The sequence below is a fragment of the Bubalus kerabau genome, chromosome 5, assembly GCF_029407905.1.
Source record: "Bubalus kerabau isolate K-KA32 ecotype Philippines breed swamp buffalo chromosome 5, PCC_UOA_SB_1v2, whole genome shotgun sequence".
Taxonomy (NCBI): Eukaryota; Metazoa; Chordata; class Mammalia; order Artiodactyla; family Bovidae; genus Bubalus; species Bubalus kerabau.
The window spans coordinates 92,746,314-92,818,402 of record NC_073628.1 but is presented as its reverse complement, the minus strand read 5'-3'; the positions used below and the strand labels follow the sequence as shown (position 1 = coordinate 92,818,402).

The following is a 72,089-nucleotide window of genomic DNA, read 5'->3' as shown; positions in this document are numbered from 1 at the left end:
TATACTGCCTTATACAGAATTTAACCATAGCATCACTGCAGACAATCATGTAGACTCTGCTCAGACACCCTGATGACTCAAAATTCACTTTTCCATCTAGGTAATTCGTTCCACTTTTTAATAGTTCTGTTTTCCTGTGCTTATTACTTTGAATCTGATGATCATCACTGTGAAGCCGAGAGGGACATTCAAACAATTACATGAAAATAAATGTAACACAGGGTAAAAAAGAAAAGAAGCCATTTTTCATTTGTTGGAACATTTTCATGACCAGCATTTTAGAACTGTGCTTGCTGCACATGGTTATTAAGAATTTAAGATGTGGCTAACTAACATGGCTAGTCCAAACTGAGATGCACTGAGAGCATAATATATGCTGGATTTCACATAGATTTCTCATGAATTGCTTACACATCAAAATGATAATATTTTGGACATTAATTAAATAGATGCATTATTTAAATTATTTTTACCCATTTCCCTTTACTTTTGCAAATGTGGCTACTGGAAAATTTTAAATTACATATGCATAGACTTACATCTATAGCTTGTATTACATTTCTGTTAGACAGCAATTGTTCTGTACCCTCAAGTGGGAAGGTATCATATGTTTAGAGTATATCGCAACAAGTATATACCACAGTTGTTGCCCCAGACAGTCAGAGAACAGAGGGAGGTGGGAGCAGGGTGCAGGATGGAAGGCAGACCATGTCTGCCTATGGCCAATTTATATTGATGTATGGCAAAAACCATCACAATATTGTAAAGTAATTATCCTCCAATTAAAATAAATAAAAAACAAAAGCAAATTCTTATTTATCTTCCACTCAATGCTATTTTAATGCCCTAAGTACAGGGTACTTTGTAAGCACAGTGTGTGCGTGTGTGCGAAGTCACTTCAGTCGTGTCCAGCTGTTTGTGACCCTGTGGATTGTAATCTGCCAGGCTTCTCTGTCCATAGGATTTCCCAGGCAAGAATACTGGAGTGGGTTGCCATGCTCTCCTCCAGGGGATCTTCCCAACCCAGGGATTAAACCTGCACCTCTTATGTCTCCTGCGTTGGTAGGCAGGTTCTTTACCACTAGCACCACCTGGGAAGCCCCCTTGTAGGTATAGAGAGATCATTTTTCTTTTGGCATGTAATTAGTACTAAAGTGAATATCCCTCAATCAGCCTTAAGTTTGACGAAAGTTATTTCTTTATTTACACCAGAAATATTGGTCTTTGTGGTACAGAGAAATGTAAGGCCTCAGTTCTTAAAATCCATGGAGTTAGCATTGGAAAAAATGGGTCATTGGTCCACAGTTCTGCTGGGTGTGGGTAAGTAGGTATGGAAGGAAGGTGTGGAGCAGAGAACAGATGGAGAGCTTTCCTAAACAGATGCTGTGAAGAACATAATGGTCTTTTCAGATTCTGAATTCTCCACTTGAACACAACAGAATATTATCCAGGGTAACCAACCATGCTGAAGACCTGTGTTAGCTCTGATAACTCTTCCCTGGGAAATCAAATGGTATTATTTTCAACCACCCCACCTAGAAATGGTTTGTTCAGGTCACAGAGAGGAGGCTTCAGCTGACTTCCAGCCTGGAGAAAGGACTTCTTCCTGTCAGCCTGCCTGCCTCCCTCCCACCTGCCCTCCTGCCTGCCTGCCTGGGATTGCAGCTGAGCCATATTTAGCCTCTAACGCTAGATGTTTTAGTGCCTGGCTCTTTTTAACTGGCATATGTTAAGAGCTTTGAATTAACAGGTGCATAAAAACTGTCAAAAAACACTTAAATCTCAAGACAGACTGTCAGTCGTATTAAAAAATACGGTGTTACATAACCATGCACTCTCAACACGTCCAGCATATAACAGCTTGGAAAGTCCTTTCTCCCTCCAAGAAATCCAGCAATGTTAATCCATCCCATGAACAAAAGGCCATGGTCCTTTAACCTCCTGATGGAGGACGGTGTGTGTGTGTTTGTGCACACGAGCACATATGTATTGGAGACATCAGAGTCATGCACAAAGTTTTCCCTTCTGCAACTGAATCTTCTTCCAGTTTCCAAGATCCCCATATATAAACTAATCCAATGAAAGGAAAAAGAACTCCCAGAGCTCTGGCACACTTGAAGTTGTTCCTTTTAAGGAAAATAAACAATTTATCATGTGATATGGTGAAATTTAAATTAAAATTATCACAGGATGGCCAAGAGAGAAACTGCATCACTTTAAGCCATGTAAATTACATGTAAAATACACTACTGGTTAAAACAGGTAGAATCAAGTAAGATCCAGTTAAAGCAGAGAGTAATGTTTGTTTCCATGATATTAAGTTGCTTTATTATATTTGTAAAGGCAATAGTTATGTATCACTAACTCTAAAATTGGCATGAAAGAACCTGGCATTTCTGAGTTAAGTACTTTCTTGCGCATAATAGGTACTATAAAAACATTTTAATTTAGTCAGATTAAAAGTTTAATATTACCTTGGCTTCATGTTTTGTGGTGACATCTTACATACAGCATTAGGCCCTCATCTGCCAAAGAGCTGGGTGACCATAACCAAGTCAGTTACTTTTTCAAAGCCTCATTTATCAATACTTTTTAAAATCATAAAATCAAGGTGGTTGGAAGTAGGATAGCAGAGGACATCTCTTTGACATTCGTTTGGTTTCTGAAAAGAGTAAAATCCTATGATTTATAAGATTTTTCTTGGAACAAGAGTGTTATTTCCAGATATCCATGTGTAGAATCCTAGGGCCACTCCACTGAAACAATGAGGCAGGGTATGATTTGTTTCTCTTTCTGTTTTTTTCTATGTTCTGGCATTTAAATAGTATATATTTTGTTTTTTCATTTTTAACATGCATTCCAGAAGCCTGTCACAGATCAGCCTTCCCAGAAATTAGAATCTGGGATGGAGATGTGTGTGCCAGAGTTTATTGGCGAGTGTGTGTGATGAGGTCTGTAAGTGGTCAAGGGAGCAGGACTGGGCAGGGAGAAAGGCTGGGTGTGACACAGACACAACAAAGACTTGAGCTGATCCTGTGGGGAGTTCGGGCCCCAGTTCTTCCCAACTAAGGCATGGGAACCAGTTGTACCCCCATAACTCCCGGTCTTTGGTTGCAGGCTGTCTCCCAGAAAGGGGGCACAAATATAGGCAAGGCCACTCTCTTTCAGCTCTGGCAACTCCTGGAGAGAGATTCTCCAGTGAGGTGAGCCATTAGCAACTAATGCTCCCACAGCTCAGGGGAGGGGTGCCTCAGTCCTGAAGGGGTCATCTGGGCAGTGCACCAACATGACCATTACAAAGACAAATAGAGGATCTGTTCTCTTGGTTCTTACTGTAGTTTCTCTCCAACTAGATATATGACCTTAGACAAGATGCTTAATTTTTGTGCCTCTTAACCCATACTTTGCATGCATGCTCAGTCAACTCAGTCGTGTCTGACTCTGCAACCCCATGGACTGTAGCCTGCCAGTCTTCTCTGTCCATGAGATTATCCAGGCAAGAATACTGGAGTGGGTTGCCAATTCCTCCTCCAGGGGATCTTTCCCATCCAGAGATCAAACCCACATCTCCTGGGGCTCCTGCATTGGCAGATGGATTCTTTACCATTGAGCCAGCCAGGAAGCCCAACCTATACTTCGCTTACTCCCAAATTGTGGATAATAACATAAATGGATAAAGTTATTATGAAGACTAAAAGAAATAAATATTTCAAGCATCTAGCCGAGTGAAAGTGAATTTCACCTTCCTCTTATCAAATGATAATCCTTCTTCATTTCTAAGGATAATTTCACAAAATAAGGAAGGTCTAACAAATAGCAGCTTGTTCTTGAGGTTAATCAAGAGATGCAAATGTCATCCTCTCATAACCTGCCTTGTTTCACGAGGAGTGCTGACATTTTGGTTGTGCTTTCTGCCCCTGGAGGATGTCAATCTTATGAGAAAAAGGCAATCAAATGATGCAATCCCCTTATCCCACCACCACCTCCTCCCATCTCAACACCATCACAACCTGGGATTAGCATTACTCAGCATCGATTGTTAATACATTTGTTGTTTTTGTTGTGTAGTCACTAAGTCGTGTCTGACTCTCTTGTGACCCTGTGCCAGTCTCCTTTGTCCATGGGATTCTCCAGGCAAGCATACTGGAGTGGGTTGCCATTTCCTTCTCCAGGGGATCTTCCCAACCCAGGAATTTAACCTGTGTCTCCTGTGTTGCAGGCGGATTCCTTACCGCTGAGCCACCAGTTAATACATTAGGGATTGAGATAGGAAGTGTCCTCCAGAACGGCTATTTATGCCCTACTTATACATTCATTTGAGGGGCTTTCACGAAGGACCCTGCCAAATTCCTCCGACATCAGTTTATCAAGCTGCATAGGGTTTGGGTAGGATAGAAGGGAGGTAGACAGAAGCAGTTAGTTATTTTGCCAAATCCCCTTTAAAATATGAAACCAAGCCAAGAGCAGATAGCATGCACAGTTCCTAACACTGTTTTCCTATTGGGAAATTTTAACATTTTTGTTATTGTTTTATCCTTATTGATTGGCAAGGACAAGTTCCTTTCTGTAATGAGAGTAGAGGAGAAAGCATTTTTGCCAAAAAAAGCTACATTCTAAGAAAGATCAAAGTGTGGGTGTTTGATCTGATAGATGTTTCCTCTCTGTTTGGATGCTCGGCCTTGTGGCCTGTGTTGAAATTCCTGCATGCGTGTCAAATAGACAGAACTTGTTTCTCTTTCTTGTTCGCTCTCTCCTTCCCTTCTTCTCTGACCACAGAGGTTTCCTCCCGGCTTTTCCACTGCTCCTCACCACCCCTTCTGATGTAGCTACCCCAGCAGGCCAAAGAAGGAGATGCAATGCCATAAAATCAAGCCCCCGTTGGTAAACATTTTCATTTTGGAAAAGCCAAAACACAATTATTAATTTGGAAGTTGAAGTGCCAAGTCCAGGAAGGAAATTCCTGAAAAGGGACCTGGCCCTGGCATTGACAATCTCTTTAGCTGGGAGATATTTTTATCTTTGAATATGGAACAGGAAGATCATTTTCTCTAAACATTAGAATGAAACCAAATCGTGACCAGCTTGCCAGCAACTTGTAATAGAAAAGAAGAAAATTACTTGAGTACTAACCATGGGGAAGTTAAAACCATAACAATGAAACAAACTAAACAGATCCAAACAAACAAAAACCACTTTTCATTCCACTGTGTGAGCTAAACAATCCCATCCCTCAGGGTGTATTGGTTTTTATTTTAGTTTATTTACATTTGGGCATCCATTCTGCTGCTCTTCAAAGGAAGCTGAGGTGTCTTAGGAATGGAAATTAGGTTTCCTAGGTTATTTATATTAGCAGTTTTCATGTGGATGATTATGTAAGACATGACATACTTCTTTTCTTCGTCTTTAAAGAAAGTATGTAACAAGTCCCAGAAAAATAGTATTTAATTAAAACTCTATTCATATTAGCCCTTAGAAGTGACCAGAAAACACCATGACATCAAGCTTTCTTGTCTCAGTCTTTAAAATTATATACTCAAAGCTAAATGCTCCTCAGAATATATCTCTGGGCAAAAAGAGATAGAGAACTTGGCCCTTGAAAAGATACTAGGTTCTAAGTATAGAGTTCCTTATTATTAGTCCTTTACTTATAATGAAAGTAAATAAACATATAATTCATGAATACCTACCATATAACAAGGGTTATGATACTGAAGATATATCAGTGAAAATCAACAAAATTTGATCTCCAGATTGAATAAAAGAAAGTGTACTGATAGGTGGTGAAGGGATGGGTGAAAGAAGGGATGATACTCTCAAATTATGCTTGGGAAATTATTAGTAATTATTAAGCTTAAGAAAAAAAGTGACTACAGGAAAGAAAAAAATCAATAAGTAAGACATAGTTCAGAACCAATGACTATTTACCTTAAAACTTTAATTATCTATGTCACAATTTCTAAGTCCGGGAACAACTGAAGGGCTGCCCAGTTGATTAGCATAAATGTCACCAAAAAGGGCAATATAACTATAATTGTCATTATAAACATATTCCCCATAACGTAGTTAAAAGAGCTCAAAAATCCATACCAGCTATACTCATCCAATTTCTGTTTTGGGATCTTATGATTTTTTTCGCCTTTAATTCTTTCTTTGAGTAGATAGAGTAAGGATGATTATTTTAAGATAAAAATAATGAATAATAACAAAACAATTTCAGAATATCCACATTACACAAGGTTTGAGGTTCAACATGTATGTTGTCAGTAGAGCAATTACTATTTCTTTATTCTAGTTGATAATCAACTGTGAAAGATATTTGTATATATATTATTATGGATATGAAAAAGTAAAAATTGGATATTGTGCATTGCTGTTTATTTATTGTCGCTTCTTTCACCCATCCCTTCACCACCTATCAGTACACTTTCTTTTATTCAATCTGGAGATCAAATTTTGTTGATTTTCACTGATATATCTCCAGTATCATAGCCCTTGTTATATGGTAGGTATTCATGAATTATATGTTCAAAGAATGAAATCTCTCAAAGGAGATCACTCTAGTGGTTTAAATCTCTTAATTTAAATCCTGATTAAACCTCTTGAAATCATCTCCTCTTCTGAGACATCTAAACAAGCTTTAGTCTTCCACCACATCCTAAACTATATGAAGCACATAATTTTGAGACCTAGCATTTATTCATCTTTGTTCATTTACCCTGAAGAGTACATCTCTTAATCAGGCAAAAATAGAAACCATATATAATCATAAGGTGGGCGCAATTATATAACTTTCCATAGGAAAAAAAATACGCACAGCTTCTGTGAGCGTGCAGCTGGGCATTATTCCTCCTCATCATCAATGTGATTATCCCCATCTTCATCATCCACTGTGGGCTCACAAACACTGCAGAGAGAAGTAGGGACAGAGGCAGGAGACAGTAGCATGTCCTTAAAAAAGCACCAGAGTAGGAATTAGGAGACTGGGGTCTTTGATAAATTCCATAACCTCTTAATCCTTCATTTCCTCAGCTATAAAACAGAAATCACATTTGATTTGTCAATCTTAACTGGTTGTTAGGATTATCCAAGGAAATCAGTATCTGAGACCTTTGAAGTTCTATAGGGCTATAAAGAGCTATAATTTTTCATGTAACAATCTATTTAAGAGATAGCAGGGCATTAGAATCAGACAGACATGAGTTTAAATCCTGAGTCCTTTATACCAGAACGATATGATTTTGGATGGGTTATTTCATTTTTCTGAACTTCTTTTCATTTTTTTCTATGTGGATAATATTAGAATGAACATAACAATAAATTAACTGCCATGTGCTAGACATAGCACTTGGGTACCTTGTTCATGTAAGCTTGATTTTTAAATGTGATCATTTTAAATGGACATATATATGTGGAGGATTTCAAGAGTTTGACAAATTAGATCTTGTCATTTATTTAGTAAATAAATGGAAACTTTGGTGCACTATATAAAATATATCATGCAAAATGCTGAGCTGGATGAGGCACAAGTTGGAATCAAGATTGCCAGGAGAAATATCAATAACCTCAGATATGCAGATGACACCACCCTTATGGCAGAAAGTGAAGAGGAACTGAAGAGCCTCTTGATGAAAGTAAAAGAGGAAAGTAAAAAAGTTAGCTTATAGCTCAACATTCAAAAAACTAAGATCATGGCATCCAGTCCCATCACTTCATGGCAAATAGATGGGGAAACAGTGGAAACAGTGTCAGACTTTATCTTTTTGGGCTCCAAAATCACTGCAGATGGTGACTGCAGCCATGAAATTAAAAGACACTTACTCCTTGGAAGGAAAGTTATGACCAACCTAGATAGCATATTAAAAAGCAGAGACATTACTTTGCCAACAAAGGTCCATCTAGTCAAAGCTATGGTTTTTCCAGTGGTCATGTATGGATGTGAGAGTTGGACCTTAAAGAAAGCTGAGTGCTGAAGAATTGATGCTTTTCAACTCTGGTGTTGACAAAGACTCTTGAGAGTCCCTTGGACTGCAAGGAGATGAAACCAGTCAATAGTAAAGGAAATCAGTCCTGAATATTGACTGGAAGCTGAAACTCCAATACTTTGGCCACCTGATGTGAAGAACTGATTTACTAGAAAAGACCCTGTTGCTGGGAAGGATTGAAGGTGGGAGGAGAAGGGGACAACAGAGGATGAGATGGTTGGATGGCATCACTGACTCGATGGACATGAGTTTGAATAAGCTCCGGGAGTTGGTGATGGACAGGAAAGCCTGGCGTGCTGCAGTCCAAGTGGTTGCGAAGAGTTGGAGATGACTGAGCGACTGAACTGAACTGAATTGAACTGATGCTGAAGCTCCAATACTTTGGCCACCTGATGCAAAGAACTGACTCATTGGAAAACACCCTGATGCTGGGAAAGATTGAAGGCAAGAGGAGAAGGGGACGACAGAGGATGAGATGGTTGAATGGAATCACCGACTCAATAGACATGAGTTTGAGCAAGCTCCAGGAGTTGGTGATGGACAGGGAAGCCTGGTGTACTGCAGTCCATGGGGTCGCCAAGAGTTGGACATGACTGAGTGACTGAACTGACTGATGTAAAATATATAGTGCAGACTAAAGTAATTTCCTGAAGATGAGGCCATAATCTGTTTCCCTACTGGTGATGTGACTCAGGAGAACTCAAGAAATTTCAACCAATTAACTACCTTGATCATATGATGCTCACAAACAAAAGAATTGTTTTCCATCAGATCTGGAACTCAGTAACTAACTTGAGCAGGAGTTGCTATGGAATACTAAAATAGCATCAGTCAACTGAAAAAATGAATTACCTGTGATGAGTTACAAACAATAAAAGTAAGAAGATTTTACCTATAAAAATGTTTATGAATGGCATATAACATATGGGGAGATAATTTAAGTAAATTTTAAAAATAGATGAAAGACTGGAAATAGACACACATACTCCCAAGACCACTGGATTTGGTGAACAAAAACTTTCAAAACTATTCGACCAGTTTACCATGTAGGAAAGAGGACAAAATAACCCTGTTGTCTTTTTTTCAGTGTTATTGTTCTGTTCCTGATGCAACTTGAAGAAGAAAGTCATTCGTTAATGGAAATAAAGCATGCATTCAATGGTGAGACCATTGTTAATCAGTTAGCAATAAAAGAAAAATCATGGGAAAATATACTAAGGTCAAAACTCATGATTTAATAGGAAAACAAATATAAGGATCCATGGATAAACAAGAGTCACCTGAAAGGATGGGCAGCTAGAATCTCCTGGACCACAAGACTAGCAGTGAGAAGAGAAGGAGAAAGATGAGGCTTGTGTGTCCCATCTTGGAGGCCCCCCAGAACAGCAGTGTGGGGCGCCAGCTGCCAGGTGACAGCTGATGTCAGCTCTTGGACACGATGCTGAAATCTAGGACTTCCATGCCCCGCTGTCTGAAGAAAAACTTTCCTGTATCCTTTTCTGCCTGGTCCTGGCCCACCTTGTTAAGACACATGCAGTCACCTGTGACCTGTACTCTGGACTTGAGTCATTCTAGACTCTTCTATTCTCTTTTGAGGCTGAGTACAGCCTGTTTTTTTTCTTTCCACTTTCCTGATTGGAAAAAAAAATAATGTGAATAGAAGAGAAATAAGAATGGGTGGATAATGTGGAAGGGCATTAGACCTACTTGTAATCACAGGTGCCTTGTTAGGACTGATTTATGTTTGGCCAACTTAGAAAATGTTTTTACCAACACAATCCAGTCCTAATTCATAGGGCTATGTAGTCCTTCACCCTCAATTGGACTTAAACTACTAACATGATTTAGACTCTGAAATGCACACATTGCCCAAGGCAAGGATTTAAAGTGAGAGTCAAGTTTGCAGTCTTCTACAAAGTATACTTTCTCACCCCCTGTCACTTCTCTAGTTACCAGATCTTTTCCAACCTGTCTGGACCTTCTGGGGCTCAGGCATAAATCAGGAGAAATGTAGTTGCAAATGGCTTCCTTTTCTTCAAAGCAACGTGTACCCACCTCAATGGTGCATTAGAAATCCATAATAGTGCATGTGGTTTCCATTATGCCAAGGGAAAGCCTGTCTTAACTGTTCTAAACTGTCTCTCCAGTGTATGACTTCAGAGCCCAGGCTGATTTTAAAAACTGTGGGGAAGTCCTTGGGTTAAAATCAGGAAAGGATCTTCTAGGATCATAGATCTAGGTTCTTATTCTGAGAGACACAGGGAGTGTCTCTGATGTATGTATGGTGGCTTGGCACGCTCTCTGAAGAAGAGAGTGTACTATGAGATTTTGGACTCTAAATACCACTAGCCTTTTGGGACTTTAAAACTCTTCTGAGGCTGTTCCCAGCCTGAGCCAGAATGATCACGAGAAGCCTGGGAACAAACATAAGACACACAGCCTTGATGGCATTTCCCCCAACACACACCCTTTTTTTCTCTCCTTCTTTATTTTCCTTCCTCTCTACCTTCCTCTTTCCTTCTCTCCTTCCCTTCCTTCTTTCCTCCTACAATACTTTCGTTATTGTTTGTTTGACTTTCATGGTATATTTCTTGGCATGCTGGGCAGGTGGAAAAGGTTAATACATGTACATATTTGTCAAATGTCTTCTGGCTCTCATGATTTTTTCCAAGATGGTTATTATTTTTAATCTGTTACTGCTTCCATCAGTGGGGAGTAACACTGAAGTCCATATACAAATGGGTTAACCACCATTACAAATGGATCATTATGGGCCATTGAGAGTCATCTAATAAATAGAGAGACCAAGGACTGAGAAGCAAACACTCGGTAGAGCTCCTTCAGTGAGTATACCAAGAGATACATTCACAAGCCTTGTCCTCCAGGCTAGTGGAATAGAGAACCAATTCCACTTTTTCCAATTCTCAAAAATAGTTGAGAACCAATGCTTATTGCACACTGATTATTCATCACATTATTTGAGCACTGTGTCTGTGCTTGGATGTCTTCTGGGTACCAAAGACAAAGCAAGGAACAAAAGAGACAAAGTTCTGACTGATTTTGTAGTATAAGGGACCAGTTGGGCTTCCCTCGTGGCTCAGACGGTAAAGAATATATCTGTTCAATACAAGAAACCCAGGTTTGATCCCTGGGGAGGGGAAGGGATCGGCTGGAGAAGGGAATGGCTACCCACTCAGTATTCTTGCCTGGAGAATTCCATGGACAGAGGAGTCTGGCAGGCTACAGTCCATGGCATTGCAAAAAGTCAGACATGTCTGAGTGACTTTCACTTTCACTCCGTATATGTGACTCTATCAGGTGTTCCTAAGAACTCTGTAGGAGAGATTATTTCCAGATTACACATGAGTACACAAAACTTCAGAGAGGTTAGATTACCAGTTTATTAGGGAAAGATCTCAAATCTCCAACTAAGTCTATTTGATTCCAAGGCCCGTACACTTTGTTTATTCCCTCTTGGCCTTCAGAGGCTAATGAAATCATATGAGATATAACAGGGTTAGTACCAACTAGGCTAAGCACCAACTGAGAATAATCTAGATGAGAGAGACCTGGGAAAGCCTGGAGCAGCCCATAAGTGTTTCATAGAAGCATCCAGTCTGAAGGATGGGAAGACAGAGCTTAGATGAGAGAAAAAAGGGGAAACAGAGGACATGAAGTTACAGAGGCACATGTGTGCATGACCTGGTTTCAGAAGAGTCGAAACGGCCTAAATGAAATGAAAGAGTCTCATAGGAAAAAGTTTGGAAACAAAGCTAAAGAGACAGAGCCACAGTATATGTCCTCTAGCTCCATTATTGCTAAAAGACTTTTTTACCTTTTCAAAGTTATCATTTCCTTGTCAGTGAGACAGGGGGAAATCATAGACAGTTTTTTAGGTGACTTCAACAATGACCAACTAATAGGAACATTGGTTAATTGCTGGACAAAGGGTAAGCCCATGATTAGACTCCTATCCAGGACATATTTTTTAATACCCACTCAGATTCTTCCTTGAGAGGGCTTGGTGTTCATATAACTGGATACACGAGTATTTAGCCAATAAAACTGGTTGAAGAATGTGAGAAATTTATCTACTACATGAAGTCATTGTTTCATATTTGTCTGAAGCTCCCAGCGGACTCTGAACACCAGATTTTCGTTCCCCTCTGCTTTCCACATTGCTCTTTCCCATGAGGAGATTCTTTTGATATCAGCATGGGGTATATGGAATTCTTTGGGGGTGAAAGGTGTTCTTTCTATTATAGTAACTTTTTATTTAACCAGTTCAGTTCCATGTAAAAGCTGCTATGGATACAATAAAATTAGAAGGGGCATATCAGATTTGCTTTTTAATTTTCCTCTGGTGGGGCAAAGTTGCTGAGCAAATTTGTTGAGCAGCTGGAATGGCTAAGGTCACACTAACTTTGAAAAAAGAAGGTCCTGACATCAACATACCCAAAGATCTGAATAATCCTGGGCTGCCTCCAATTCTGAAATCCTTTTCTTCAGGCTGTTCGTTTCTCCCTTTCTTTCTCCCACACTGGTTTCTGGCTTTCCCCCTTTTCCTAATGAATCCAATACTATGTGGATGTTTTAATTTTACCTGCTCTAATGCAAACAGTTCCTATGGTATAAACTTTAGGTCAATTTTATCAAGTTATTATGTGCCTGGTCAGCTCAGGGGAAAAAAAAAATCACTTTCTTCTGCCCAGATTTCATGTAATTGCATGAATTTTCTGATTTAGTTATTTAGTTGGCTCTGCAAATCTATCCCAAGGTGCATCGACTGCAGAGATGGAAGGGAATTCATTATATACTCCCTGCTGAAATGGTGACCTGCAAATAATGATGCGGAAATCAACCTTGATCGCCGTGCTTTCCCTTTCGTCTAATTTCTTCTGAACTTTAGACTGTAACTTGTTTTTGGCTGGATAGCCCCAGGACATACTGGAGTCTGACCAAGGGGGTGCCGAGACCTGGATTTTCACACCATGAAGCTGGTAACAGTTTTGACTTCAATGCCTTGAAAAGTAGGTGATTTCAATTGCCCTGTTTCCTTTCAGGGGAAAACGCTTTCTTTGCACCTAAACAATCTTCCGGTGCTTTTGACTGACAGGCATATTGTTATGATTATGACTGGACTTCTTGACTCCTGCAGGGATAGCATTTAAAACTGCCTGAGACTGGCACAAATCAAAATATTCATCAACTTAAACTATGTCAGCTAAAATGGAAAAGCCAAAATTGTAGTGTTTTATATCATGTCAGAAGTCCATGAACACGGTGCAAAACTGCTTAACTCTTTCCCTGCCCGAAGAAAATTGTAGCATATAATAGAAGGTATCTGGATTTTTTTTTTTTTCCAAAATTATGCCTGTCATGTAAATGCCTTACATTTCTCTTGTAATATCTATTGATTTGGGAAGGAGGGGGCTTATTGATTCAATCAACTCTTTCCTTTGTTCCCATTCATTGATTCATTTGATTCTTCAGTGGATGCTTTGGAATCCTATATTCTGTAGGACACGATGTTTGCCTTTGTTGGGAAGAGGAACCAAATTCTTGCCCACAGTTGCTGGTCCCAATAGAAGAGAGAGAGACTCTGTATGTGTGTGTGTGTGTGTGTGTGTATGTGTGTGTGTGTGTGCGCGTGCGCTCAGTTGTGTCCCACTCTTCGGGAGCTCATGGACTGTAACCCGCCAGGCTCCTCTATCTGTGGGATTTTCCAGACGAGAATACTAGAGTGAGTTGCTATTTCCCACCCCAGTGGATCTTCCCAACCCAGACATCGAACCCGAATCTCTAGCATCTCCTGCATTGGCAGGTGGATTCTTTACCGCTGCATCACCTGGGAAGCCCCCAAATAGAAGCTAGGCATATCCCTAAATGGCTATGAAATAAGCAGTCTGGTAGGTACTACATGATAGATACAGATAAGCTGCCAAGATAAGCGTGAAGTCACTTCCACCCAGGGAGCAGTAAACTAGACATCTGAAGAGTTATCTGTCCAACCTCCTCTTTTTCAAGAATTTTCCTTTCTTCCACTGGAAGTGGGCACTTTGGCTGTCTTTTTGTAAAATGAGATTTTATTCTTCCCTACAAGCACTCTTCCAGCTATTGTTGCTTGATCATTGACCACACTGATCAGTCAGTTCCCTTAGAATTCATATATTAGAACAAGAAGATTTCAGTCTCAGCACAGTAGCAGGGAAGAATTCAGATTCGGAGCCAGAGAAAGCCATGGAGTAAACAGAGGCAACGTGAAAACAGAGAAAGATGGCTTATAATAGAAATCTAGGTCCTTGGTGCATTTGTGGAGTGTGATTACATTTCTGTCTCAGACTTCACCCCTTCTCCATTCCTCCCAGCACCTGCATTTCATTTTCAGGGAGCCAGTGGGCAGGAATGGGTTGATCTGTATTACTTACATCCAAAAGAACCCTCTATAATGCAGAAGACTAAGAAAGGAGAAAGACGAAAGATGGGTTCATCATTTAACAAAGAATGAGAGAGAGAATAGGAATCTTAGTGTAGCGGGATAATATTTTTATGTATTAACAAATGTGTTTTTCCCCGTGATTTCCTGTTACCCTTGACCCTCCCCCACTGGGGCAGCTAGACTCTGAGTCATTCCATGCCTCAAGGGAGGGTTGTCACAGCAGAACCAGAGAACAAAAGAGCCAAATGCTTGGCTTTTGAGTTTAAAAAGCTGAGCTTCAGGCTTCAGACAAAAAAGATTTGGAAGAATATTTGATCAACTTGAGCCAATTTTTTTCTGCCCACGTAAAATAAAAATTCCCCTGGCTGGGAGACAAGCTTTTCTAAAGGGTGAGATGCTGGTGAGTCCCGGAAAGGGAATCTTGCACTCTATTCTTACATCCTCCACAGTCAGGCTGAACCCTGACTTGAGCATGAGGTTCTGAGAACAAAGAGGCTTATGCCTTATTTCCATGTTGCAAGCCAACTGATGGCAAACTTCCAAGATCCCCTCTACACAGCATTGTACCAGATACACTACCTGGAACATCTAGAGCAAAAGAGTATGGGTTGCCTCAGAGAATTTTCCATGGCCCTAGAGTGGCAAAGACACTGTGAGCCTAATATTTTCTTAGATCCTGAGAAAGGTATAGAAGTAGTCAAGATGGAGCCAGACAGGGAAGAATTCCACAGTCTGGGCCAAGGGATATTGAAGATGTAATCTACATGGATTGAGTTTGAAGGACAAGTGGCACCATATACAATTTAGAGGATGCCAACCTGGACATGTAACAACCAGACCCTGAAACATGTAAAGTCAACTCTGGAAAAGTAGCTCAGCTTCCCTTCAGATAACAATCTGAACTTGACCCACAATTCTTTCTTTGCACTCTGCACTGCATGCTTTCCCAAATGAAGGAAATGATCAAGTGGTTTAGGCATCATTTAGATATGGCATACTAACCACCCTAAGGGATGCTGACCTTCCTCATGGCCAACTTCTATTTTGCTGCCTCATATAAAAGCAAGGCTTCCCTGGTGGCTCAGTGATAAAGAAGCTGCTTGCAATGCAGGAGATCTGGGTTGGTAAAGGTAATATCTGGGTTGGGAAGATCCCCTGGAGAAGGAAATGGCAACTCACTCCAGTATTCTTGCCTGGGAAATTGCAGGGACATAAGATCCTGGTGGACTACAGTCCATGGGTTCACAAGAGCCAGACACAACTTAGCGACCAAGTCACCATATAAAAGCAAGAGTTTCTGATTCAATCTACTATTGCACCATATCAATTACTTATTTATTTATAAAAATATTTATTTATTTGGCTGTGCTGGGTCTTCATTGTGGCACGTGGGATCTTTGATCTTCGTTCTGGCATGTGGGATCTTTTTTTAGTTGCTGCATGAAAACTTAGTTGCAGCATGTAGGATCTAGTTCCCTAACCAGGGATCAAACCCAGGCCCCCTGCATTGGGAGCTCAGAATCTTAGCCTCTGGACCACTGGAGAAGTTCCTAAATTGTTTATTGTTGCATAAAGAACCATCCCTAAAAGTTAATCCATTTAAAACAATAATAATTTTATTTTCTTCTGATTCTGTGTATAGAACATAAGGACTAGCCCTCTGATCCTCATCCAAATTGACGAACCACAGAAAGGGGTCAAAACAAATAACACAATTGTTTTAAGTCACTATTTTTCCTCAAAGTCTTGCTTACTGAGTCATGTTTATATAGAGTGAAATTCATCCTTTTTAAATGCTTAGTTTTAAAAGCCATACCTGATTTAGATGATATTTAGATAACACTGGATTTAGACTTCAGATGCTGGAATGAGTTAAAGAGTTTTGAAGCTATTGGAATGGAATTTGTTATAACAGCATCCCACTTCTTGCTGTCAAAATGTGTATTAGTCAGCTTGGGTTGCCATAACAAAATACCACAGGCTAGATGGTTCAAACATTAAAAATGTATTTCTCATAGCCCTGGAGGCTGGAATACCAAGACCAAGGTACCAGCTGATATGATTTCTAGTGAGCATTCTCTTCCTGGCTTGTAGATGGCCATCTTCCTGCTGTGTCCTCATATGGAGGAGAGGACATAAGGGAGAGAGAAAGAGAGAATATGCAGGCTTTCTGTTGTCTCTGCTCAGATCAGGGTCCCATGCTTCTGATCTCATTTAACCTTAGCTACCACCTAATAATCCAGTAGTCATGTATGGATGCGAGAGTTGGACTGTGAAAAGGCTGAGCGCCGAAGAAGAATTGATGCTTTTGAACTGTGGTGTTGGAGAAGACTCTTGAGAGTCCCTTGGATTGCAAGGAGATCCAACCAGTCCATTCTAGAGGAGATCCAGCCCTGGGTGTTCTTTGGAAGGAATGATGCTGAAGCTGAAACTCCAGTACTTTGGCCACCTCATGTGAAGAGTTGACTCATTGGAAAAGACTCTGATGCTGGGAGGGATTAGGGGCAGGAGGAAAAGGGGACGACAGAGGATGAGATGGCTGGATGGCATCACCGACTCGATGGACGTGAGTCTGAGTGAACTCCGGGAGTTGGTGATGGACAGGGAGGCCTAGTGTGCTGCGATTCATGGGGTCGCAAAGAGTCGGACACGACTGAGCAACTGAACTGAACTGAACTGAACCACCTAATAAGCCCTGTCTCCAAATACAGTTACATTGAAGGTTAGAGTTTCAACATAACTTATTTCAGAAGGACACAGTTCAGTTCTCAGTGGAGGCATTGGGTCATATGAGGCATTGGGAGGCTTATGTTGGCTCCCTAACATATATAAGAGGTTTTATAAACCTCAAAAGAGGTTTTCATAAAAAAATAATTGTAAATGTGACTGTGGAGTTATAAGTGATCACCACTAAGATTCAAAGAAACCTACAAAGGTTTAAGAGAATTGAATTGACAAAATCACCACCAGTTGGAACAAAAAGAGACTAAGACTTTCTAAAATGAAAAGAGACCTCTGGACCCTTAAGTTTCTATGAACAGGAAGCAGGCTGAGAAAGCTACTCATTTGCAAATATGGGTCATTTCTTATGGAAAAGGTAAAGAGATCTTAGAGTGTGGAGCTGAGAATGTGAACTAGGGAGCCACTCCCAGACAGTAGAACTAGGCTCTCATTACATTCCCTGGTCCCAGAAGAGGAAGACCTGACAACATATCCTAGGCTTCTGCTTGCCTTCTGTTTCAGAATGCCTTCTATTTGCCTCATGTTCTTCTTTTTCTTATTTATTTAAATTGGAGGATAATTACTTTACAATACTGTAGTGGTTTTGCCATACATTGACATGAATCAGCCATGGGTGTACATGTGTTCCCCATCCTGAACCCCTCTCCCACCTCCCTTCCCATCACATCCCTCTGGGTCATCCCAGTGCACCAGCCCTGAGCACCCTGTCTCATGCATCAAACCTGGACCTGAGATCTGTTTCACATATGATAATATACATGTTTCAATGCTATTCTCTCAAATCATGCATCTAACCTGGACCTGAGATCTGTTTCGCATATGATAATATACATGTTTCAATGCTATTCTCTCAAATCATCCCACCATTGCCTTCTCCTGAAGCTATCCTTCCTGTTTCCCCATTGTATGTTGATATGTAGTCAGGACAGGTAACTTTTCATTTTAGTTTATAGGTCTTTAGATTGTGAGGCGCCACACTGTGGGGATACACCTGAGGAGCCTCACCTGCGTGGCTGAACCACACTGACTCCATTTTGTCAGCTCCATCTTAGACCTGCAGTCCTGCCCTCTCCTCTTTCTGCATGACTGAGCTTTAGCCAACTCAAAAGGAATGCACCCAAGTTAGATAAGTTCTCTATCAACTTTTACTCTTGCCTTCATCTAATACAAAAACTGGAAGAATGCATTTTGCTAACACAGATGGTTAGTGGTCATGAGACCCCCAGGGGTTAGGGAGGAGGAAAACCTCCTGGTTCCTGCCAACACAGACATACTTTTCCCTAGTAGTCAGATTCTATTTTTGGCTTTGACCCCTTTAAAGTCCCCTGTATCCTTTTTGCTGGTGTGGAGGACAGCTGTGAATGCCTCTGGATTGCCATCCTCCTGATACTGACTGTGTGGAAGATACTCACAATAAACTTGATACTTGCACTTAGTGGAGTCACCTGCTTCATTTCTTGATCTCAAAATTTCTTACTTTGGAGGATATTATTCAATGTATCAGCCTTCCCATATTCATTCATATCTGCATTTGATCAAATGATAAGATCCTGAACTCCATGCCTGAAACCAGAATGGGAAAGGATGTGTGAGGGAGCAGGTGAGTACATTTTGCAGGTGGAATGATTGAAAATTATAGTAATGCAGGGTGAGGGGAACAGACTGTGTTACATAGTTTGCAAAGATGGTCACAACAGTTCCTCCCATTCCTATTTGATTGACCCTGTGCAACATCCCTTTTCTGTTCTTCCTTTCAAGATGTAGAGTCAGTTTTACCACCACTTGAATCTGGGCTAATTTAGTGACTTGCTTTGATCAGTGGAATGCAGCAGATATGATGAATGTGACTACTAAGTGTAGGTCTCAAGAAGTATTGCAGCTTCCGCTCTTGCTATCGTGGAACCCTGGCACCTTCATGAATATAATTTCAAGCTATCCCTCTTGAGGATAGGAGGCTAAATGGAGACAAAAAAGCCCAGGTTTTAGGCATCACCAATAGCCAGAATGTAAGTGAGGCATTCTTAGACTATCTAGCCCTAGGAAAGCCATCAAAATGCTGCAACCAGATGAGTGTTCCCCAGCAATAGCTGTAAACTTCTCCGCACAGCCTAAACCAAAGTACTGACACACAGAATTCCATGAGCAAAGAGAAGCAATTGCTGTTTTAATACACTGTTTTAGCTGATATATGTAGATAACTGATATGTGTGGCCTGAATGACAGCCTTAGTTTCTCTTCTTGAATAGAATGTTGCATTAGCAATAGGAAGTTGCGGGAGAACAGGTTGGGGTAATTTTCCTCATCTAAGGATTATTCCAGCATGGGCAATACAGGCTTTGGGGACTCATTCCTCAGCTCATACAGTAGGGTTTGATTTCAGAATTTCAAGTCCTCTCCAGGCAACAGCACTATTCTCACACCTGCTCTCTGCTGCTTGAAATTCCTTTAGTTGGGGGTTAAGACTTCCACTACACAAATTAAAGTACATTACTTTAAAATATTCCATTCATTAAAATGCAGACACCCTGGGGAAAACTAACCTACCAACCTAAAGTTTTCCCAAGATGTAAGTAACTTTGTCTTAGTCCATTAGGGCTGCTATAACAGAAAATTACAGGACATTTGGTCCTATCCAGAATGCCCATAAGATACTTGGTTCATAAGACATTTGGTTCATGCCAAAAGGTCCTTGATATTTGGTTCCATCCAAAACCATTTGGCATGGACCAAATAATGCGCATAGAAGCTTTGGACAGGACCAAATGTCTGAAAACCTAACAGAATAGTATATAAATGGGGTAACTTATAAACAACAGAAATTTACTTCTCAAATTACAGAGGCTGGGAAGTCCAAGATCAAGGTGTTGGCAGATTTGAGGTCTAGTGAGGACCCGCTTCCTGGTTAGAAGATGATTTCCTGTGTCCACACACAGTGCAAGCAATTAGAGACATTTCTGCTGTCTTTAGTTTGGTTCAGTTGCTCAGTTGTGTCCGACTCTTTGTGACCACATGGACCACAGCACACCAGGCTTCCCTGTCTATCACCAACTCCCAGAACTTGCACAAACTCATGTCTGTCGAGTTGGTGATGCCTTCCAACCATCTCACCCTCTGTTGTCCCCTTCTCCCCTTTCTCTGCCATCTCTTACAAGGGCTCAAATACCATTCATGAGGACTCTACCCTCATCACCTAATCACTTCCCAAAGGCCTTACCTCCTAATACCATCACACTGGGGGTTAGATTTAAACATAAGAATCTTGGAGGAACTGTATTCAGATTTTTCCTCAAGAATAGATTTTGAGAGAAAGAGTGAGAATACTGGTCACCAGAAAGAGGGCCTAAGATATCTAAGATAAACGATTGCTTGCCTAGAATTTTGTCCAGGGTATAAGCCTGAGACAAAATTTACTGGTATTGGGAGATGCTGAGGTTCATACATACAAAAAATCTTATCCTCTGACTTTGGTTCAGATTTGTAGCTATCTTCTAAAGTGATAAAGAATCATAGAAACATGGAGAGACATCAGGCAATAAGTTACCTACCTTTGTCTGCTGGGCTTTTCAGGGGATGCAAGTTTAGAAATTGTTTACCCCATCTTATGGCTACTGATGATGGAATACTTCTCATCCTGGGGAGAGGCCTGCCTCCATCATATTGTGGGGTTCAGTTGGTCACTAGCTCTAGAATTCTCCCTCTCTCCCATTAGCAGCACAGCATAGGGAAGGGAAAGCTCAGATTAGAAGGCTGGACATATTTCTGGATCTATGTGACACCTGGGGCCATGGCTATTGGTAGTTTCTGAGGGAAATGTACATGAGATAAATGAGCCAAGATAATAAAAATAACTTGTGGTTGCTTCAATTATTCTTGTTATAAAAGCCGGGTCTAAGCAACTTTAAGTTCTACCAGACTAGGATTTCCTACATATGGCTATGAACTTTCAAGTCTGTGACTTAACTGCTTGTTTCTGCTTGGCCAAGAATATGAGAAATGGACAATTCTGCAGGGTTTTAAATTAGATGAGGGCTCTGGTGTAAATACAGTTTCAGGATGCTGGGAACGGCTAATGGCTACATGTAAAGTACACACGGCAGTATTATCCAACAACTGAAATCACAGCTCATGAAATGACTCCTGTAACGCCCCTTATTCATTTCCTTCTCCTTTTCCCTCTATGAGCTTGATACTATACATTGCAAGGTTATTATTTCACTCCTCATACGAACCTTTGGCCTAGTGACTTATCCCTCGAGGGATGCTATAATCACTGAGAAATGTGCTCCCTGTCACGTCTTATTGCTTAATTATGGCTCTATTTTAGATGCCCAGGGTCATTTGGCTTGAAAAGACTTCTCTTATGTGTAATCTTTGAATGTACATCCATGCTGTTATCCTTGAGTTTACACGATCATTCCATTTCCATCTTGTTCTGGCTTGGGCAATGATTATTGCCCCCTGGTTCAGCAACACCTTGAATTATTGTAATGAGCTATTATATTTATGTTCTTCTCCATATAAGATACTACCAACCCTTTGTCAGAAAGATACGTGCTTAAATTTCATTTTTCCAATTTTGATTTTTTCTTAACTGATAAATCTCAGTGGGGCCCTGTTTTAAATCATGTCATGCAAAAACTTCCCCTTTTTCCAATTCACTTTTGCTCTAGTGACTACAATTTTTTAACTCAAAATCTGGACATGTTGTCTAGCAGAGGGTTTTTGTTTTTTCTGTTGTATATATGTTGTTCTTCAGTACTAAAGACAAACTAAGATATGGTAGGTTCTAAATATATTCAGAGATTGCAGAACTGGATAGACTATTTAAAATTAGAAGTACTCTAAAAATTGGGGACTTCTGGAGGATGCATTACTGGTCATTTATTTTGCTTCCTCAAAATTATACATTATGCATACCATTTATATAGTTCTACATATATCTTACACATTTGTTTTTTGATCAGCTGCATGAAGAGATGATGTTGTATTTTCAAGAAAAACTGTTTGGGATTAGGAGCTCGCAAAAGTGGCCTCACATTAAGGTAAAGGCAGACTGGAAAATACTGTCCTGCTTCATCCCTCCAGAGAGTAGTTCAAGTCTGGCCTGGGATAGATCTATGTTGAGAAGGGGTATAATTACCCTGGTCCAGAGTGGCCCCAGGTCTTGTCTGGCAGACTGAGTTATATCTATCAAGGCCTTTGGAAATGCTGACTTAGCTCCTTAGAAATACAAACCCCATAACATCATTTATAAAGGTCACAGGGAATGGCCTGGGTCAGAATAACTTGAGTTAGTTTTGTGCCAGTGCCTCACAAGAGGAAGTTGCTGAATACTTAAAACTCCTTGAGAGTACGATGTTGCCAAATCTAAACAAAGAATGAGAGAAGTTTACAGCTGAGTTTTTCACTCTGTAATTCAAATAGCAATCCAGCAATGAAATACGTTCTAGGAATTCCAATCAGAGATTTTTAACATCTGACTTGGAAACCAGCTGTGTTCTCAGTGAGTACGAAGATTTACCACCTGCAATTGCTATAATTCAGGAGAATTATGCAGACGTGAAACACTTGAAAAAACTCTTCATTTTTAAATGCAATTTAAAAAACCATGCTTTAGGGAAGTTGGATTCTCAGAAACCTATAAAAATGGCTCGTATATAAAGTAGGGCCTCAAGTTGCAAGAACCTTTAAATTCAGGAATTCAAGTTTACTACTCTTCAAAGTATGCTTTTTAAAGATAATGAGTGAAAATCACTACAATTGTCTAAACACTATCTTTTAAATAGAACAAGTGAGATAACAAAGCAATTAACTCTGAAATTACATATCACATTATTAAGAGCCTTGATAACAGCTGGAGCAATAGAAGGAAAAGGAGTTCACCACCAGAGGAACAGTTCTACGAAGCACCCCAGTAAACTCATGGCAGGAATTTTGAGCCAATAGTTTCATTCATAGAAAATAACAATTATTGTGGATTTCTGAATTCATATATCAAAAGCCTTTCAAATGTATTTTATGATTTTAAAAGATACCAGGGCTATCCTGGAAGCCAGTGATGTGGTCCTCATACCAATAAGCCCCCATTCTCATTCATTTGCTCTGTTCCTCTAACACCTGGGAGACAGCTGCCTTGTACAACACTGATGCAATATAACTTTGTCACTTATATCATCACCTGAGCACTTACTTGGATACGACCCTGGGAAAGTCAAGCAAGGTAAAATAACGGTTTCAGGGACTTTTATAGACATATTTGAAAGCATTTCACATGTACAAACACAAATCCTGAATATGTCAGAGAGCAAACTTTTCAAGTGGAAGAATGCAGTGAGCTTCATGGCCTTACATAAGTAAGAGATATATCATGAGTTTAAAACTGCAACTTTACCAGCACTTTAATATGAGCAAGTTGGCCAGCATTCCATAAGCAAAAGCTCCGACTCTCAAATTCCTCAAATGTAAAATAAGACGATTAAACTGAGTCATCTCTGAGGTCCCATCCAATTCATTTACTTCACGGTTCTCCTTCCTCCTTGTACTTTTAAGTAAAAGTATAAGCTGAGAACCAGACTGTGTGCCCAGTTGCTCAGCCATGTCCAACTCTTTGCAATCCCATGGAATAGGCCGCCAGGCTCCTCTGTCCAAGGAATTCTCCAGGCAAGAATACTGGAGCAGGTTGTCATCTCCTCCTCCAGGGGATCTTCCCAACCCAGGGACTGAACCCACATCTCTTGCATCCCTGGTGTGGGCAGGTGGACTCTTTACCACTGAGCTACCTGGGAAGCCCCTACCACATGAACAAACAGGATGCATTATTGCCACAAAGTGCTTAAGAATGCACTTTATAAATGCATCAGAATCATTTATTCATTAGAAAAATAAGTGTTTTGAACAATGAAGCTTTCAGTTTTTATGTACGTAATTCATAAATAAAAAAACAACTATCTAAGTGTTTCTGTTCAGAGAAGTCAGTAATGGAAAGCTATAAATTCAACTCAAATTACATAATATAAAAAGCTCACCTGCATTCCTAGAAGGTAGTTATCTTTAAACAAACTCATTTTAAAATAGGATATCCCCAACTTTTTCAGAACTTATAATGGATACAATATTACATTTGTCCTTATCTTCTTTTATAATAGTTCTTTAAGCCTTAAAATGTAATATTTGTACTTTCAGAATTTCTAATAGATCATAATTTCACATGATAGTTATACATTCTCATATAGTACAATGTAGTGGTCAAGTATTAGTGATGGTAATTAACAAATTATTGAAGTAATTAAAAAACCATCATTTTAACAATTTTAATGTTCCACAACAGGATAATTTATATCCAACATATAAAACACATACAGGTAACTTTAAGGAAAAAAATATATCACCTTTAAATAATCAAAAGTAGCAACAAGATTTTCTATATTATTTTCAGCCTATAGAAGGGTTTTCACTGCCTAAATTTAAGCAATGTGCTGATTAGAAAAGAGACAATATATTAATAGTACAATTATATATACCGTGGTATATTTATACATATCTATGTTTGTATGTGTGTACATGTATATCAACAGCAACTTAAGGTGTCTGGTTCTTTTTGTAAACTATAACTTCCAAGTTGTATTTTACACGAGTAAGATCTGAATAGATAATTCAACCTAGTACTTTTGTTAGTTTTGTCTCTCATTCTCTTTTCCACATGTTAGCTTTTGTGTCTCTTTATTGATTACATGAAATAGAACTCTCATTTCCAATATTTCTCCCAGGAGAAGTTAAATAAGTTCCAGTAGGTACTGATTATCATTTTTCACTTTTACATTTCGGTATTCACCTGGTCTGAAAAAACAATTAACCATGTAGTTTTTCTTCCATCCTTTAAAATCACTTGTTTTCACCCAGTAATAAGGATACAATGGAAGACCTGGATTAAAATCAAGGTGAACTATGCCCACATATAAAAAACTATCATAATCTGAGATTTTTCTAGAACCTCCAAACATGTTATACTAAAAGTAATGGACTTAAAAATTAATATTGTCTTGAAGGGGCATTTATCAGAGGTCATGGCGTAATCTACAACAGAAAGTCTACTGAATACCCTATTTAATTGTAAAGAACAAAAAACACAGACACTTCACGTGATGAGAGAAGCTGAAATGTCTTTTACGGCAGTTTCAACCTCTTGATTTGGCCGTTCTGGATCGAGAAGGGCAATGCTATTGGAGTTTTTCCCCTGTTCGTCTACCTTTGGGGAAGCAGCCCGGTCTTGAGGCTTTTTGTTCTCTTTAGCCAACTCTAAGGTCACGCTCTCCCCAGAAGGCTGAAATGACCTCTCTAAATGAACCACTTGTTTCCTTGCTTCTGCTTCTTGTTCACACAGCAGTCTCTCCACCTCCACCTCGAGCTCCAAAGTCTCCTCGTCAGCGTGCACATCCAATTGTTGCATCAACTCCTCCAACTTCTTGGCCTTGCGGAGCTCGTTCTGCTGGATGATCGTACAAAGGTGTTCAGTGAGCTGCTCTTTAAGCTCAGTCTTGCGCTGCAGCTCTAGCTTTGCTGTCACATACTCTGCTTCAGCCCTGTCAAACCGCTTCCTGCAGGAGCAGATAGAAACACTGGTCTATTAGTCAGCTATTGAAGGAGACAGTCAAGAGGGCTAGACATAGTAACTCCAACACCAGAAAAAATGATGTATGAAGAAAATATGGCTATTAATACTTTACAAACACCTGTCTACATGTTAGACCAAGTAGGGTACTGCTGCTGAAACTTCTACAACATGCACATCTGGACTCTCCTAACCTAAACACATTTTCCTGTACCCATTTTCTCTTTCCAAGGCTGTGCGTGAATGAAACCAGGCTGAAAAGTTAATTCAGTGGCGTGCTAGCTCCAGTGGGGGAAAGCCCTAATATGCAGTGTTTGTCAGTTTCTGTAGTAAAACTATGATTACCACAGCCAATTTCAAGCTATTGATGTGATATCCCTGAATGCAGAACTGGGAAGAGATACACAAACTCTCTCATGAACCAGGGCAAGCCAGCTCTAGCATATAGCCAGTTAAATTTATAAGAGGTAAAACAGTGGATGGAGAAAGCAGAAAAATCTGTATCTCTTGCCTAAATGGATTAGAAAAGGGAGAAACCTTTTGGTGGAGAAAGACATGGACAGTAGCACCTATTGCTTCTGAGAACCAAAAATGTCTCCAGATATTACCAAATGTCTCCTAAGGGGCAAAATTGCCCCCAGTTGAGAAGCCCCAGGTTGTTTTCACCCTGTCCACTCTGCAACAGACTACTGTAAGACTTTTACTAAGAAAAGTCAATTATTTTTACATATATAGAAACTCCATTGGTAGATATGCCAGTCTTACTTGATGCAGGGTAATTCTACTGAGGAGGTCAATTTACGATCTCTCTTTTGTTTTTTTTTATTTGCCTTTCCATATAATGTGTTGCTTTTCTTTTTGTCTAGAAGAGGCTGATTCCTCCTACCAACTAATTATTCTGTTTAGTTACTACTAACAGTTGTGAAGGCTATGCTGCTTTACCTGTTATGACTGCCTTACCCTGAGTGTGTGCATGCTCAGTCGCTTCAGTTGTGTCCAACTCTTGGCGGTCCTATGGCCTGTAGCCTGCCAGGCTCCTCAGTCCATGAGATTCTCCAGGCAAGAGTACTGGAGTGGGTTGCCATGCCCTCTTCCAGGGGATCCTTCAGACTCAGGGATCGAACCTGAGTCCCCTGCATTACAGGCGGATTCTTTACTGCTGAGCCACCAGGGAAGCCCTGCCTTACCTTACTCAATGTAACAGTAATTTCCAGTACGAGAATTATGGCAAAAAAGAAATAGGTATGATCTCCTTATGCAAGAGTCTCTGTCTCAGAAGGAAATACAGTGAAAAATAAATAAATAAAAGGCCTTGCTTTTAGAGAATCCAGGGTTCAAAACCTACCTTTGCCATTTACAATGTGTGTACGTGTTTTGGCAAAAGCCTTTTCTGGATGTGATGAACAGATATTGAGTCATACTAGCTCAAGTACAGAGGGAGTTTTATTGCAGGATATAAGAGGCAATCTCACAGGCATGTCATCAGAATAAAGGGCTCTTCTCTTCAATGGTCAGAAACCAGAGTTTCTTTCTTTTAGGCTTTCCTATCATATTCACAGCCCAACATGGCCACCAGCTGTGTGATATGAAATTCTCTTCAATCAAAGCCTCCATGCTCCAAAATTCCTTCTGGCTGGGTTGGCTTGGCTTGGCTTGACTTATATCAGTTTGAACAGACCCCTTAGTGCCTGGTCATGCTAGGCCCCTCAGTTCAGTTTATGGGTTAAATGTTCTGGGGTTCCCATTTTTGTTATTGCGTGTGCCCCAGGCACATGCTGACATCATGAAAACAAAACACAGCCACGTTCCAGTGGAAGAGGCTGAAAAAAAGGCATGCAGTGACTAAATATTCCAGTATGGTGAGCAGGGGTAGTTTCGTGAACTAAGTCTTGGTTTGTCTATAAAATGGTGATGATAGTAATACCTCATAGGAGTGTTAACTAAGCATTAAATACAAAAAACAGGGCAAGTGTCTAGCCCAGTGCCTGGTAGGCATTCAAGAAATAGAACTTCCTCTTCAGAGCACCAGAATTAAAAAGTACTGTTAGTATATCACTAAACATGTATCTGGGCTTCCCTGGTGGCTCAGATGGTAAAGAATTTGCCTACAATGCAGGAAACCTGGGTTTGATCCATGGGTGGGGAAGATTCCCTACAGAAGGGCATGGCAACCCACTCCAGTATTCTTGCTTGGAGAATCCCATGGACAAAGGAGCCTGGCGGGCTACAGTCCATGGGATCATGACTGAGCAACTAAGCATACAAACAAATATTTACAATTAAACTTATGTACAATTTAAGAACTTAGGGTTTATATTTGAAAACTTTTACATAATGTTCATTTCTCACATCTAATTTTTTTTACTGTCATCTCATAAATATAAGAATAAGAACAAGCTGTTTTTCAACTATCCCTATGTTAAAAGAATTGTTACAAAGGAGGGTATGCTGGGTATATGGATCCCTTATTCCCATATTTTATAATATCCTACCTATGAATGTTCTTTCATCAAGCTTGAGAGCTCTGACAACATTCTCTAGAGGTATATGTATCTTGTCCCTCCCCTTGACTGAAGCCCCTCTTCTCTGCAAGTCTGTGGTCAGCCTCAGTCAGCCAAAGTCAGTTAGTAAAGATTTACCGACTAGGCTCATGAATGCCGAATTGAAATAAAATTTGCAAATCGGTCCCTAGGTTTCCATTGATCTTTCACTCTGAATAAATCATTGAAGATTCTGCATTTTGTTTATTTATTTAAAGTCCTCTGGCCAGAAACATGCATATATATATATATATATATATATATATTTTTTTTTTTAACAGTGATTTATGTTCAAAAAATATTGATTAGTTTCACAAACTGCACTACAAGTCTGGGGGTCAGGTGGATAATACCAAATCAGACTACGAAGACATACTTTGGAACAGAATAATAAGAGCATTATACATAATACAGTAAGACAAATTGAACTGGAAATGTAATTATAGAATCATTTTGTTATTTTAAAGGAATCTTGAATGATTTAATGAATGTTATTTAAAGGATTCTAGAAACTATCTCTTGGTTTCAGTATCCCTGAAAATTTTTTAAAACACCATTAACTCTTGGCATGCATTAGGTCCCACTGAAACTAAAAGTTTTCTTAGACCTTTTAGTTCTTTAGTTTATCTTCTGAACAGTTCTAACTATTTGTAAGTATCAATATATCATAATTTTTATTCTTTCTTAGAAGTTTTCCAGAGAACAAAGAGAAAATTTACTTATAATATTTTGAAAAATAGACTATATTTTAGTTACTTTATCAGTCCACTGGGCCCTTTTAGAAATCTAAGCTACATTATGGGATTGTTGAAATATAGTTTTTCCTGTTTTTTGAAACATTTGTCATTTCCTCACCCTAGGAATTACTTCCTCATTACTCATCTATTATTCCCATGTATGCTGAAAAATTAAAATAATAAGAAAACAGAGAATGATGGAATGACCTAAAAGGATGATACAATAATGAACTGCTTAGTTTCCTTACTGTTTTGCCAAAGTATTACATCACCTTTTAATAAAGTATAAAATTAGACTGGAAACATCATACTTATAATCTGCTCTTAGCTTTCACTAAACACAAGTGAGGATTATTTTTCATTTTCTGCCCAGAAGAGCAAAGAAAATTTACAGAGGAAGACATTTGCAGTTATTGAACGTGAAAGTGTTAGTCACTTGGTTGTGTCCCACTGTTTGCAATCCCATGGGCTGTAACCCTCCAGGCTCCTCTGTCCATGGACTTCTCCAGGCAAGAATACTGGAGTGGGTAGCCATTCCCTTCTCCAGGGGATCTTCCTGATCCAGGGTTTGAACCTGGGTCTCCTGGACTGCAGGCAGATTCTTTACCATCTGAGCCACCAGAGAAGCCCATTTTGCAGTTATTAGACAAATCAAAAGATGCATGTTGTGGCAGGCTAAAAAATGACCCCCCAAAGATATTCGCTTCCTATTCCAAGAATCTATGAACATTACCTCAAATGGCAAAAGATGTGACAAAGTTTAAGATTTTAAGAAGAATTTGTTTTGGATTATCCAGCTGGGTACTAAATGCAACTGCATGTTTCCTTTTGAGAAAGAGGCAGAGAAAGTTTTGAGAGAAAACAGGGGGAAACAATGTGACCTTGGAGGCCCAGAACTGAGTAGTTCAGCCACAAGCCAAGGTATGTCTTCAGCCACCAGACACCAGAAGAGACAAGGAATATATTCTTCCCTAGAGTCTCTGACAGAATGGCAACCCTGCTAACATCTGATTTCAGACTTCTGGTTTCTAGAAGCACAAGAGAATAAATTTCCATTGTTTTAAGCCACTGACTTTTCCATAATTTGTTATGGCAGTCCTATCAAATCAATATGGCTTCCCTGGTAGCTCAACGGTAAAGAATTCACCTGCAATGTGGGAGACCTGGGTTTGATCCCTGGGTCAGGAAGATCCCCTGGAGAAGGGAATGGCAACCCACTCCAGTATTTTTGCCTGGGGAATTCCATGGACAGAGGAGCCTGGTGGGCTACAGTCCTTGGGGTTGCCGAAGAGTCAGACACTACTGAGCAACTGAGAACATTTATGTGTGTGTGTGTGTGTGTGTGCATATGTGGACATACACATGGCAGTGCCTATTAAACATGGAAGGCAAATAGCAAACATTGTTTTTCCTGGTATTTTGTTGTTCAGTTGCTCAGTTGTGTCCAACTCTTTGAGACCCCATGGACTGCAGCACACTAGGCTTCCCTGTCTTTCACCATCTCCCGGAATTTGCTCAAATTCAAGTTCATTGAATTGGTGATGCCATCCAACCATTTCATCTTCTGAGGTCACCTTCTCTTCCTGCCTTCAATCTTTCCCAGTACACTGAGGGTTAAAGAAAAGTTCTACAGGGAGCCACTCTCAGTTTTACAAGCTGGTCTGCGCAGCACAGGGCAGCACTGTAATCCCAGCTGTGCAGCAGCAGCCGTGACAGCCCTCTCCAGCTGGCTCACTCCAAGTGTCGTCTTCTCAGAGGTGTCTACCCTGACACTGCTCTGCAGGAACCAGTTTTAAGGTGAATTCTGGCCTATCTGTATAGAAGAACCTTTTGTGGGCAGAACAACAATATTTTTATTTAAACAAAGTCAAGGAAATCTCCCACAGAACCAATGAAACAGACTACCCTGGGGATTACCTTCAGTAGAAGTCTAGACCATAATGCTATTATCACCAATCTATAACTGCCTAACAACCACAGCTGTAAATTTAGAAAATGTTGTCTTAATCTGCATGACGCTAGTTCTAGGCTAAATACAACCCTGGTTCTAGGCTAAATTGTCTATGGCTCTCTTTGACTTAATTCAAGAGCTTATTTTTTTAAAAATGTCACACATACAATAAGGATATTCACAAACATCTATCAGTGTTAGTACCATGACAAACTGTCATCTTTAGCTTGTTAAGAGATGCAACAATTTATCATGTAAAATCTTTTTACTATATCAAGTGTACCAAAATGTCATGAAAAAATACTCATATATTGTGGGATATTGTCTCCTTTAACCAGCAAGCCCACCTTCTTTGTGGTTCTCTGAAGGCTAAAACAATGGCATTTCTTGTATAATGTTCAATGTACAAAGGCATCCTTCTCCAGCCCTCCCCTAGGACAGAATTAAAACATGATCAAATGATTTTTCTGTTGAGACATCCAGAATAATCAGAATTATTCATTTAAAGAGCTAAAAAGGCATAAAAACATTCCTCTGGCAAACTTGTTACAGAGGAAAAATGTGCTAAAAATCTGGGCTTAGTCTAATCTTAATAAAATCTTGGTTACCTCCTTAATGACCTTATTAATAGAAATGGAACCACCAGTTATCAGCTACTGATGGCATTAATTTATACAGTTAATTAATAAAAGCAACCCATTACGTCTAATAGCATATGGTCAAACAACAATTACAAAAATCACAAGGACACCACAAACCTCTTTCTTAAACAATAAACAGTGAATTAAAAACCACAATCAAGCATTTCCGCTTTATTAAATTGTTATATAAACATTCTGATGCTGTGGTTTACTCTGGACTAATGAGGCATTCTGATTGATTTCTACTGTTACAGAGAAAGATGCAAAACTGAGTCATTAACACAGCATTCCCTTGTGAAAAAAGACAAACCAGGATGATTAAAGCAATGTTGAAAAGACTGAAAACCCTGAAATTGGACTTAATTTTTTTGCTCTTTTATCTGTTTAAAGTTCATGTAATTCTTTACATGTGTTTGTTTTGAGAACATGCAATGATGATTTTTTCTCTTAAAAAAAATGCCAGTCATTGAAACCAAGGAAACATGTGATAGCAAACCATTTTACACAGAGCATAATTGAAAAAGAGAAAAGAAAAAAACTTCAAGCTTTCAATACAGAGTGGTATTTTCCTTAAAACACTCAAAGGCTTTTAAAAAATAAACTAGATCTTTCTTTGATGAAAACTGAAATGAGAACTAGGCTAATCCTTAGACCATCTCAGATAATCAAAATTTCTTAAAGAAAGAGCACAGACTTGGTGTTAGAATAATATAGAGTTCTGGAGGAACTCATTCAGACTTTTAAAGAGTCTCAAATATTAAACAGCTGATGGCTTAGCAGGAAAGACTAAAATGTTAATAAACAAAGCAAGAAATCCTCTAACAGGGATATAAAAGGTTAATGAATAGGGCAGATTTAAGAGTTAATGAAGACTTCAAGAAGGAGATAATTTGATTAGACAGCATATTAAAAAGTGAGACATTACTTTGCCAACAAAGGTCCATATAGTCAAAGCTATGGTTTTCCAGTGGTCATGTATGGATGTGAGAGTTGGACCAAAAAGAAAGCTGAGCACTGAAGAATTGATGCTTTTGAACTGTGGTGTTGGAGAAGACTCTTGAGAGTCCCTTGGACTGCAAGGAGAAAAAACCAGTCAGTCGTAAAGGAAGTTAGTCCTGAATATTCATTAGGAGGACTGATGCTGAAGCTGATGCTCCCATACTTTGGCCACCTGATACAAAGAGTTGACTCAATGGAAAAGACCCTGATGCTGGGACTGAAAGCAGGAGAAGGGGATGACAGAGGATGAAATGGTTGGATGGTATCACCAGCTTGATGGACATGAGTTTGAGCAAGCTCCAGGAGTTGAACACAACTGAGTGACTGAACTGACTAAAAACCGGAGTAGGTACAGCACCTAATACTATCGTTATGAGGCTTAACGATGATATACATAAATGCCTCTGGCCCAGCTAACAATATACATTAACTAAATCAGACTCCTAACTCACTGAAGGAGAAGGCAATGGCACCCCACTCCAGTACTCTTGCCCGGAAAGTCCCATGGACAGAGAAGCCTGGTAGGCTGCAGTCCATGGGGTCGCTAAGAGTCGGACACAACTGAGCAACTTCACTTTCACTTTTCACTTTCATGTATTGGAGAAGAAAATGGCAACCCACTCCAGTGTTCTTGCCTGGAGAATCCCAGGGACGGAGGACCCTGGTGGGCTGCCATCTATGGGGTCACGCAGAGTCGGACACAACTGAAGCAACTTAGCAGCAGCAACTCACCGAGCATATGAATAGTCGAGGCTGGCCTGATCAATCCGGTTCCTGAGGATTCCAATGTCAGCTGACACCATGTCATCTAAAGCCTGTAACTCCTTCTGGATCCTCTTCAGTTTCATGGTTTCTGCCTGGGTTCTTTTAGATCTATAAAATGAGGAACATGAGTGGAAAAATTACAACATTTTAAAATCACATGTCCACATACAACTGAAAAAACCAATCTACTGTATATACAATATGATTATAGTATATAATTTTAAAAACTAGAAAAAAAAACCAGAAAAACTGAAATAAAACTAATGCTAGCAATATTTTAGTATATCTCCAAAACAGCATTTGCACTTTTTCCTCTTATGATTCCAAATTTTATTACTAGTATATATTGTTTTTAGACGCGAGAAAAAGTAATATTAAAAAAATAACAATAAATCATTCACTCATAGGTCTATACTCAATTCCCTAAGCACTAAAAGGATGTACCTGTATAGAGAACTGGATACATTAGAGTATTGAACACAGCTTTTCAAATTCCTTAAACTCTTCTTGAAAAGCCCATTTTCATTTCAATGGACACCAAGAACAGATGCCAGCATTAAACATCATTTCTTTGTATGTCTGAGAATGTCTATGTGGTTTTAATTTTGAAGAGCCATTTCTTCAAACTTTTATTGTTTTGACTCCTCTTCTGTAGGCAAAACTACAGGTCCTCAAAATTTTTTCCAGGGCTCAAAACCAAACACTCTATTTGCCTCCTTGTTTAAGGGCAACCTCAGCCCTCTCATCACTCCCAAGTACATCATCTACCTCAGAAACAATAAACAAATACAAAGCCAACCTTTAATCACAATTTTACTTGTTTCAAAATGTCATACACATTCTCAAAGGAAAATAAAACTCTCAACAAAACCACCATACTGTGACTTGATTTCTACTCCATTATGCATTTACTCTTGTTTACTATCTACAAAAGTTAACCAAGTGATTTTTTTATTTCAAATCTTAATGATTCAGGCTTCCCAGGTGGCTCAGTGGTAAAGAACCTGTCTGCCAAACAGGAGAGGCAACAGACACAGGTTTGATCCCTGGGTTGGGAAGATCCCCTGGAGAAGGAAATGGCAATCCACTCCAGCATTCATGCCTGGGAAATCTCAGGAACATAGGAGCCTGGTGGGCTACAGTCCATGGGGTCACGGAGTGGGATACAACTGAGCACACGTGCTTTAATAACCCACTGTCCATTTGTTAATAATCTAACCAGGTTGCATTTCCTTACATGTCTGTCTATAGCAGTGCTGTCTTAAATCAAAATCATATAAAGAAAAACAAGTACTGAGCCTGTAAATCTTTTTGTAAAATCTCCAGTAAATAGCCTCCCTAACCCCTTCCAAATTGAAGACTACTAAAATGCATTTCAATAATCACACTGTTTTCTTCTTGAAATGTAAGTCAAGTTGAAATTTTCTATGCTTCATGAAAGATCAAGATGTACAGTAAGAGAAAAAAAAAATCATTAGTTTTAAATACATATATCCCTTTGGCAGATAAAATCCTGAATTACTCTGATACCTACTTAGCTTTCTATCCAGCCCTATGCCTTCCTCTCCCCCTGACACATACCCTAGCTTTAATGAGAAATAGTTCTGCTAGACTTTTCTGGAGATCTAAAAAAAAAAAAATGCCACTGAATACTTGTTGGCATTTAGTTCTCACTATTCTCAAACACTACTTTATTGACTGGGCTTGGTTTCCTAAGGCCACAGCATAACAGAAACTACAAACTAAAAGGGAAGAGTGGGTAAGGGATGGGAAAGCGGCTCAAACGGGACTGCTGCTGTTCCAGGCCTGTGCAAGGCAGCAAGGGAAAAGGGACTGCTGACAAACTGGTTCTGAAGGTGAGAGAAAAGCAGAATCACATGCAATAGAAAACAGTGCTCTTAAGGGTGACCTAGAGTCATGGATAAAGTTAAGTTATATCATGTATCTTTTTATCAGTGGGGGCAGGATAAAATTTTAAGAAAAATGGCCATAAAAAAATACAATTAAGATCTGTGGGAGTATAAGTCACTTACTCAGAATAATCTTATTCCTCTACATGTCAGATGATTAAGGCTTAGGTCAAAATTAAAACCTGCATTTGTTGCTAACTTACTTATGAAGAAAGAAAGCGAAAGTGTTAGTTGCTCAGTCGTGTCCGACTCTTTGCGACCCAATGGACTGTTGCCCACCAGACTCCTCTGTCCATGTGAATTCTCCAGACAAGAATACTGGAGTGGGTTGTCATTCCCTTCTCCAGGGGAATCTTCCCAACCCAGGAATCAAACCCGGGTCTCCTATACTGCAAGCAGATTCTTCACCATCTGAGCCACCAGGGAAGCCCAATTTACTTACATCAACAGCTATTTACTGCTCCCTTATGGGTATGTAGTTGGTTAAAACTAAAAAACACTGATGATGATCTTAAGTTTTAACTGCATCTATATTCATAAATACATTATAATCTATGCTCTAAAAGCCTTAATAAATTAAGACTGGAATCTCTGTATCACTTGTAAAGCATAATTTGTTTAATAGGTCTTAAAAGTAATGACTGTAGAGAAAATGTCATTTATTAGAACAGACATAGGAAAATAAATACAGAACATGACAAAACTGATTACAGGTTACAAACAACCTCTCCTGGTTCAGGTGCCTCACCTTTCTGCAATAGCTTTAGCCAAAAGAGCTTTCTTACGTTTATTTTTCTCTTCCATTAGCCGCTGTTCTTGCTGGAGGACTTCCCAACGAGATTTTTCTTGCCTTGGGAGCAAATGTATAAAAATGAGCTTTTTGTACTTTTCCACACCTTGCCAGTATGAGTTCCTAAGTATAAAATTCAATCAACCAGATTTTATATATATATATATATTTTTTTTTTCCCCCCAAAAAAAGTTCTCTTAAAAGGAACCCATCTGCAGTTCATTATTTTGTTCTAATAGGAACAAAGACTATAATTTGATGTAAAGGCTTAGATAAATTGGCCCTTTGAAATCCACTATACGCATATAAGCTAGAAACCCACAAACTTGAAGCCAGAGTACTATGGCATTTTTTAGGAGTACAAAGAAACTTGTTTAAGTTAATCATGTATTATATGCAAAATAGATGCAAAATAAATTGTCCTATAGCTAATGTCAAATCTTTTAAGAGTTTTCTATAACAAACAATAACCAATGTTTATTTCATGCATTTTTCTTTCAATTTGTTCACTTCTTTCTAGCTCTCGTTTTTAAAGAATGAAACACTATGAAATAAGACTTGAATGCTGGGGTCAAAAAAAACTCCAAAGATCTACAAACATGAATTGTCTTCCAATCTATCCAATTCTGAAATATATTAAAATTTTCTGTAAATTCACATACTTAATGTCAATGCAAATTAAACAAGGTAATGACAAAGCCGTTTGTCCCTATTACTGTCATTTCTCATAGCCATTGTATCAAAAATCTCCCTTCTGAGACCTAGTAACTGCTTGCAAAATTATCCTTTTCTCTTTATTCCTACAATCTCCACCTTAGTGCTGCCATTGGTCCTTGCTCATTTTTACTGTTTGCAGGCTTCTCCTCCCCAGATCTTAGTTGCAGCTCAAACCAGTACCCTCTGTCAAATGATCCGCAGCACTGACACCTGGATGTTCTCGGTTAGTTTTATCAGAGCATCATCTCCCCTTTGGGGTCAAGGAACTCACTAGATAGGCATCTTCAGCTTCCAAGCCCTTCTTCATACTTCTTTAATTCTCTACAATTTTCTGGGCTATCGTGTGCCTCTTTCAGAAAAGTGAGATGTCATCTCTGAACATTCTCTAATATATAGCTTTCCTTTTCCTCTCTTCTAGCCTCAGAATTTCTCCTTTTCAACAACCATTCCCGAGATGACATTTCTTCTATGAAAATTTTCTCAAGTACCTAAAATGATAATAATAATTTTCCTAATGACATTCAATCTCAATTTTCCAATTTAAACCCCCCACCCCAACTTGTTTCAGAACTATGAGAGTATACTATATTTAAAACATTAAATGTAGGCACATTTAATTTTGGTTCCATAATTCATATGGCTTTATATCTCTTGTCAAAATGATTTCTTGGCTGTACACCCTGGTGGGCAGGAAACACTTTAAACTTAGTAGAGAATCTGGATCAGCAGAGATTAGAAAAAGAGCTGAGATTAGATAAAACATACGACACTTTGAAAAAGAGTGACTCAGGAAATGGAAAACAGAAACAGAGACTATTCTTTCTTCCCTGTGAGTGATAAATCAGGAGAAACAAAGAAGGGCTATTCATACATAAGTTATATAATAGAAAAAAACTGATTATAAGAATTCACAAGTCACAGAATGGCAATCGCCACAAGAATAGGGCTAAACTAAATTCAGGAAGTGGTTTCTAATACCAATACAACAAATAAAGAAATCTAATGACTAATTATTTAATTTGTCCTCTCAATTCCCTATACTCTTTCCTTTGATCTTCATGTCTCTTCAACAAGCACCCTTTTCTAGGTCAATGAAGATGCTATCTGAAAGTTGAAAGAATGGGTTCAATCTGGGGAGGAGTATCATACATGTAAGAACTGGTTGTGGTGAGTGTAAAGGGCACAGACTTTGGATCCAGAGACTTGCATGTGAACCCCAACTCTATTACTTATTAGCAGGGTATTCACTTTGGGAATACAGTATCTTTTCTAAGATATCGCATCCATAAAGTGAAAACAACGAACATGCATCCTAAGACTGTTGTGAAGACTAAATAACACAAAACATATAAAATGCTTAACACTGCTACTTATATTTAGGTCGTAGCTATTTTTCAACAGTTTATTCATCACATTTCTAGGTTAGACTATCAAACAAACAAAATATTAAAACTGTATTTCTTCAAAGTTCAATGGGGGAAAAAAAAAAGTAAAATGGAAAGAAAGTCTCATGGATATATAGACTTACTAACAATTCCACTTTCTTTTTTTCCAATTGACAATCTGGTTTTGGAGGCAGAACCTCAGCATTTTTGTGAACTTCATGGGAATTCTTAAGTCCCAGTTCCTTTTGTTGACTTTCAGTACCCTGTGGTTTTCCATCACCAACAGGAGAGGTGACTGTAAGGGGAGTAGGAGGAGAAGAATATGGTCTCTGAGTATTAAATCTTTGTTTTGGTACAGAAAGCAGCTGCTCTGGAGGTGATGAGGTTGACCCATCTTGAAGTCCAAATTTTTGACTTTGCTCTTGAAGGGCTCTTTCTCGCCGAAGTTGTTGTCGACTTTTCTTCCCAGGGAGACGCCGCTGTGGTTCAAATGGATCTATACATAAAAAAAAGAATGGAGAAAAATTCCTTTGTGTGAGCAGCAAATAATTATAACTTCTCTAAGAAAATAAAGCATTAACATTAAACTCTAGTAATTCTGCAGGGTTTTTCTTCCCTTGTCTTCCTTAAAATCCCAGGGGAAAAACCTGCCATCTTCCTGCAGAATTTGACAGTTCTCTGATCATACTGCTAATATTTAACAAAAACTATCCTACTTTTCAATTTATCTTTAAGGAAGTCCATTTCTTTGTGAGTTAGGCCTTAGAATACAAAGCAAGGTTTCATCCTGATTTGCTGTCAGAAGAATCTAGTATGACCGAAGTTGGTAGACAAATGAATTGACTGATATGTCTTAAGTTTGACTGATGGCCCTGTCTGTTCTTCTGAAATAAAATGGTGGCTTTTTTCAAATGGGCTTCACCTTTCTTAAATTTTAACAGATCTTAGGGTAATTTGATACATAGGTAGACACAATACACAAAGTATTACCGAATGAAGTCTTTTAATTTTAGGGATGCTAGTTAACCCTAAATTGTTTCCTTTCATCTTCCAAACAGCCTGGGCCTACGTTCCCCAAAGTGCAGTTAGCCTTTAATCAATGTATGCAAGCTAATTTTAATAGCAGCCTGAGCAAAGCAATAGAGGAAGACAAAATAATCAGGAGAAGTCTTTTTAAAAAAGTATTATGAATTAAATGATAAGAAAGTAATTAAATGTACTTTTTGGACTGTCCATACCAATATTAACCTTGTAGGTCAGACAACTGGAGACTCTGACTCACATTCACACTACACTTAAGATCAATAAGTGCCCAAGAAATGAAACTGATAAGTTTTTGTACATGAACTAAATGGGGTTTGTAAAACCTAATAATGACCTCTGAAACAACATAAGCTTATTATTTAAATTTCCCAAAGGAGAGTTAAAGCTTGAGAGTCAAATTTCTATTGTTGCTTTTCTCCACCTCAGTAACCTTAGGCAAGTCAACTGATTATTAATATTCTACACCTCAGTTTCTTCATCTGTCAAACTGGTTGAAAATTTACTTCCTTTACTTAACTCAAGGAGTTGATGTAAGAATTAAATGAAATATGGGAAGAAAATATTTTCAAAAGACATATAACCAAAAGTAAAATGTTATTGCTATTGACTTTAGCCAGAAACACAAGTAATGTACTATATCTTGCAACAGAAACCTATACTGATCTTTATTCACACCATCAGAAAATGTCATTGAGCCTGCTGACCTTTCAGTTACACTTGTTAGCTGAATTATTAACATCTCTCTGAAAGTCAGTAATGCAGCTTCCATTTTATTTTGCATTTTCACAGAACCTACCTATGAGATTAAAAATGCTAATTTTTAAACTCCCAAACAACAAATCAGGTCACTTAAGAATTAAACAAATGACAAAAAAAACCTTTTGTAACTAGTAAGTCATTATAGCAAGGTTGCAGAATATAAGATTAATATACAAAAACCAATCACTTTCCTAGCAGCAATGAACAAGTGCAATTTGATATTAAAAACCACAGTTACATTTATGTTAGCATTCAAAAAAAGAATTACTTAGATATAAATCTAACAAAATATGTACAAGATCTAAGAGGAAAACTACAAAATTCAAATGAAATCAGGGAACTAAACAAATGGAGAGATATTCCACATTCATGAATAAGAAGATTCAACATTGTCAAGATGTCAATCAGTTCATCCTAAACTCATCTATAGATTCAGAGCAATACCAATTAAAATCCCAGCAAGTTATTTTGTGGATACTAACAAACTGATTCTCAAGTGTATACAGAGAGGCAAAAGATCCAGAATAACCAATAAAATATTGAAGAACAAAGTTGGACTGGCACTACTTGACTTCAACACTTACTATAAAATTATAGTAATCATGACAGTGGGAATTAGCAGAAGAATAGAATAAAGATCAATGGAACAGAATAGAGAGGCCAGCAATAGGCCTATTTTAATACAGTCAACTGATCTTTGACAAGGGTGCAAAGGCAATACAATAGAACAAAAATATTCAACAAATGGCACAAAAATACATCTAGACACAGACCTTATACCTTTCACTCAAAATGGATCATAGACCTAATGCAAAACTCAACTATAAAACTCCTAAAAGACAACACAGGAGAAAATCTAGAAGATGTCAGGTATAGCAGTGAATTTCAGATACAATACCAAAAGAAATAACTGATAAACTATACTTGATGAAAATCAAAAACTTCTGCTCTGTGGAAGACAATGTCAACGGAAGAGAAGACAAGCCACAAACTGGAAGAAAACATTTGCAACTGACACATCTAATAAAAGACTGCTATCTAAAATATACACAGAATTCTTAAAACTCAACAATAAGAAAACCACCTCATTAAAAAATGGGTCAGAAACCTTAACAGATACCTTGTCACCAAAGAAGATATACACATAACAACTATGCATATGAAAAGAATCTAAACCATATACCACAGGGAAATGCAGATTAAAATGAGATACCACTACAAAAACAGCAAATGGCAAATAGATGGGGATCCAATGGAAACAATGAGACTTCATTTTCTTGAGCTCAAAATCACTGCACATGGTGACTGCAGCCATGAAATTAAAAGATGCTTGCTCTTTGGAAGAAAAGTTATGACCAACCTAGACAGCATATTAAAAAGCAGAGACATTACTTTGCCAACAAAGCTCCATCTAGTCAAAGCTATGGTTTTTCCAGTGGTCATGTACGGATGTGAGAGTTGGACTATAAAGGAAGCTGAGCGCCGAATAATCGATGCTTTTGAACTGTGGTGTTGGAGAAGACTCTTGAGAGTCCCTTGGACTGCAAAGAGATCCAACCAGTCTATTCTAAAGGAGATCAGTCTTGAATATTCATTGGAAGGACTGATGCTGAAGCTGATACTCCAATACTTTGGCCACCTGGTGTGAAGAACTGACTCATTTGAAAAGACGCTGATGCTGGGAAAGATTAAAGGCGGGGGAAGGGGATGACAGAGGGTGAGATGGTTGGATGGCATCACTGACTCAATGGACATGCATTTGAGTAAACTCTGGGAGTTGGTGATGGACAGGGAAGCCTGGCATGCTGCAGTTCATGGGGTCACAAAGAATCGGACACGACTGAGAGACTTAACTGAACTGAACCACTACACAACCATTAGAATGGCCAAAAATCTGTAACACAGAGAACATTAAATGTGGGTGAGGATGTGGAGCAACCTGAACTCTTTCATTGTTGGTGGGAATGCAAAATGGTAGTCACTTTGTAAGACAGTTTGGTGGTTTCTCATAGAACTAAACATTTCTTAACATATGATTTAGCAATTGTGTTCTTTGGTATTTTTAATGAGATAAAAACTCATCCACACAAAAACCTGAACATGGACGTTTATAGAAGCTTAATTCATAACTGCCAAAACCTGGAATCAACCAAGATGTCCTTCAATAGGTGAATGGATAAACTGTGGTACATACAGACCAATGGAATATTATTCAAAGCTAAAAATAAAAGATATCAGCTATCAAGCCACACAGAACATGGGGAAACCTTAACTGCATACTACTAAGAGAGAGAAAACAATCTGAAAAGGCTATATACTGTATGATTCCAACTATATGACATTTTGGAAAAGGTAAAACTATGCAGACAGTAAAAGGATCAGTAACTGCTAAGGTTTCAGGAGAAAAGAGAATGAACAGGCAGAGAAAAGACGATGTTTAGGGCAGTGAAAATACTCTGTATACTATAATGACAGATACATGACATCATGCATTTGTCCAAACTTGTGGAATGTATAACACCAAGGCTGAACCCTAATGTAAACTACAGACTCGGGTGACTTATGATGGGTCAATGAAAGTTATAACAAATATGTCACTCTGGGGGAAGACGTTGATACTGGGGATGGCTATGTACCTGTTGGGGCAGGGACTATCTGGGAAACCTCTGTATCTACCTGTCAATTTTGCCATCAACCTAAAACTGCTCTTAAAAAATTCAGTCTTTAGGAAGAATTAGGGGGAAAAAAAATAGGAACATGCTCTTTTGCATACTTTTTTGGGGGGCTGCAAGTACCAAGGAGGCTGTGGTCAACTGGGAGCACATGTATAGTTTAAAGGGGACAATCCATTAGCCACCTCTAACCGACATCATGGACTGTACAGTCCATAGAATTCTCCAAGCCAGAATACTGGAGTGGGTAGCCTTTCCCTTCTCCAGCTCTTCCCAACCCAGGGATCAAACCCAGGTCTCCCGCATTGCAGGCAGATTAATTATGAGCTGAGCCACCAAGGAAGCCCTTAAAGATGGCAGCTGTCACTAAAAAATTTAGGTCCATGTTACCAGACATTTTGATTTTTCACTAGAAAAATTCAGATTTTTATGTAAAATATAGAGAACTGTATCAATCAAGAAAATCTAGGTTATGCTATAGGGGCAAAGAACCCTGGAAACTTTATGGTTTTAAACAACAAAGGTTTATTTCTTATTAACGCCACGTGCCAACTGAAGGCCAGCAGGGGCTTCCTGCTGATCAGCCTCTCGGGGCTCCAGGCTGACTACCCAGTCAGAGTTTGCTAGCCCCCAGGGCAGGTGAGAAAAGAGCTTAGGGAGGACTTGGTTTAGCAATTAATTGCTCTGACCCAGGAGTGACATAACACTTATGCTTACAATTCAATGCTGAACTAGCACTAGGTCTGATACAAAAACAAGGGCAACAGGAATATACTGGGAAGAGAAGTGAACCAGAAATAATTTCCCCAGTATTAATTTAAAAGAAGTTTTAAGATTAGATAATCCAAAAAGGGGGGAGGGGATGAAAAAAATGAACATTTTTGGCTTAAATCAAGCCAGTAGGCTGAGTTTGTGATCTTTGCTATACATCCTTTAATCAAGCCCTGCTTTCCCCACCCAAGATAATCATCATTTGAATCGTATGTTGATCATTCCCTTCCTTTCCTTTTTATGTCATACTGTGTCTACAAATACTTCTTTTAAATGTTATATTATTTAGTTATTTTAACTTTACATAAAGGGTGTCATGCAGGATATAATCTTCTTTAACTTAATATGATATTGCCATTATTCATCCAAGTTGTTCATGTCGCTGTAGCCATTTAATTTTAATGCTGTATAATACTCTATTGAGAATATTCTCTAAGAGTCTATTGATCTTCTACTGATGGAAGCATTTATTGCCAATGCTCACTTCACAATTTTCTCCCGCTACAGTGATAGTGAACTATGACAGCACCAAATCATGGTGTGTAGCGGCTATATGGAACAGTCACCTCTTAGCGCATGTTAGACATGAAACTAGAGTGAAAAATAACCTCTACTATTTCAAACAACTGATATTTCAGGGCTATATGTTACTGCAGCCTAACCTGGCTTACCCTGACTTCACTATTATCAATAGTTTTGAAACTGCATTTGCCCCTTCTTGATCATATTCCCTTGCCTTCCCACCATCCTAAATTTTGTCTTTTATTCTTTTAATTTTTTAATATATTCCCTATATTCCTAAATGAATATACCTGCTTTGTATGATTTTGAGCTTCTACTAATGGTAGCAGACTGTATATATTCTTCTGCAATTTGCTCTTTTCACATATTAAGTCGATGAAATTTATATATGCTAATACACCCAGCTTGTAGTTCAATTCCCACTAGCTGTATAGTAGCCCAGTGGATGATTATACCACAATTTCTTTATCCGTTCCCTTGTTAATGAACACTAGGTTGCTTCTAGCTTTTTAATATTATAAACAATATATACAAGAGTATGAGGAACATTTTTTACTTTCCCAGATGCCCATATGGGCTTCTCTAGACTATTGCTGTCTTATTTTTGCTGGCAACCAACTCCATCTTCATAGATTATTTAAATATATTTTTAAGGCTGGAGAACAGCTGGAAGGAGCATTAAAATAAAAGATTCAGCTCTTTTAGTTTTATAAATGAGAAATCCAAGACAAAAAGATTTAGAGGCAGAGCTGTGAGATCTACTATTTTCAATCACTGTGGCTGGCTGAGTATACAAAATGTTGAAATGTTTTCTTAAGATAGTCAAAGACTAGTTGTTGTCTATGTTCTAAAATCTCAGTGAAATAATAGGTCGTAAAGTTAAGGTCCTTCATCCCCTCTCTATCCCAAATTATGGAGATATTTAGAAATGTACTTTCAAATAATAAATCCAATGTCAATTTGGAGAAGGCAATGGCAACCCACTCCAGTACTCTTGCCTGGAGAATCCCAGGGATGGGGGAGCCTGGTGGGCTGCCATCTATGGGGTAGCACGGAGTTGGACACAACTGAAGTGACTTAGCAGCAGCAGTGTTCAATTTATTTTTATTTATTTATTTATTTATTTTAGCAGTGTTCAATTTAGCATTAAGTCTTCCTTCCCTGGGAAAACTCACCTCTACTAACACACAATCTCTCTGAAATACTGCCAAGCTCCATCCAACCACCAGCAAAATAACATTTCTGTTAATTCTGTAGCAAGCTCTGGTACAACATCTACTATTACATTATATTATAGTTTGTCTCCTCAGCAGACTATAAGCTCTTTGAAGGCAGGGATGAAACTCTGATTATATCAGCATCCCTAATGCAGAATCTGCCCCCTCTTAACTTTGGGTCAGATCGGAGGCAGGGTACTAGTACCAGGAATGTCAGTTAATTACAAACTTTAGTGTAACTTTTATGATTCAGCTTTTAAAGGTCTCTGGATCAGTCAAAATTTTCCCGATCCGTATAATCTACACTGCTATCACATTACAAATTTACTTCCTTTTCCACTCCTCAGGCCTAGATTATCTTCACCACCATACTAAAAACAAACAAGCTGACCTGAGCAACATCCAACTTTTTCTCACACACTCTAATAAAAGGAATAGAAGGGATTATTAATTTCCCCCCAGAATGTGTAAGTTATGGTACCAAGAGTGGTATAACTCACAGAAGTAGCGTGTACTAGCAAGATCACTATACACAACTTTATGAAATTTCAATCACAAAGCACAGTTTATATTACGAGTTTCTCACCAAATATCAGCAAACTTAATTCCCTCATTAAAAAATAACAAAACAGTGAAAGTCCATTTAGTGATTACACTATAAAGATGGAGAAGCAAGCACAAAAATTTAGCTTACACTGAAGTCAGTAGATATGCATGTCTATAGATTGATAGGTAAATAGATAGCTATACATTTCACACCTAATCTGTCAAAGACCCTTTTGGTTTGCTGACTCTCAAGAGTTGGAAGGAACTGCAAAAATCATCTGGCAACCAGAAGTGAATGCAAGACTCCAGATGTATCATAACAAACTGAAACTTTCTGCATTTATTCAGATCCCTGTGCTTCCTTTGCCCAATCACAGTCTGCTTCTATAAATACACCACAATTTAACTCTAATACGATGTGTGCCCCTCCTTCCTTTACTCTGACCCCAACCCTCCAACCACTGATCTGTGCAGCAAGCCTCCTACAGGTCACTTCCTCTCCCAAGTCCCATTTCTTTCCCAGGAAAAAGTCAAATCCCTGAAATAGATGCCTTAACTCTCTTTTTAAAAAGTAGATCTCAGTCTCATGGGTCTGCCACATACCCCCACCGCCACCTCAGCCGTGGCTCCAAGTGCATCCAGCTCCCGAGCCCCCCTCAATCCTGTCCTCCTACTTACAGCTCCCTGTCCCTAACACAGGTAACCCTTTTCCCCGCCTCCTTTCGCTCAAAAACTGCAGCCCCGCCCCTTCCCTTAACAGATCGAAGAATTAAAGCTCTGTAGACCCGTCCCTTTACCTTTAGTCTGCTTTAGTCGCCTCAGCTCCTCCTCAGAGAAGCCGGCCCAACCCTGCGCCATCCGCCTTGGCTTGCCAGCACGCCTAGTACCCCAAACCTCGGAGCCCCGACTGCCAACACGACTACCCAGGCACATCCGGGTTCTTCCCCTGCCGCGGCGGACCAACCAATCAACGCATCGAACTCTGGACGCAAGGCCCCCTTCTCCCTTGTAGCAGGACCCGGATCTCTTTCAGGTTGTCTCCGGCAGTGCCTGATAAAGTGCATAAGGAAATCGTGGTTTCGCAGACATTCGTTCCCCTTGACCTGGCTTTTCTCTTTCTCCCTGTCTCCTGTGCTTGTTGGATTATCGCTTCAAGAGGAAAAAGAGGAAATACCGATGCGAGTAGGCTGGAGATAAACAGGCAATGAGAAAGTGGCTACGAGTCGGTGGCGCAGAAGGGAGGACAGACCCTGCCTCTAGGGGCCCTTTGTAAATTTACTGGAACGGAGCCCTCTGCGTGGCGGTCATGCGAGGTTTCACTGCATGATTTGTAGAGGGTTCCTTTAAAACGGCATTGACTTTATCCTGCAGGTTGACTCAAGAATGTCCAGGTTTAAGCTTTTAATTATAAAGAATCATTTCAGAAGACTGGGGTATAATAGTGGGAAAGGAACGGACACGTGTAACAACATGGTTAGGTCTCCCAGAGGCCGTTGCGACTCCCAGATTTCTCTTGATTGCCGGTCGGTTTTTTGATGTGTGAATGATTCTCGCTAATCTGTCACCTTTCTCCTAAGAGATGTCTAAGTCCCGCCTCTTGAAAACGGTCTTTCCTCTCTTGTTTATGTTCAGTGAAGGCAATGTAAAACGTGGACGAGGGGGGATGGGAAAATGTTTCCTAGGCGTCTCCTACCTGGAGTCCCGATCTCAATGTCCTGGTACTACCTTAAACAGTTAACCACTCTGGGCCACCGTTTCTCGTTTTAAGCAAGATTTCAGAGATTAAAAGATGCAAACGTTGTCTAAGTACATGTAGATCAGAATGATTTAAATGATACCACATTTAATTTTTCCTATTTCTCTTTTCATTGTTTTGCCTTTTTAAAACCAGTTATTTTAGCTTACATTTAAAAATTACATGTATGGCTTTTGGGTTTAATGTGTCACTATTTTTAAACAAATTGAAATTAAGGAATAGACTAAAAATACTCCCCCAGGAAAAGAGTTGGAATAGTATTTCAAGCTTAAGTAGGTGATTAGAAGGTGAAGGGTGTTTGGAATTCTTGTAACCTCTAAGCTTTTAAACTTTAAAAACGATTTCTTAAATTTAGGTGTGTACAAACGCTTCTTCTTAAATATGGACAGAATTTCTAACATTTGGAAATTAAAAGGCCATCCAAAAGGATTGGAGGAGTCAGATTGATACAGTTTTTGAAGATAGACTAAATATGTTAAAATGCAGTTAAAGATTATGTAGCTCCAAAATAGTAGTTGGGGATCAGTACATTCTGATAGTTCAGTTTGCTGTTTACAGCATCAGCCATCTAGTGCCATCTAATAAAAATGAACCACCTTGTATGATAATTTCAAGAATTATCAGTAATCTTAATAGAGATGGAAAGTAAGGTATTTAGAAAGTTTTGCATTAACCCTGAATGAGAACCAAAGCTTGAGTGAGATTATGGTAAAAGACATTCTGTATAAAGTTATAATTTCCAATTTGCAAACTTCAAAATGTACTGTTTGTTGTTTCTTTTGGCTCTCCCTCATGTTACTTCCCTGGTGGCTCAAATGGTAAAGAATCTGCCTGGGATGCAAGAGACTTGTGTTCCATCTCTGGGAGGGGAAGATCCCCTGAAGAAGGGAATAGCTATCCACTCTGGTTTTCTTGCCTGGAGAATTCCATGGACAGAGTTGGGCTACAGTCCTTGGGGTCTCAAAGAGCCAGACACAACTGAGAGATTTTCACTTTTCTTGATGCCTCGTTTCTTCATATAATGTAAAATAATGAATATTTTCCTCGGAGTTTATCTTTGAAGTTCTTTCTGTTGAGAGCCCTTTATATCTTGGATTGAGAGACTACAAATTGGTTTTACTGGTTCCTAGAAGTTTCATTTTATAGTAGATTTTAAGATAATTTTAAAACCAGATTTGAAGTAATTTTTTCAGCTTGTAACATAAATTAAGCTTTTACCCCAGGTATGATACAGGCCTCAGGTATCTTTGAAAGTGAAGTCGCTCAGTCATGTCCAGCTCTTTGCGACCTCTTGGACTGTAGCCTGCTAGGCTCCTCCGTCCATGGGATTCTCCAGGCAAGACTACTGGAGTGGGTTGCCATTTCCTTCTCCAGGGAATTTTCCTGACACAGGAATCAAACCCAGGTCTCCCACATTGCAGGCAGACTCTTTACTGTCTGAGCCAACAGGGGCTCCAGATATCTTTAGGTGCCCTTAAAAAATATACAACCACATTCCTTGCTGCTTTTACAAAGCAGTAGGCTGAGTTTTGTATTTTTCTTAATCCTCTGTTACCATGTGGACCATCCTTTCCACGCTCTGAACTTTATTTCGTTGATTTTGCTTTCAAAAGTGTTTAGAAATCCGAGTCACCAGCACATATACAGGTAGAGTGCCTTTTGGATTTGCTTTCTACATCTCATTTTGCTTTCTTTTAAGTTCTGTGTTAAATAAAAACATGTTGTATCATATACAGCATTTTTGTGTTTATGACTAAAGGAGACCATCTGTGACAACTTAGACTGTTACATTGGCTTCAGTTGATTCTCTGCCATAGCAACTAGAATAATCTTCTAAAAAAGAAAATCTAATGTCTGTAGTCTGGTTAAAACTGTAAAACAGCTTCCTGTTGCACTTTGAATAAAATCGCTGTTTCTACATGAGCCTACATGGATCTGAACCCTGCTTACCTCTTACCTGACCATTAAGCTATCTTTCCTTTTATTCCACATTCCCTACACTCCAGCCAGATTGGCTTTTTTTGGAGTTTTAGAAAATCCCAGTCTCTCCTCCCATTCCCGTACCGCGCTACCCAAGGCTTTCCCAAATGCTGTTCCATGTGGCTATAATGATCTTTGCCTTGTCTGACTGCTCTTTCTGCTTCAGGTTTTGACCTGAATGTCCCCTTAGGTGACCACCCTATCCTATACAAATAGCACCCCAGATTTCCTCCTACTTTTTTGTGTTCTTTATTATTTTCATAGCACCGTTACAACTCCTAAATTATCGACATTTGTTTATTTTCTCTTTCTCTTTACTCAATAGTATCTCCACAATTTCAGGGGATTCATCTTTTATTTACTCAGTCAGTGTATAACAGTGTTTGAGGCCTACTGAGTACTCACATAAATATTGAAAGAAGATACCTTTCAAAGTTAAGTATTGAGTTGAAACATTTCCACATCTTATATATTCTGAGATTCCTTTCTAGTATGAATTTCTGTGAACCTCGTTTGTTTCTTATTGCTAGTTGCAGCCATGGACTTGTGGGTTAGTAAATAAAAGACATTAAAAATAAGCTGAAAAGAATCAAGATGTCATTTTGTTTTTTATAAGGCCTTAAAATAGCATTTCAGCAATACTCCATAATTTTCAGTATATGTCTTACACATCTGTTAGATTTATCTTTAAGTGATTAATAACATGATGCTATTGTATTAATAAATAGCATTCTTTTTTCTTTTTTGTGTGTGTCTACTACATAGAAATGTTTGTTGATCAGCCATGATTAACACACTTAATAGTAGTTGTTCAGTTGTCCAGTCATGTCCGACTCTTTGTGTCCCCATGGATTTCAGCACGCCAGGCCTCCCTGTGCCTCATCGTATCCCAGAGTTTGCCCAAGTTCATGTCCTTTGTGTTGGTGATGTCATTCAGCCATCTCATCCTCTGACACCCTCTTCTCTCTAGGCATACAGACTAGAAAGAAGTAAAACTTTCAGACAACATGATCATCCAGGTAGAAAATCCAATGGATTCTACTTTAAAAAAATGTTGCTATAACTATTAATTTTATATGCTGACAATAGTTATAGCAGATTTTAAAAAATAGATTCCATTGGATTTTCTGCCTGGATGATCATGTTGTCTGAAATTTAACTTCTTTCTAGTCTGCATGCCTTTTTTTCTTTTCTTGCCTTATTGCAGTGGCTAGACCCAACAATATAATGTTGAATGAAAGAATGAGATTGGGTTGTTTCTGATCTTAGGGAAAAAGTGTAAAGTCTCTCATCGTTTAGAATGATGCTAACTTTAGGTTTTTTCGTAGGTGCCCATTAGCAGGTTGATGAGATTCCTTTATGTTCCTAGTTTTCCAGGAGCTTTTATCAGAAATGGATAGTGGATTTTCTTGCATGCATTTTCTGGGCCTATTGACATGATAATATGAATTTTCTTTATTAGATTTTTAATATGGTGTATTGCCTTGAGCAGTTAACCAATGTTATACCAATCTTGCATCCTGTTATAAATTCGACTTCAGTTCAGTTCAGTTGCTCAGTCGTGTCCGACTCTTTGCGACCCCATGAATCGCAGCACGCCAGGCCTCCCTGTCCATCACCAACTCCTGAAGTTCACTCAAATTCATGTCCATTGAGTCAGTGATGCCATCCAGCCATCTCATCCTCTGCCGTCCCCTTCTCCTCCTTCCCCCAATCCCTCCCAGCATCAGAGTCTTTTCCAATGAGTCAACTCTTCGCATGAGGTGGCCAAAGTATTGGAGTTTCAGCTTTAGCATCAGTCCTTCCAGTGAACACCCAGGACTGATCTCCTTCAGAATGGATCTCCTTGCAGTCTAAGGGACTCTCAAGAGTCTTCTCCAACACCACAGTTCAAAAGCATCAATTCTTCGGCGCTCAGCTTTCTTCACAGTCCAACTCTCACATCCATACATGACCACTGGAAAAACCATAGCCTTGACTAGACGAACCTTTGTTGGCAAAGTAATGTCTCTGCTTTTGAATGTGCTATCTAGGTTAGTCATAACTTTCCTTCCAAGAAGTAAGCGTCTTTTAATTTCATGGCTGCAATCACCATCTGCAGTGAATTTGGAGCCCCCAAAAATGAAGTCTGACACTCTTTCCACTGTTTCCCCATCTATTTCCCATGAAGTGATGGAACCAGATGCCATGATCTTCATTTTCTGAATGTTGAGCTTTAAGCCAACTTTTTCACTCTCCCCTTTCAGTTTCATCAAGAGGCTTTTTAGTTCCTCTTCACTTTCTGCCATAAGGGTGGTGTCATATGCATATCTGAGATATTACTTTGCCAACAAAGGTCCGTCTAGTCAAGGCTATGGTTTTTCCAGTGGTCATGTATGGATGTGAGAGTTACTAGCTATAATTCTGCTTTATTTTTTCAGTGATTGCTTTAAAATCAGAGTATATATCTTTAACTCATGACAGTTGACATTCATGTAGTATTATACCACTTTACATAAAAGAAACTTCCAAATATTTATTCTCCTTCTCTTCTGGCCTTTGCTGTTATTTTCAAGCATTTAACTAATACATGTTATAAACCTCACAATGTATTATTGTTATTTTTGTTTAAAAATTATTTGTTTAGAAGATTTAAATAAGAAAGTCTTATGTTTATTCATACAGATACAACTTTCTGTACTCTTCATTCCTGTGTGCAGATCCATAATTGCATCAAGCATAGTTTTCCTTCTGCCTATTATAACAGTATACGACTACTCTTGATGAATTCTTTCAGCTTTTGCATATATAAATAAGTATTTTGCCTTTTTTTTGTACTTGAATATACAAAAAATTTCCATTCACATTAGGCCAAATACTGGGAACAATCCCAATGTCTGTTGCTTGATGACTGGGTAAACAAGCTGTTTTATATCTATGTGGTGGAATACTAGTTGGTAATAAAAAATAATAGACTACTATTATGTCTTCAAATATATTTTCTGTCCTCCCAGCTCTGTTCTTTTGGGGCTTCTATTACACATTTGTTAGCCAGTTGAAGTCTTCTACAGTTCACCTGATACTCTCTTTATTTTTTAACATGGGTTTCTCCCCATTTTTGCTTTGTTTTGTATAGTTTTTATTGTTGTGCTTCAAATTCACTAATATTTGCTTCTCCAATGTCTAGCCTTCTACTAATCCCATCAAGAATATTTTTTCCAATACAGACGTTGTAGTTTTCTTCTATGGATGTTCTTTGTGGAGTTTTTTATATCTTTGGTGTATCTCCTTAACTTTTTGGACATATGAAATACAGCAATGGCACCCCACTCCAGTCCTCTTGCCTGGAAAATCCCATGGACGAAGGAGCCTGGTGGGCTGCAGTCCATGGAGTTGCGAAGAGTCGGACAAGACTGAACGACTTCACTTTCACTTTTCACTTTAATGCATTGGAGAAGGAAATGGCAACCCACTCCAGTGTTCTTGCCTGGAGAATTCCAGGGACGGCGGAGCCTTGTGGGCTGCTGTGTATGGGGTCGCACAGAGTCGGACACGACTGACGCGACTTAGCAGCCGTGATAAATGTTAATGTCATTGTCTGCTGATTTTAATATCTGTATTTTGGATCAGTCGCAATTGATTAATTCTTTTCTTAAATATGATTCATATTTTCTGGCTTCTTTGTATGCCTGGTGATCTTCAACCTGATTCAAGATGTGAATTTTATGTTGGATGTTACCTGTTTTTGTTTTCCTGTAAATATTTTTGAACTTTGTTCTGAGATGAAGTTAAGTTACTTGGAGATAGTTTTATTTTTTTTGAGACTTGTAACTTTTAAAATTTGTTAGACATGACCAGAGAAATGTTTACTAAAGACTAATTTCCTACTAGTGAGGCAAGACTCTTTTGAATACCAAGTCCTCTGTGAATTACAAATGTTTTCCAGTCTGACTGGGGGCAATAGTCCCTATTCCTTGTCCTTTGGGGGTACTGTATACTGTGTTCCCTGATGCTTTTGGATAGTTCTTTCCCTGGCCTCATGTAGTGTCCTCACATGCATGTGCTGATCACTGCTTTGCTGCATTTTTCAGGGGATCCTCTGCTGATCTCCATCATTCCTTTCCTGTTCAGCTCTTTCCCTTCTGGTATCCTGAACTTCATCTTCTCGACCCAGGGAGTCCAGCTGGCTTTGCTTGGATTCTCCTCTCTCCCCTACCCCATGTGGTAGCCTGGGGACTCTCTTAAGGAATTAAATTGGGGCAGTCATAGGGCTTGCTTCATTTGTTTCCCATGTCTCAGGGATAACTATCCTTCATTACCTATGTCTGGAAAATCATCGTTTCATACATTCTGTTTGTTTGTGGTTGTCTTAGGAGAGAACATAAATTCAATCCTTCTTACTCCATTTTGGTCAACAGTGCAAGTCTCAGCAGTGTTTTAAATGCTTTATGTATATTAACTAATTTAAACCTTTCAACATTGTAGAGTGCATTCAACTGTTATTCCTGTTTTGTAGATGAGAACACTGAGGCACCAAGAGATTGTGAGTTACCCAAACTTGCATAGCTTCTTGTGTGTATGTGCTAAGTTGCTTCAGTCGTGTTCAACTCTTTGTGACCCTATGGACCATCGCTCACCAGGCTTCTCTTGTCCATGGGATCCTCCTGGCGAGAATACTGGCATGGGTTGCCATACCATCCCCCAAGGGATCTTTCTGACTCAGGGATGGAACCAGCATCTCTTAGGTCTCCTGCATTGATGGGCAGGTTCTAAACCACTAGGGCCACCTGGGAAGCCCTGCATAGTTTGTTGATGATAGAGTTAAGACTTAAACTCAGACAATATGTCTCTAGAATCTATTTTCTTACCTACCTTGTCATTCTGATTTTATAGTATTCCTCAGTTTATAAAGAACTGTGGCATACATCTCATTAAATTGTTATGTAGCTTATATGAGCAGAATGTGAATGACTGAGACTTCTTAATCCCATGTTATTTGCATTTTCAAGAGTATGCTTATTCATCCAGAGGAGTCTTTAGTAAAGGAAATATCGTGTATACTGACAAAGAGAAATGAGAAATGTTTGTGAAGTGCAACAAGCACTTTTTAGTCATTAACTCTCCCAATTTCACTCAATCTTGGAATTTTCTGGCTTCCTTTCCCTTAGCCAGTCTTGATTTTTGCCAACTTCTCCCACTTCATTCTTTCACTTGTTACAGATGACATAACAGCTTCTCTTTTTTTTTTTAAACCTTTGTATTCATGGCATCAGGTACTAGGAAAGATGGTAGTTATCTGTATGCAAAAGACTTAAAAATGAAGTGCTATAAGTAATTTACTGGCTTGCATTTTCCTTTAGGAAGCATTCAGAGTTCTTTCCATTGGTTTTGGGTTCTTATTATTACTTTTGTTAGAACTGTTGTCTCTCTCCAAGTGTATAACCCTTAGGCAGCTAGGAGAGCTAATGTGGGAAAGTGTGCTGTTTATGGCTACACTGTTGTTGTTGTTCAGTTGCTAAGTCCAACTCTTTGCGACTGGTAGCCCGCCTGGCTCTTCTGTCCATGGGATTCCTCAGGCAAGAATACTGGAGTAGGTAGCCATTTCCTTCTCCAGGAGATCTTCCTGGACTAGGGATCGAACCCGCGTCTCCTGTATTACAAGCAGATTCTTTACCACCGACCCACCAGGGAAGCCCCAAATCAAAGCATGCAGGTGGCCAATTGGAGGAGCCAAAGAAGGGCCAGAGGGCAAAAAATATGTTGCAGGCAACATATTCACTATGAAGTGAATACCTAGCACAAAGGCAGTTGAGTCTTGACCACATGATGTTCTGACTTTGGAATGTCTTTTCTATTTGCATTTTAATACAGCTGTTTTTTGATTTCCAAATTCCTTACCTTAAAATAAGAAATCAATATTGAATCTAATAAGATACTGGAAAACTGAATTTCTCTTTCCTTTTCCATATGTTCTCTTCGCTGGAATATTTTAAATATGTTTCTCAATGAAAAAGCTATTCTTTTTCATTACACTACCACTGCAAGCATTTTTGCAAAATGAAAATGCATTGAAAACATTAACTAGAACTTCTGAGCAAAATAGCTCTCCTGTTTAGTCTTCAGTTTAATTACTACATTATTCCGCCAGCTTTCCCTAGAAATAATTGACTGAATGAAGTAATTTCCTTGGATATTTACAAACACTACAACGTATAAAGGTCTGTCAAGTCCCATTTGGCTTGGAAATGACTGAGACTGAGCTGGCGGCACCCAACAGTTATTTCGGGCTTAGATATTTTCATAGTCACCAGCTCAGGAAGATAATGGGAAGAAAACAGGAAGGTAAAATGTTTGGCCTTTGTGCTCAGGCCTATACCTGTGGCGGATTCATTTTGATATTTGGCAAATCTAATACAGTTATGTAAAGTTTAAAAATAAAATAAAATTAAAAAAAAAAAAAAAAAAAAAAAAAAAAAAAAAAAAAAAAAAAAATGAGAGAGTAAAGCAGGGACTTGGTCTAAGACACAAGTGGTTGGAGAATGATTTGTGTGCATGTGGTTGTTAAGAGTATCTTGCTAAATTATGAATAGTCTGGAAGAAATTTTCAAAGCTTTGACTATCAATAGTCAAAGCTCAAACACTGGCTTATCAATCATGGTAAAAGTGAATCACCAAAGTCAGTTTGTTAACATTACTGATTTAATATTCTGTAATAAGGTGTTTTTGTTTTGTATTAAATAATAAGATTTGATTTTGAAGGCATAATGTCAAACTAGAGAACACGCAAGAGGAAGATTGGGCTGGAAATTATTTTATCTGAGGCAGCCTGCAGGAAATTCCAAAAGACAAGATCAATATAAATGAAGCTTTTCAAGAATTGAAGTGGAACGCCAAATTGCAGTACCGCAGATTCAAGTTTAAAGATGTCAGTCCCTACTCATGGAAAAAAAATGATGCAGAAACTTCAGATGGTCTTCAGAAGGAATTCCAACCATGGTGATATTTACAATGTGATGATTTCAAAGTGGCTATGCATGTCTTAAAATATTGAGAGGTGGGGAGAGCAGAAGTAAGACTATTGGGTAAGGTGCTTAAAAAAAAAAAAAATAGAATAGTAGAGATTTGATGAATGTCCTAAGAGGAATTCTAAAAAGCAAGATGGTTTAAGCTAATGTACTTGCAAAGCAGTTAGAGGTAATGAATCTACATTTAGTTCTTATTTGAGTCTACATTTTACCCACACAGAAGGATAAATACTTCTCTCTTAAAGGTGACCTGAGAGTAAGCTAAAGTGAATTTTCGTCTGTCATATCATTAGTAATTCAAGTTCAGCTATCTCAATCACAATTTATTTAGTGAAAACCTATTGAACCATTTTCATCTTACATGGAACAGCAGGTTTTGCAAGACATGAAGCTTATTTAGTTTTGTGGGACCTCCTTAAGTAAAAAGAATACAATACTGTAAGTACACACTTATTTCAAGGACATGGAAGCCTCAAGCAAGTGGAAGGCCCTCAAGCTTGAGCTTTAATGGCCTCAGGTGGTCAATCTACTTCTAGTAATCAAATTTCATCTTGTCGATATAGGATAAAAAGATTCATGTAAGCCAAGTGTAGCTAGAATATCAGTGTAGTGGAAAGAGGAGTGGGTTGGGATTTAAGATTTGTGTTCTAGCCTAGGCTGATTCATTTAATTGTTTATTTACTGAGTGAGTGTGTGTGCTCAGTCGTGTCCGACTCTTTGTGACCCCATGGACTGTAGCCAACCAGGCTCCTCTGTCCATGGAATTTTCCAGGCAAGAGTACTGAAGTGGGTTGCCATTTTCTCCTCCTTCCCAACCCAAGGATTGAACCCATGTCTCCTGTGTTTCTTGCACTGGCAGGCGGATTCCTTACTACTAAGCCAACTGGGTACTACATTTTACATGGCATTATGGAAGTGGCTGTGAATACAGAGAATCTGTACTTAAGGAGTGAAACATTGCATGCTCAGTTTGAATTTGGGAGCTAGTAGAAACACTGCCCCTCTTAGTGAGACACAATGCACTCTGACATATTAATGACTTTGAGAGGTGTTACTATTAACAAACATATCAAGTACATAGATACAAGGTTTAACTTTGTTTATCCCAGTTTTAAGCTCTTTTCTTTTTTATTATTAATATATGTAACCCACAGTAACATCACCTGGAAGACATTTTGGGAAATGCTGCTATGAGGAATTATCTCTTTCACCCTCCTTAACTGTTACAGGTGTTCTTAGATTTTTTTTTCTTTGGCTAAGTGGAAACTGTCATCCCTAAAGGAGTCAATGTACCCAGCAGTGTATTTTAGGCGGACTTGCACACTTGGAGTCAGTCAGCAGCTCTTATTAAATAGTACCACCCATCAAGCAGAGATTGGCTGTGGGGTGTGCATAGGTGCTTAACAGGGATGGAAGAACTGGCCCTTCACGGCCCAGGCTTGTTCTTCATGATTCCCAAGAAGACTTTCCTTTAAGCATCCTTCAGCCTTTTTAAGTGGGCTGTCTGCTTTGGTAGTGTTTCCTTCTGTGTTTGTAGAGTTCATTACCCTTGAATGGGAATACCACCCAAGCAGTGGTCAGAAGGCCAAACAAGAGGGAGACTCTGCCCCCTCTTCAGAGCATTTCCGAAGGTAGAAGCCTGAAAGGAGGTCTTTTTGCCAAGTATGGTTTGGAATTCAAACTTAATGCCAGATCCACCACACCTTTTTTTAGGGTAATTACCACTTAACCAAACATTTCTGAGTTTCTTATAAATTGGTCCCTTCGGTCACTTAATAATTTTAGTAGCTCTTCTCTGAACTTAGTCCAAGTTTTCCATAATTTTGGTAACAAAGTGCTCTGTAGGGAATACAGAGTCCAGGTGCAGCAACCTTGCCAGGGCATTTAGTGTTGTGGGAGTGAGCAAGGGAAAGATGACAATATCCCTTGGGCTCTCATAAATGTATGGCAGCTTTCCAACAAATGGAGTTGAGCTCATAGTAAATGTGTAGGAAAGTAGGGTAGAAATTGCCCTTTCATTGATTCTTGTGGAAGAAAATTCAGTGGCCTACCAGCAAGGTGTGTGTGAAATCTAAGGAGTCCTACATTTGAAATAGTGTTATAGGCATACTTTACCTTAAGAAATTATTCTAACACAGAGGGTGAAAAGCTCCTTATCGAAATATTTTGAGGAAAGGCAATGGCCTAACCTGAAAGTTTTCATTGGTCTATTGTTTTTCAGAATTTGCACCATTTTTTTATAAATAAAATCATTAAAATATCATTCATTATTTTTGTTTTCTCATTTTTTGATGGACCTGAAAGGAAGTCTAATGAAATCTAGAAATAACTTGAAGTTGAGTGATTTTCTCAGGGTCAGGCAAATGAGTAAATGGAAAAGTCAGAATGATACCCCAAATATATATGTGTTCAGCCCTGAACTTTTCACTTCAATCTAAACAAGCAAACTAAACAAAAAAAAAACTCTCATCTGGATATCTTCTTTCTAACACTGGAAATCAAGAGTTATTGGCAAATCTTTTGGCTTCTTAATTTAGTTACTGTATCTTTTGTGTCCATGTTTTTTAATCATATGTCATTAGTTCCCACCTCCACACTTGCCCCAGCTTTTTAAAAATATAGCTCTCTTTTTTACCAAAAATGAAAATCTAAAGATATCAGCATCTGGTACTAAAGTAAAAGTAAGTTATTTCAAAGTTTGTTGGGGTTCTGGGAGACCCTAACAAGGACTGTTAAGATTTAAATACAAAAGTCAATAATAAATTCCTGAAAAATATATGGTATTCATTTCTTGATATTTAGGACATTGAAACAAGTATTTAACGATCCGATTCTAGGGCTAATTAAGTATACATATAATGGGCCACCCTACGAACTACATTAATGAGTTATTCATGCAGGAAACTATGTATCTCTGTGGCAACTAATGTTTTGAACCATATTTAAAATGCAGAAGTATTGCTATAAAACAAAACTAGGCAAGGAGAACCATACCAGAAAGAGTATAATATTTAATGACGAGTATGCATGTTATTGTAGCATTTACAAAATACTTTAGATAATCATGAAAGCATAAAATTTCAACTGAAATGTTACTATTTTCCACCCCTTTGAAGTATTGTTTGCTGTTAAGATTCTAAATTCACCGCTGCCGACATGTGGTCACATGCTATCAATATTGGAATTGGGCTTTTGTTCCAAGCTCCTTGCTCTGTTGTGGATTTCTCCCTGATCATTGCAGGATGATTATTTCATTAAGAAACCTATAATGAAGTGAGACATTGGAGGGAATAAGTTACTAATATTGCACCTGAAATTCTTCTTCCCTTCTCTGGTCTAATAACCCTTTGTATCAGCCATATCCAACTCTGGAGGCTAGGTTCTAGAGATCTTTGAACACAGCTGGACTCTCAGGTAGTTTGGTCTTTGGGGACTGATATACCGAAAATAACTTTGAATAGTTAAATCTGACCACGTGTGAAATGGCAGTTGCCTTTTAATTTTAATGGAATATTTTAGAGCATTTTTATGGAAAAGCTCTTAAAGTTCTTTTTTTCACTACCTTAATGAAAGGGGAAAATCTGTTGCTGTTGCTGTTATTTTTTATAATAAATTTAAAGCAGTTCCTGCAAATCTTAACAAGTAAAATCAAGTATTTAATGCTTTTGGCAAAACACCTTTATAAAATTTCCAGAGCAGAATAAAATATTCTGCATTTAAACTTTTTTGAATAAAACAGACTGAACTTCTAAGAGGATTTACATCATGTATCAATATTTCCAAGTTAACTGAGTATGTGGAATCATCAAACCACGTAACTGCAGAAGTTACCGTTTCATCTGAACAGATTTAAGCTCAAAATTTTAAACCAGAATAGAAAGCTAGGTTTATAAGTAGGAATATTACAGATAGATACACACTTTCTTTTTTGCACTGTATTTCTTTTGTATATTCAAATCAGGGTGTCTTCTGATACCTACTTTTAAAATAAGTTGCATTGCAAAAGATCATGTGGACACTGTTAACTGGGATTTCACAAAGACTGGTTCTTTGAAACTAGAAGTTATGATTTGCTGGTAAGGTTTAACAAGTCTCTCCACGAAAAAAAAGAAAAAAAAAAAAAACACCACCACCATGCTTTCTTGATTCCCATAGGGTAAATATGAGATGTGGAATTAAGAAGAGTTGCATACAGTCACCTCTTACCAGTTGATATGAGACTGCTTCAGCAAACCACTGAAGAGGAATTAGATAGTGGAGAACAGAGAAGCCTGGTGTGTTGTAATCCACAGGGCTGCAGACACGACTAAGCAACTGAACGACAGCAACAAAACATACAGCTTGGAAGCCATCAGTTGTAAAAGCCTAAGTTTAAAGGGAAAATTTGATTTAACTGGATAAGATGTACTAGTACTGTTTCTTTAAGCATATGCTGCTACTGCTGCTAAGTTGCTTTAGTTGTGTCCGACTCTGTGCGACCCCATAGACTGCAACCCATCAGGCTCCCCCGTCCCTGGGACTCTCCAGGCAAGAATACTGGAGTGAGGTGCCATTGCCTTCTCCAATGTACGAAAGTGAAAAGTGAAAGTGAAGTTGCTCAGTCGTATCCAACTCTTAGCGACCCCATGGACTGTAGCCTACCAGGCTCCTCTGTCCATGGGATTTTCCAGGCAAGAGTACTCGAGTGGGGTGCCATTGCCTTCTCCGTTAAGCATATAATGCTTGGGAAAATTTTGACAAAATTTAGTCACCTTATCAGATGGAGAATTTTGACCAAATGCTTATTTATAACCTTTAGGTAGCTATTGAATAAGCGGCTTAGAAAATGAATGGCAATAGAAAAAGTTGAAGTGGTCATTTTTTGTTTATGATACTTGTTATTCCTAAAGAATCTTCATTCTGTTCTGAATGAACTTTGTTCTGGATCCCTCAAAACTTATCATCATTTGTGTGATATAATGATAAAATGTTTCTGGGAAAGATGTTTTCCATGAAGATATTTTATTAAAATAATTGTAGCTAACATTTATTTTGGCATTCTCTAAGAGTTTCTCATGATTATCTTATTGAATCCTTACAACAGCATTCTTATCAGCACCCCCCACCCCATTTTGCAGATAAGGAAACTGAGGAACAAAGAATTTAAATAACTTCCAAGTTGCCACATCTAGTAATTGAGGTTAACCCAGGCAGTCTGACTCAAGAGTTTATGCTATTAATGCATTCTTTTGCTTCAAGTATTGTTTTTGTTTGATTTTTTGTTTTCTTAAAAGATTCCTACAGTTAGCCAATATATTTGAATATTAAAAGTTTTTCTTTTAGATACTTGAATTTACATAAGAGTCAATATATGTGGATGAGAGCGATTATGAAACTGCTATTGATATTCAGAAGAATAGAGTTTGTAAACCATTTTAAAGTTAAGACATTTCTGGGCCAGATAATCTTTGGATTATATTAATAAGATGGAATTTAAATAGTCATGTGGCTAAACTGTACCCTTGCCTTTAGTCAATGGAAATCATATATCAATAAATGATAAATTTGTGCTTTTTGTATCCCTACCTAGGCCAGAAAGAATTTAAGGTGATATGCACACACATACAAACACATGTATATAGTGAATAGGTGCATAAATACACACATTCGCCAACGTATTTTTTCTGATTTTCTTTATTTGGAAATCCAAATTAAGGAAAAAGGGCAGAAAAAGTAAAATAGAGTCAGGAATGAGAGTAGTTTACAAAAGCCATGTTTCAAGATCTCATATACTTTCTTGAGCTACATCACAGTTGTGGCTCTGAACATTTTTAGGGCCAAAGCAGAGGGGAGAAATAATATGCAGTGTCCATGTTATGCTAATTTGAAAATAAATACTTTTATTTATGCATTTAATAATAGCATACTGATGTTGACTTTTATCAGCATCTAGAATTAATCAGACTTTGAGTCTCCTCTATCTCCTAGAGCAGACAAATCCTTTAGCATAAGAACAGGCTGCAGTCATCATCAATTAACATTTGAAGATTTTTTGGAATCCTTTCGATTGATTTGGGTGTATTTGCATCCTTTTCCATCACTGTGTTTCTGATTGCTGATGAATAATTTCTTGGCAGTTGAATTAACATTAGAGTCAGTTGTCAATTGCTACAAGAACTTAACTACAAGCTTTATCTTTTAGTTGCTCTGTTTTTCCTTGTATTAGTTTCTTCCTTAAATTCTATTTTTGGTTATATTACATATTTGTATTTTTTCAGGAAGATTATTGGTAGTCAGCTCTTAGATTTTTCATATTATGTGCCTTGGATTTTAAATGATACTATACTTCACATGTAAATTCTAATTGTCCCTTATTTAAAGTATTGTACTGTGATCTTCTAGCTTACTTTGCTGCAGATAAGAGGGCTGGTGCTGTTTCAATTTTCCTTTCTATTTAGTTATACTCTTGGTTTCTTTCATTACTTATTGTTGGAGTACATATAGTTTAATAAAATGTGCCTAAGTGTTTCTCTTTCCCTGTTACCAATGGATTCTTTCACTATGAAAAACTTTCTTCATCCAAGGGAAATCTCCTTGTTGTTCTCTGGTGTTTTGTTTATTTGTTAGATTATTGTTTCTTCTATTTTTTTAACTTCTCTTTCTTCAACACCTACTAAATGCATGGGAGAACTTTTAGATATATTCTACAGGTTTCACATTTTCTCTCATCTATTTAATCTCCTTGTCTTTTTCAACTGAATTCTGATGAAATCTTTCAGTTTACCCTTTCACTGATCTTGAGGCTCACTCAGTCTACAATTCAGCCCATATTTTATTAATCATGATGATCTCTGAAAACTCTGCTGCTTTTTCATGGCATCCTGTTCTGGTGGGTGCAATATTTTTAGTTAACACCTTTTAAAAATTTTATTTATTTATGCTTTCTCTGATTTTTAGGAGGTGAAACAGATGAGCAATTATGTTTAGCTTAAACCAGAAGTCTTAGCTCCTTTATATTGGTTTAAGTAAGGATTTAGAATGTTAAAACAGTGGTCCTCAAACTTGCAGATCTCTTTTAAAGAAAAGCCAAAATTTTTGCAGGTTACTAAAGTGTACTAACTTGAGAAATACTGTTATGTGTAAAACCTTTATTGGATTTCTTCTTCTCTTCTTCTGTTGCTACTTCTGCTGTTTTTTAAACTAAGGCCTTTGTAAACAGAGCAGTGATTATCTTACAGTTCTTTCCTTGGATTCAGCACACCTCTCCAGAGTTTTTAGTGGTCTATTAATTATCATCATATTCTTTGGTGAGATACCTATCTTGTGTCTGACATTTATTATTGTGCTTTGTTTGGTTGCTGATTAAAGTAAAAAATTAGTGAAATTCCTTGTGTGCTTTATCTGTCTGGTTACACTCTTTTGCCTGATATCAAGATAGTGCCTATGTTGGAACCTTATCAATATGAACCCTGGCTGAGTCACACTTGCAGAGACTACTAACAGTAGTATTCTGTACTTCAGTTTTCCCACATCTAAAAAGTCCCAGTGATTTGACATTGACGTAAATATTTAGAGATATTTTGGTTTGCACCAAATTAATTAATTTGTGATCACCTAAAATTGGAGATTAAAGACATGGCCCCTGCTTATATTTTTAGCTTATTAAGGTTTTTCTTCTTAACATTATTTAAATTTCATTTTCGAATTAACTCATTGGAAATTCTTCTTAATTCCAATCTTTTAATCATCTCAGAGCTTTTTAAATGATAGAGAAGAATTTTGAGAGAAAGAAGATAGAGAATTAAAAAAAAAAAAAAACAAAAAAAACCTGCCCCCTCCCCAATTTTAAGCATAAAATTCAAATCTAAAAAATGTAATCCCATCTCAGATTATAAACAAAAGGGTATCAACAGTTGGCTCCCTAAATATCAACACAATCTGTGAGTAAGACAGAGCTGAATTTATTGCTTACTGTGGTAAGGTAGTAAGTACCACCTCACAAAGCTTTGGCAGTGTATGGTAGGCGGAGGGGGGAAATGGAAGGTCAGAATTTATTGAGGATTGGTTTAAATCTGCTCTCTTAATGGGGAGACTAGATTAGGATTGGGTAAGAATTTCAGGATTGGTAGAAAGTGCAAGGGAAAGGTCTTGATGCAATGGATTACAAAGAATCTGGGCATTTATTTATTGATGTTTTCTGTTGAAGAGTTGTTGAGTTTTTGGGGAAATTTCTGTAGTGAACAATTGAAGCATTTGCTTGGGTAGAACAGCCCGGAAGTGTTAATAATAGATAGGTGCTTGTGCTTAGTCGCTCAGTCATGTTTGACTCTTTGCCACCCCAAGGACTGTAGCCTGCCAGGCTTCTCTGTCCATGGGGATTCTCCAGGCGAGAACACTGGAGTGGGTTGCCATGCCCTTCTCCAGGGGATCTTCCCAACCCAGGGATCGAACCCAAGTCTTTCACATTGCAGACGGATTCTTTACTGTCTGAGCCACCAGGGAAGCCCAGATAGATAGGTAGATATTTTAAATGCTAATGAAGACAGGGGAATAGCAAATTCACATGAATCTAAGCTGTCAAGTATGATTTTCTTTTTCTGTGCCCAAGGCTGAGAGTGTGGGTAGATGGTTTTTCTTCTCAAGATTCTCCTGAATCCAGATTGGATACCCTTTTATTTGAGATTTGCAGTCAAATCTCACTGAAGTTTTCCTAATTCTTCAACTACTTCTCACTAAAAAGCTGTTGTTCAGTCACTCAGTTGTGTCCAACTCTTTGCGACCCCATGGACTGCAGCATGCCAGGCTTCCCTGTCCTTTACCATCTCCCAGAGCTTGTTCAAACTCATGTCCATTGAGTCAGTGATGCCATCCAACCATCTTGTCCTCTGTCGTCCCCTTCTCCTTCTGCCTTCAATCTTTCCCAGCATCAGGGTCTTTTCTAATGAGTTAGTTCTTCACTTCACTTGGCCAAAGTATTGGAGCTTCAGCTTCAGCATCAGTCCTTCCAGTGAATATTCAGGGTTGATTTCCTTTAGGATTGACTGGTTTAATCTTGCAGTCCAATGTACTCTCAAGAGTCTTCTCCAGCACCACAGCTCAAAGGCATCAATTCTTCGGCATTAGGAGAATAAAATTTCACCTGGAAGCCAGAATACTGATGGTGTAACTGGCATGTTCTGAAGTCTTTGGATCATGGTGTGATTATCTGAAGCATGAATGTAGGAAGCCTAAGATCTGAGAGCCATGTCCTCCACTCCCTAGCGTGGGCAGAAGCACAGCATATGGGCCACCTGCCTCAAACATTGTGACTTTAAGAGCATCAAGGGAGCCTTAGCCACAGAAAACAAGGGCCTAGAGGTGATGACATGAAGCATTTTTTTTTTTTTCCAGAGTGACTGGTGAGATTCTCAGGACAGGATTAGAAACAAAGAATCTTCAAAGGTGGCTTTCAGTTAGCTTTTGAAACTGGGCTTTTTAGAGGCCTCTAGCTGGGCCTTCAAACAGCTGTCATACTGTCTTAGTGCAAGAAAGATGAATAAGTCTCTCCTGTGCATCCACCCTTCTCCCTCCAAATACATGTCACTTTCCTGCCTACATATGAATGATCCATATAAAGTTTCCATTTTGTTAAAATTTGCATCACAGCTTCTGTTAATATGCCATTTTCTATGTTTAAAGTGCTTCAAATTGGACATGATACCCAGAGTCCCAGAGCTCACATCACAGTGTTCTATGCCTGTGTATTGAACTAGGAGGAAAAAAAGAAAAATTAACAAAAAAGAAAGAAAAGAGACAGGATGGGTAAGAGGCAAAATAAACATTTCAGAATCTTATTTCTGTGATGCTCAAAGGAGTTCTCTTGCTCTCGGAAAGTTCAGAGCAAGATAGGGCCCTTTCTGTTTTGTAGCTTGGAGCAACTTTCCTGTCAACCATCCATCTAACCTCTGTCACTAGAAAGCTATGCGCTGGCAAACTGGCCTCAACAATTCAAGGTTGGAGAACCCCAGCCAACGCCCGAGGGTGGGACAGAACCCAGGCGCCAAGCAGTATCCTCCGGCTGCTAATTTGCTGGACACACAGAGCCCTGTTCTGTAACCTCCCCCTAGGTTGTGGGTGAGTGGAACCCATTAACATTTAAAAATATTTGCAGAAATCAGAGGGGGAGGGGGAAGGTATTTCTGGAGGGCCAGTACTCAGTGCACTTTCATGCGTGCCAAAGTTTGCTGCCATGGCTCAGGCTTTGATAGAGAACATCTGGGCAACTGCTGTTGCAGCATATAGATGGGGCGGAGGGCAGGGAACAAAGGGGGCTTGTGAGAGAACGCGCAAGTGGGGAAAAGGCTCTCCAAGAAGGAGGCTTTACTTAATGCCTATCCCATGCTCGGCTGGGGGAGGGGATTGAGGACAGGAGCAGAATGTTTTGCCTTCATGTTTCCTCAGTAATAAGTGCTGAAGATACAAGCAGCAGGGCACCGGCTAGTGGAGCTGCAGAGACCTTTGTTTCCACTGCTAGACAGGCACGTCCCTCAGTTTGAAGATGCAGTCAACAGCAATCACTGCCGGTAACATAAGGATCCTCCTCCTCTCTTGGAGCCACTTTTTTTTGAGGGGTGGGTCGTGGTGGACAAGGAACTGGAGATGGATTGGAGAGGAGGGAAGATTGGTGGAACACTTTCAGTTGAGACAGATTTGTCATTGTTTCCCCTATTGCCAGTCCCATCCATAAGGAAACAAGATAAAATGAGGTATATGTTGTGAATGGGTATATTTCAAACACAAAAGCGCTTTATATTAACTGAAGGTTAAGTTCAGATGTGAAAATCTGTCATATATGAGTAGAATTTTGTGTTCTGATTTATGTATGCTGCACCTTAACCAGTATGCATGTATATGCAAGAAAACCCCGCATTTAGGCATTTATTAAGTCAGCGAGCATGACTTGCTGATCTATAATAGGAACCACTACGGTTCTTTAAAAGAAAGAATACACTACTACCCCCCTTTACCAATCAGATAGTTGTCATAGTTATAAGCTGGTCTAGGTATTACAATAAATGTGATGCATATACTTTATTTACAAAGTCTTTGCTCTCCTCTTTCCTTTGCTCCCCAGGTCACTGACACCCTCTGACTCAGCTCTGAAAAACTAGCCCCATATTTTTAATCTTACTCAGTGCTCTCTTGCTGGTGGATTCATTTCAGAGCACAGACATTAGCACTTGAAAGTGCTACAGATTTTGTGATGGTAAGGGAGTTTCTGAAACCTCAGATCCCACTCATTTAACAGATATTTATCAAATGTCTGTTGTGTAACAGGCTCTCGGGTTACACTATTCAACAAGATAGTCCCTTTATTCACAAACTGAGAAGTCCCACTGATAATATTTCAAATAATGGATTCTAGTTCGCTTGGAAATAGATAGGCAAACTTTACTTCATTTAATTCCCTTTTTTGTTTTGATAACTTTTATTCTATATTGGCTCTAGCTATTTCAGATCATTCACAATATTTAATATTACTAAGATGACCTGTTCTGCTGTTCAAAAACTGCTAATAAAATAAGGCTATATCATGGCTTTGAATTTTAGGTGATCTGGTATCCATGATTCATCTATTTGCATCTATCTGTCTATCTCTATTATCCATCTATCTATATCTATCCTTAGCCTAAAAATAGGCCAGTTAGTTTCAGAAGAAGTTTGGCTTTGGCAAAAAGTAACTTTAAAACAACTGTTATTCCTAAATTTGTTTAAACTTTGAGTTTACTTCAGCTGCTTGTTAAGGATTATATTTTGCTGCTCATGTTCTCACATTTCTAATTGATTTTTTTTTTAATATCTTAAGACTTTTTTTTTTCTTTTTTACTTTTGTTTCTAAGGCTTTTACCTTTTCTTCCTCTCCCTTTCCAAAACAATAAGCCAGGTCCATCTGAATGCAGATTCATGGCCAGTTACACCAGGAAAAACAGTTTTTAAAACTAAAATCACTAGAGATTACTTCAGATCTTATCTGGTGTTCTCTCTTTCTAAAGTATAATTATAATGAACTGTCAGCACCCTTATCTTGGAAATAACAGACTGGTGCTATGTGGAAACAAAACAATTTAAACTACAAAACAACAATCTTGATCAATTTTTAGTCTGATGAAAACTATGGTTCCCTTTTACAGAAAAAAAATGTATATTAACAACAAATTTTGACTCCATCCTTTCACAGCTGTGTATATGTTAGTAAGAAACTGTACCCCAACTTCATTTCCTTTTGAGGTTAATTTACATTTTTATACAATTCCAGCCTCTTAGAAAACATTTCAGATTTATCTGAGTATCAGTGCTTTGGGTATAGTAGATACTCAAATATGAAGTAGAACTTAGAGTCTCAAAATTAAAGCATCATAAGGATTGAGAAAATGGAATTTTAGTCCTAGTTATATCTGTGATTTAGAAGTTGACATCAAAGTTGTGAAAATACCCTCGTTTATGCAGCCCATACTTATTGAGAGCTAATCAATGTGTAGAATGTTTGTGTCATCTCCAAATTGTTGGGTCGGTCCCTGTCAGGTTATGTGGAGGTTCAAATGCCAGAAGTGATTCATTAAGTTTCAAAGAAAATCTAGAACTTTTCACTAAGTGTGAGAGTAATTCTCTGAATTCACTCTCCTGAGTGAATAAGTCTGGGCCTCGCATGTGGTGCTAGTGGTAAAGAACCTGCCAGCCAATGCAGGAGATGTAAAAGACGTAGTTTCCATCCCTGGGTTGGGAAGATCCCTGGAGGAGGGCATGGCAACCCACTCCAGTATTCTTGCCTGGAGAATCCCACGGACAGAGGAGCCTGGCAGACTACAGTCCATAGGGTCACAATGAGTCAAACACGACTGAAGCAACTTTTAGCACACAAAGCCTTAGGAGATTCTACTCTTACTTTCTTCACCAAGCTATATACAGTGAGTCCTTTGAAATTAATCCTCCATTTACAAGTAATCCTAGTGGTAGTTTACGTCATAATTTTTTCCTTAATCTGTATCCAGTCACCAATGCCATCTTATATTTGATGTCTGTTTTCTTTATCAACTAAAAAATTGTCTCATGTGAACCTACCTTAGTTTGCAAGGCAATGAAATCACGAAAATATCCAGCAGTCAGTCTTGCAAATGCAATGACTGATAGAAATTATCCACAGACAGTTTTCAAAGACGTCTTCTGAATTTGATGTCGGGGCCCTCTGCCACTGAAGCATCTCAGGAGTATCCACCTCCTGCAATTGTTACCTAGTCAAGATATTCCGGCTTCCTAGTTGGCTCAGTGGTTAAAACCTGCTTGCCCATGCAGGAGACACAAGTTGGATCCCTGGGTTGGGAAGATACCCTGAAAGAGGTAATGGTAACCCACTCCTGTATTTTTACCTGAAAAATTCCATGGACAGAGGAGCCTGGTGGGTTACAGTCCATGGGGTAACAAAAGACTCAAACGCAACTGAGCAAACACGCCCCAGGTGTCCACTAGAATAAACCATCTGCATAGAGCAAAAAATTTTGGAGTTATCTATCTGGACATGAAGGGAAGATTGACTCAGCTGTAACATGGGATCCCAAAGCTCTCTGTTTCCAATGACTGATTTTATTGCCTACTTGAGTTCATCTCTTGGCTAGCTCAACTCTCTTGTCCAGTACTTTGCATAGCAGTTCTGCTCTGCAGTTTTAGCCAGTCCCAGCCTTGCCACATATACAATGAGGCTTTATCAATGGAAGTAAGCGGTGGTTTATATATATGCATATATATATATAATTTTATTCATTTTATTTATTTTTGGCTGTGCTGGATCTTTGTTGCTGCTCAGGCTTTTCTCTAGTTGTGGCAAGCTGGGGCTACTCTCCAGTTGCAGTGTGCAGGCTCTAGAGCATGTGGCCTCAGTAGTAGCAGCTCCTGGGCTCTAGAGCACATGGGCTCAGTAGTTGTGGCACATGGGCCTAGTTGCTCTGAGGCATGTGGGACCTTCCAGGATCAGGGATAGAACTTGTGTCTCCTGCATTGGCAGGCAGATTCTTTGCCACTGAACCACCAGGGAATCCCCAAACAGTGTTTTAAAGTATCCTTCATGGAAGGAGATATAACATGTTCTCTGAGCAGTGTAGGCAGCTCTAGAAACAACTCTAGAAACAACCTCTACTATTGTTTGCTATTCTGAGCTCTTAACATCCTTTTGGGCTTGAGCCCATTCGTTTTCTAACTGCATTATCAACCAAGCCTTGAGCAAGACTTGAGGTTGTCACAACCCACTTAACCATCGTGTACAGCCTAGTACTGATGCAATTCAATTGTTTCTAGCATGTCTATTCCCTTTATAAGGTAAACATTGCAGTGATTCTATCAATGTAAGCTTAAGTGTCAGCTGGTGATTCTGGCATATAAATCTGTGCTTAAAACCATGAACTGCTATCAATAACACAAACTTTTCTGAAACATTCAGAAATTCAGCAGCAGGTGAAAAGTCAGAACTTGTTATATCCATAGATCTTAAGCGTTGTACAGATCATCTTAAATTGGTCATTATTGCCCAAAGAGACCAATTTTGTGTGTGTGTGAAATATTATTTCAACTCAAAAATCTAATCTTTGTGAGAAAACACATTTAAAAAAGGGGGGGGGTTGAAAACACTTTGAGCAGAAATCTTAATGAGGCAAAGAAATAAAAATCTAATGGAAAGTACTGAAGTCATATATCAACACTTCACAGCAGAAGGCAGACTCTCAGGAGAAGCAAAAAATTCATAGTTCTTATAGAAAACTTGTCTGTATCAGTGCAAACCTCATTTAAGTGAAAGGTCATTTTTAAAAGAGTAATTTGCATTAAATGCTGGCATTTATAAGATTAATATTTATTTTTTCATTTTTCTTTTAAGATGAGTATAGGATTAGCATTGTGTAAAGAAGGGAATCCTTACTCAGGGATCTTGTTCCTTTGGCTATTCCTAAGAGAGCTGATAACAGCAAAGGTCTGACACAGTCACTGCAATAAAATCTTTGGTGGGATCACTCCAGCTAGTATTCCAATGTTTATAATCTGATTTGGGGAAACTCCATTTACCACAGAAGAGATTAAAGGCTTCAGTTCCTCTCTTTCCTGCAGCATGCCTCATGGGGGAAATATGTTGTCCCTAGTGATGTTTAAATAGTTCTCCAGCTGGTGGGTTTCTGAAGGTGTTTCTCAACCTTTATATAACCTCTGCCCCTCTTTGATAAAGAAAAATCTCATGTTTCTCTGCAAATTATGTCACCCCCCACCTGCAAAAGGGGGAAGACCAAGTTGAGTGAGGAGAAGAGGAGGGACAATTGCTCCATTTATTTTCTGTTTTGTTTTGTTTTTTTTTTGAGTTGCTTCATGAGCCAAGAAGATTATATCAAGGTTTTTTTTTCCTGTGGTTTTTGAAAAATCTTTTATTGTTTACTTGTTTTTATATTAAAAATATTATATTGAACATGTTTGATTCAAGCTATGTACCTTCCACCATTTGGTTCTTTTACCCCCTTCTTGATACGGAAGACAAGAGCAACTTGTTCTGACAAATGGAAACAACACTGTTTCTCAAATGTTAAAAATAAGCTAAATTTCAGAGCAAAAGATATGTTTTTAACC

The 72,089-nt window shown here is 38.6% G+C and overlaps 1 protein-coding gene across 1 annotated transcript; it reads right to left on the bottom strand.

Annotated features, from left to right (window-relative positions):
- Window positions 1-23,992: 23,992 nt before the first annotated feature.
- Window positions 23,993-47,166, bottom strand: GORAB (golgin, RAB6 interacting). The gene is made up of 5 exons (XM_055582211.1): window positions 46,535-47,166; window positions 38,354-38,702; window positions 36,063-36,164; window positions 33,372-33,512; window positions 23,993-25,757 (listed from the first exon to the last, which is right to left on the bottom strand). The coding sequence occupies exons 1-5, from the start codon at window positions 46,668-46,670 to the stop codon at window positions 25,298-25,300; spliced, it is 1,188 nt and encodes a 395-aa protein (XP_055438186.1). The 5' UTR covers window positions 46,671-47,166; the 3' UTR covers window positions 23,993-25,297.
- Window positions 47,167-72,089: the final 24,923 nt, after the last annotated feature.

What these genes read in the sequence shown, in the direction of transcription:
- GORAB (XM_055582211.1), bottom strand. Translation starts at nt 46,670, where the DNA reads ATGTGCCTGGGTAGTCGTGTTGGCAGTCGGGGCTCCGAGGTTTGGGGT. An exon ending in GAAAAAAAGAAAGTGGAATT is followed by an intron (nt 36,165 to 38,353) that starts GTTAGTAAGTCT and finishes TTTGCTCCCAAG; the next exon opens with GCAAGAAAAATCTCGTTGGG. An exon ending in CTCGACTATTCATATGCTCG is followed by an intron (nt 25,758 to 33,371) that starts GTGAGTTGCTGC and finishes CTGCTCCTGCAG; the next exon opens with GAAGCGGTTTGACAGGGCTG.